Here is a 72,089-nt window from a genome sequence, read left to right on the forward strand (position 1 = left end):
GTTATTTTCTAATAAAATCATGGTTTAGGTTTAGGGATTGGTTACGGGGTTACACTTTATGGTTAGGGCCATGGTTAGATGTTAAACTTAATTTAACATTGTTCGTTGGTTTATTTATTTTTTTCTATGGAAGCAAAAGTTGAACGTTTTTGTACGAGCCAACTCATACAATTTCACCATCTTATACTATTATTACGACTTGTCATGAATCCCGGTTGGTTGTTCCTGTTGTTTAAACTTTAAAGTTGACTTTAACAGTTATCTCCAAAAAGGAACGAACACATATGAGGTAGCTGGAGCTTTCATCCTCTGAAAAAACGATATACATTTATCCAAACCAGCATCTGTTCACCAGACAAAGTTAAATTGAAAACTCAATGGGGAATTCTATAAGCAAAGTGTCTGACTGCTCAAGAAGCTTTGCTAATACACACATTGATGATGTAAGATACCTAGCACAATAGGTAAACTGCATAAAATAATTTTCGATAACTAAACTTGACTAACAAGTCAGTCGCTGCATGTCGCCACTCGCCAGGCTCTGTACTGGTCAGTTGCTAGCAGGTGTTCCTGGTATGTGAACATCAATATGCTCAAAAAACACTATGTCTTTTTATGTTGAGAATGAACCAGTGTTATGCTGCTAAAAATGAATACTTTAGAGGGAAAAAGGTTATGCATAATGCATAATTTTAAAGATGAATGAGAATCAATGTTCGCTCTTTGCCATTGTGGCCATCTATCTGCACCCAGCGTTTAATCGCCGAGCTATCTGGGTTCACATACACACAATTAGTTCTCATACATGCGCCACACAATCTCAGACATGTTTTACCATGCATCATTTTGTAAAATAGGGAAATTGCTCACTGGAATGACTAACTTCTCCATGCCTGCGCTCCACTAAAGTCTCTAAGAGAAGACAGATCATGTGGGCTCTACTGTCTTCACTCCCATTATTGAAAAGATTGTTTCCCTTTGATTAACATTATGGATGAAAGATACTTCTCTTTAAAAGAGAAAATAAGGCTTTACATCATTTACTTACACTTGTGCTAGTCTTCTAACAACCTCAAAAGACTTCAGGAGACATGACAATGTTTCTGGTAAGGGAACATAGTGAGAAACGATGCTCCCTGTTTTTACGGTGCATTCTGGGAATTTTAGGGAGCGAACGTTTCAGTGCCCTGGAACTATTTTGCAATTGAGACAGCCCTATAAATGGCCGACTCCCTGATCAGTGCCCTGACTACTGAACTAGGGAGCTGACTGAGATGCACCCTAAGCCTGTACCCAGAAGATAGCCAATCATAACAGAAATCATTTACAGTACATATAGAAGCAGGGCCCAAAATTACAACTTGCCAAGTGTAAAATGTGAGTAAAACTTGGCTTTTGCAAGTAAATTAAACTCGTCAGGTGTGGTTAAATGCATAGTTAAAACTGCAATGCAGAACAACAGTCTCTATGAAAGTCAGTTAGTCTTCTCATAAATTTACCACTCAGTGGAAAACTTTACAATAATAATAAGTCTAGGAACGTGTGGAATATTCTTCACATAAGCCACCAAAATGCTAATATGATGTGTCAAAATGTGGTAGATGCAGAATGGCTTATCTTGTACTGTATATGATGCTGCGAGTGACACAATGGCCTGCTGTTCCACAAATATTATTTGTCAGAGACAGAAATATATATTTTGATAAACAGGAAAAATGAGGGGTAAAATGTTGAACCCACTACTGGCTAATTTTAGACCCTGTATAAGTCTGACCATGTCTGTTTAACCCTTGTGCGACCTTCGGGACATTTTTGGCTTATTCATTTTTTTCAGCCAAAATGATCGAAATGGCATACATTTGCCAAAGCTGTGTATGTTTGGGGAAATTTTGATATTTCAACCTCAGTTCCTTTAATACATCTATAGTACACTGTGTACACAAAATAGTTACACTCAGGACCTTCAGGACAAAAATGTCCCCATTGCAATATTTGATCCCAGTTCCATTACAGCATAAAATCATGAAATCTATGATATTATGCTTTCATTCCGGAGCCCTGACTTCAAAATGTACATTTTTAATATTTTCCAGCAGATGGCGCCATTTTTCTCATGTTTAGCCTATTTAGACAAAAATCCCCTTAGCATTTAGTATATGGAAAATAATTCATTGTGTGTGTGTGTGTGTGTGTGTGTGTGTGTTTTCATAAAAATTACAGTGGCATTATATAAACAAACTGGCATTTAAAGGGTTAAAATCCTGAAAATGAATGAATATTTGGTAGTTATGATCAGGGCTGGTGTTGGTTAATAATATTAACTCATTGAAAGTGGAAAATAATATTAATATATAATATTATTATGGCAGTTTTTTGACGTAGACATTTTTGTCCTCGAAGGACCTCTGAGTAGCTTTTTTTAATTGACGCACAAGGGTTAAGAAACATGAAATCAAAAGTATCAGGTGAATAAATCAGGCACATAACTGTATTACATGGTATATAGCGACCCCGTGCGGTCACCAGGGGAAGTGTCAGAATCAATGTGCCTATAACTTTATTACTCGTATGCTTTGTTTTGTTTTTTGTTTGTTTTTGTTTTCATCAGTTTAGCAAATGTTCATAACGTGGATGCGCTTCTGTAATTGTCTGATGAATTATGGGTCCGTATAATTTTTATGTGCACTGTTTCGCCGGTTTGGTCTCTTTGGCAACGCCGTCAACACCTTACACAAATGTATAAATCTGACAACCAGGTGAAACCAGGATTTATCTGTAGGCTACACCGACCTTACTCATGTCTATGTAACATTATTTGTCACACACAAAAACATGTTAACTCCAGTAGCGAGATTTAAATAATTACTTCGATTTTTGTTTTCTTATTTTTGTATTTATTGAATAATCAGCATGTCTTCAGCGGTGTCGAGTGGCTCGAGGACTCCTCTCCTCCCAGACATTTACAATCCACGTGAACACAGCAAAAGAACAACATCTAAGTAAGCTTTCATGACTACATTGTGTTTTCTGTACCCTTTGGAAGTTTTCTTTTAAGCTGTTTTTATGAAGTTTAGGTCCATCCCGCTGAACTCCATCTCTTCTGCTGGAGAGAAAAGTCAAATCCCCAGTGAGCTTGATATAGCACAGTAAGAATTGTCATTGTGTATTATTATTTTTTGTCAGTTCTAAATGACTAGGTTGCTTGTTTTGTTAAAGTTTGTGGATGTTGGTTGTTTCAGCTCCATTAATCACATACTTGATTTGTCTTGAGATTCAGGAAGCCTTTACGGCACAATGTTTGCGTGGGGATGCTGCGGGAGGGCTTCCACCGCTCGTTTGCGGAGCTGTTTGCGCTGCTGCAACAATGGGACGCAGCGGAGGATCATGCGCACAAACTACAGACACTGCAGCTTCATCTCACCAGTGCGGAGGCTGCAGAGAGAGCCGGTAATAACAATACATTTCAACTCCCACAGTCTCTGGGGTAAGAAATGGACCAAAAAGCCCCAAAGGGCATGTTGTGGAAGTTATTAGGTATTGTAATGCACGGAATTCATATTTAATCATTTCAGTAATAAAAATAAATAGTTTTTGTCATAACCTATAGTTGAGTAGATTTTGTGATTTGATTTTACAGTCATTATTTATTGATTGTGTGTATAAACTCTTAAGATGCATAATTTAAAATAGAGCTCTTTTTTATAGATTTATTGTAATTAGATATTTTATATTTATTAGATCAGAAATATTTTAATTGGTATTTAACATTAATGATACTTTTAACGTACAGTGCATCCAGAAAGTATTCACAGCGCTTCGCTTTTTTCCACATTTTGTTATGTTACAGCCTTATTCCAAAATGGATTAAATTCATTATTTTTCTCAAAATTCTACAAACAATACCCCATAATGACAGCGTGAAAGAAGTTTGTTTGAAATCTTTGCAAATTTATAAAAAATAAAAAACAAAACAAATCACATGTACATAAGTATTCACAGCCTTTGCTCAATACTTTATTGAAGCACCTTTGGCACCAATTACAGCCTCAAGTCTTTTCCGAGTATGATGCTACAAGCTTGGCACACTTATTTTTGGGCAGTTTCTCCCATTCTTCTTTGCAGGGCCTCTCAAGCTCCATCAGGTTGGATGGGGAGTGTCGGTGCACAGCCATTTTCAGATCTCTCCAGAGATGTTCAATCGGGTTCAAGTCTGGGCTCTGGCTGGGCCACTCAAGGACATTCACAGAGTTGTCCCGTAGCCACTCCTTTGTTATCTTGGCTGTGTGCTTAGGGTCGTTGTCCTGTTGGAAGATGAACCTTCGCCCCAGTCTGAGGTCCAGAGTGCTCTGGAGCAGGTTTTCATCAAGGATGTCTCTGTACATTGCTGCATTCATCTTTCCCTCGACCCTGACTAGTCTCCCAGTTCCTGCCGCTGAAAAACATCCCCACAGCATGATGCTGCCACCACCATGCTTCACTGTAGGGATGGTATTGGCCAGGTGATGAGCGGTGCCTGGTTTCCTCCAGACATGACACTTGCCATTCAGGCCAAAGAGTTCAATCTTTGTTTCTCATGGTCTGAGAGTCCTTCAGGTGCCTTTTGGCAAACTCCAGGTGGGCTGTCATTTGCCTTTTACTGAGGAGTGGCTTCCGTCTGGCCACTCTACCATACAGGCCTGATTGGTGGAGTGCTGCAGAGATGGTTGTTCTTCTGGAAGGTTCTCCTCTCTCCACAGAGAAATGCTGGATGTCTGTCAGAGTGACCATCGGGTTCTTGGCCACCTCCCTGACTAAGGCCCTTCTCCTCCAATCACTCAGTTTGGCCGGGCGGCCAGCTCTAGGAAGAGTCCTGGTGGTTCCAAACGTCTTCCATTTTTGGATGATGGAGGCCACTGTGCTCATTGGGACCTTCAATGCTGCAGAAATTTGTATGTATCCTTCCCCAGATCTGTGCCTCGATACAATCCTGTCTCGGAGGTCTACAGACAATTCTTTGGACTTCATGGCTTGGTTTGTGCTCTGACATGCACTGTTAACTGTGGGACCTTATATAGACAGTTGTGTGCCTTTCCAAATCATGTCCAATCAACTGAATTTATCACAGGTGGACTCCAATCAAGTTGTAGAAACATCTCAAGGATGATCAGTGGAAACAGGATGCAACTGAGCTCAATTTTGAGTGTCATGGCAAAGGCTGTGAATACTTATGTACATGTGATTTTTTTCATTTTTTATTTTTAATACATTTGCAAAGATTTCAAACAAACTTCTTTCACATTGTCATTATGGGGTATTGTTTGTAGAATTTTGAGGAAAATAATGAATTTAATCCATTTTGAAATAAGGCTGTAACATAACAAAATGTGGAAAAAGTGAAGCGCTGTGAATACTTTCTGGATGCACTGTAGAATAAAAATGGCACGACAGCTGGGACAAGTTTACCACAGGGGGCTTTTTTGAGGCAGGTAGGGGAATCATCTGACCCTACAGTGATAAATTGCACTTTGCATGACTGTCATTAGCTATGTTTCCATCCAAGTTGCGAATGTAATTTATGTGAAAATTCATAATATCGTGCAAACAATGTGTGAATAAAGCTGCGCTTCCATCCTATGTGTTCGAAAGAACAAAATCGTCACTTCTGGAAAAATTGTAGCCACCGTGACTCTTTTATTAATGAAATACTTGTCTCATGTATGGGAGCGACAGCGCATCACACAGATCTGGGAGCACTATGTGTGTGCGTTCCTCCATTTTTATGTCCTTAACGTGCGGCTCTAGAAGATATTTTTCAAAAGTGTCAAAAGTTTGTAGCTGACTTATTTGCTCTACAAACTCGATGTAGGCTTTTTCAGGACACCATTATTTCAGGATGACCAGAGCAACTTTTCAGATGTGATGATTGGTCCGCTGGTGTGTCCATTTATGAACAAATTATTCAGTCCCATGACTTTTTTGATGCGCATCTCGTATTCCTAATAAATTCAATAGGAGTTTATTCAGTAAATGTGTTTCCATCATAGTTTATGCCCATTTCTTCTTATCGAATAAAAAAAACCTCAAACGAGTATACATTTTAATGCGCATTATGGTGATTTTATTTCCACCTTGGTGAGGTTTTTCTTTTTCATCTAGCAGTTTGTATGCAGTATCCCAAAATGCACATAAAAATCCATGGATGGAAACCCAGCCAATTTTGTGCTAGATGAAATTACTGTGATACAGACAACCATGCTTCTGGGTTCTTTTGAGCAGCAGATTTCAGTGGTTGATATGGGTAACACTGCAGATTTAATGATCTTTTAAGTATTAGATAATGCCATAATAATTGTTTATGTAAATCAAAGTTATTATAAAGGGATATCTTTGGGGTTTATCTATTGCTTAAAAAGTGACTTGTAACTTGGTTCAATAGACCATTTCAAGGACTATTCATCAGTTTAAGGAAGTGATGTCTTTGTCCCTTGAACATTTCCAGCTAGTTGTCAAACTCATTCAAAACAACAGCGGGAGGCACTTCGCTCATAGTGACTTAAACATTATTAACGGTACTAACGTTAAAACAATTGTAATAGAATGTCATTATTAAAATGTGGACCATGTTGTTCAGTGGCTGGATGCTCTCTGGATGCCTGGAACAAATGGAAATTAAAGTGTTTAGATCTCTGAAAAAAGAAGCCATAAATGGATGCATGAACCATAGCAGTGAAGCGAGACGGCTGGATACCTGCCGTACTAACAACTCTAGCACATCTTATCTCTTGTAGATGAACAACTTTTATGCCAACTAATTGTAAGTTTGAGAGGTAGAGTTTAGCTGGCTTGTTAAGTAGCAGAGTATTTATTTATGTGCTCTAAAAGTGACTATAGATCACCCCTATTATAACGGATGAAGCTTCAGAAATCATATACATTTAGTCATTTAGCAGATGCTTTTATCCAAAGCGACTTACAAATTAGGAACATAATAAGCAATTTGTCACACAAAAGTCAACAATATCTACAGTATTGCACTGCTAAGATCTCAGAGCAGCTGGAGTAGTACAGAAGCTTGCACAAAAGAAAGAGACACACCAACCCGATCTCATGAAAAGTCGTACATAATTTACGAGTTGGCTATTTCGTATGGTCTCGCACGATGTTGTTCGCATAAACTCGTACGAATTCATCGTTCCACGCATGAGGCATTAAGGACGTGCTTATTAATATTATGCCCTTACCCAAACCTCTTATCTAAACTTAATCAGTAGAGTGTGTAAACATGAAAGGAAGCTGTTGTGTGTGACAGAAGCAAGTTATTGTCGCGCATTAGATGGAAACGATGTCCAGCGATGTCATTGGCTGTAGGAATTCAAACGATTGCAGTTGCACAATATCATACAAATTAGCCAAATTTAGAAAAGTCGTATGAATCCTGACGATATCGCCATGAGAGTATGTTGGACACTCAAGGAAAGTTTTTTTGATAGCAAAGAAAAATCCTACCTTGTATGTAAGTCACACGCTTACAGCGTTAACAGCTTCATTGATTGTAATAGGAGCGATCGAGTATTTCTGACCTTGCCGCTGAGGAAATAATTAAGAGCATCTAAACTACGATACACTTTCATCTCCTCTCTCACGTAGACGCTCAGTATGAACAGAACAACCCAATACAGAACAGAACGATATACAATTTGTATATCTGAATGTATCCATCTTTTTCCTACATCCCGTGATGCTTTGCACGAAATATGGGTGTTACTACCGTTAAGCAGTAAACAGTCGACGTTGCAGTGTACATCCATTCATTCATCCATCTAGATTTGTTGGGATTACGAGGGCATTTAAAAATATTAAAACTCATCCACTCAGCCCCAACTATTTTGAAATATAGTAAGTTAGATACATTGCTCTGTCTAGTTTTATTAGTCACCCCCTCTGTTCTTCTGCATCTCTCTCTCTCCTGCTGTAGGACAGTATGGGGAGGTGTACGAGCACCACCTGTCTTTGGCCAGGTTCTTCTCTGAGCCACAGGATTTCTGGTTGAAGCATCATTTCTTTCAGCTGGCCCTGCATTCAGCTCGCAAATTCAAAATGGATTCTGGCAAAAGAGAGGCTGAGGCCAACTTACACATGGGCCAAGTTTATTTAGAGAAGGGTAACACACATGCACATTCCTTTAATATCATCACATATTGTCATGTCTAACTCTATAAAACAGATGTTTAAAGGTGCCATAAGGGATTTTAACCATTCTGGAACTTCCAGGCAGAAAGTCTTCTGATTGGCTTAACAAATGATCTGACCGTGGCTAGCAGACATCTTTTCCCCACTCTTTACCGTGCCTAGGGCTGTTCCAGAGAGAGGTGTGATATTTTATGGCATCTATTTCAGTGATATCTGACTGGTAATAGAGGTGTTTTCTGCATGACTATGTGAATTTCATTCAAAGATTACATTTTTAAGACACCAAGTCAAGTTGATAAGCAGAAATGGGTCAGAGGTGAGTCTTCTCTTTAGATAAACTGGTGTCCAGTTCCTCTGACTTAGTCACATGATTCTCAAAACTACAAACGATCCCTGCAGTGACATCATTAGACAGAACACAACATTTCTCTCAAGGTTGGGACACAGGCCTTATCCAGCTTGGAATAAACATGACAATAGAACAATATGTCCAAACACAACAATGCAAAGGCAGAAAAATACTTTTAGTGATGAATGCTAAGAATGTATTTGTGTCAGTAATGAATGACCGAAAACTTAAATACGCTCTTACTTAAACTGAATAAGTGATCAATGAAATAGTTACAACTCACATGTATATCTGTTCTCTGGGAGCTGGGCTAAATGAGAAAGCATTGTTAACTACATTCTTGACATGGGTCAGTCCCTCAGTCACACCTCAGAGGTCAAATACACAAATGACCTGTAACATTCATAATTATAACATAACCGGAATAAATGCACATGACTAAAAACGCTTTGATTACCTTTTGATTATAACAATTGCTTGTAAATGTATTCAACTCATCAATAGGCCGAAGAGACGGGTAAATCCACCCCTTCACTGTGAATGACGACCTTTTTAACAGCTATGTATAATTACTACATATACATACACAGCTAATCCAGGTAGAAGGAAAACATTATTAGAGGTAAAGCATACATTTCTCAGTTGTTTCCAAGTCTTCACTGAAATATTGTTAGATAAGATTTTTAATTGAGAAGCAGATCTGTAAATAAAATGTAACTTATCTGTTAAATAACTGCTTGTTATGATTTCAATATCTAAAAAGCAAAGCATTTGATTTAGCCCTGTGTGATTGCTGATTTCTTGGGTTTGTAAATGGACGAGCTTCATGAGTCCTATCATGAACATACAGTTGTGCTCAAAAGTTTGCATACCCTTGGAGAATTGGTAATATATGTACCATTTTGAAAGAAAACGTGAGTGAGCAGGCAAAACACATTTCTTTTATTTATTATGTATAAATAAAATACATATATTCAACTGTAGGTTATAACAGAATGGCACAATCATAAAACAAAACATGGCAACAAAGAAAAAAATGAAATGACCCCTGTTCAAAAGTCTGCATACCCTTAGTTCTTAATATTGTGTATTGCCCCCTTTAGCATCAATGACAGCGTGCAGTTTTTTGTAATAGTTGTCTATGAGGCCCCAAATTCTTGCAGGTGGTATAGCTGCCCATTCGTCTTGGCAAAATGCCTCCAGGTCATGCAAAGTCTTTGGTCATCTTGCATGAACCGCACGTTTGAGATCGCCCCAGAGTGGCTCGATGATATTAAGGTCAGGAGACTGTGATGGCCACTCCAGAACCTTCACCTTTTTCTGCTGTAACCACTGGAGGGTCAACTTGGCCTTGTGCTTTGGGTCATTGTCGTGCTGGAAAGTCCAAGAGCGTCCCATGCGCAGCTTTTGTGCAGAAGAATGCAAATTGTCTGCCAGTATTTTCTGATAACATGCTTCATTCATTTGCCATCAATTTTCACAAGATTCCCATGCCTTTAGAGCTCACACACCCCCAAAACATCAGTGAGCCACCACCATGCTTCACAGTGGAGATGGTATTCTTTTCACTATAGGCCTTGTTGACCCCTCTCCAAACATACCGCTTATGGTTGTGACCATAAAGCTCTATTTTGTTCTCGTCACTCCAAATTACAGTGTGCCAGAAGCTGCGAGGCATGTCAAGGTGTTGTTGGGCATATTGTAACCGGGCTTTTTTGTGGCATTGGCGCAGTAAAGGCTTCTTTCTGGCAACTCGACCATGCAGCTCATTTTTGTTCAAGTATCGTCGTATTGTGCTCCTTGAAACAACCACACTGTCTATTTCCAGAGAAGCCTGTATTTCTCCTGAGGTTACCTGTGGGTTTTTCTTTGTATCCCGAACAAGTCTTCTGGCAGTTGTGGCTGAAATCTTTCTTGGTCTACCTGACCTTGGCTTGGTATCAAGAGATCCCCGAATTTTCCATTTCTTAATAAGTGATTGAACAGTACTGACTGACATTTTCAAGGCTTTGGATATCTTTTTATATCCTTTTCCATCTTTGTAAAGTTCCATTACCTATTAGGTCTTTTGACAGTTCTTTTCTGCTCCCCATGGCTCAGTATCTAGCCTGCTCATTGCATCCATGTGAGTGCTAACAAACTCATTGACTATTTATACACAGACACTAATTGCAATTTTAAATGCCACAGGTGTGGGAAATTAAACTTTAATTGCCATTTAAACCTGTGTGTGTCACCTTGTGTGTCTGTAACAAGGCCAAACATTCAAGGGTATGTAAACTTTTGATCAGGGCCATCATTATGATTTAAAAAGGAGCCAAATAACTATGTGATAATAAATGGCTTCATATGATCACTATCCTTAAATAAAATCCTTTTTTTTTTTTTTTTGCATGATCAGTCATATTTTCAAAATTAATGCCAAAATTTCACAGTTTTTGCCAGGGTATGCAAACTTTTGAGTACAACTTTATCTAGGTCATGTTTTACCCTAAACACAAAAGAAAAGACATTTTGCTTAAAGATTTTTTATTAATTTTTTTGCATTATTACATTATTTTTCTGACTATTAAGCACGCTTTCCCCTCAATTCTTATTACTGTAAAAAAACTCATTGTCATTACTATAATGCACATGTTCCAGGACTGCTGCCAGGTCCTTGAATACATATAATGTGCGATTATGGCAGCTGGTGGACTTTCTGGTGCCCCCACTATGGTAAGATTGTGCCCTATGCAGACTGCGTAATATATGTATAGGGAGCGGTGAAACTGGTGGCATTATTGTTCTCATTACTCTCAGTGCCCTAATACACTCTGACATTTACATTTAATTTTTATTTTTTTATTCTTGTTATTTTCAGTTGTGCTTTCTATTATTGTAAAAAAAAATTTTTTTTTGTATTAGAGAAAAAAATGCTATAATACAATGTTAAAAACGTTAAAGGAATAAAGGTTGTTTCCCCCAGTCGTTGGCAGTGTTCACAGCCACAGAGGTCATTTCCCCCAGTCGTTGGCAGTGTTCACGGCCACGAAGGTCGTTTTCCCCAGTCATTTGGCAGTGTTCACGGCCACGGAGGTCATTTCCCCCAGTCGTTGGCAGTGTTCACGGCTACGGAGGTCGTTTCCCCCAGTCGTTGCCAGTGTTCATGGCCACAGAGGCTGTTTCCCAGTCACTGCCGGCGCTCCTAACCATGGTGACTGAGTCTTCTATGACTCTGCCCTCTGAGTCTCAACCCTCTGCTCCTCCTGCGGCTCCGACCGCTCCACCTCCGGATTTGCCTCCGGATCTGCCTCTGGCTCCACCTCCTGGGGCCTCTTCCCTAAAGACGCTCTTCCCAGTTCCTCCTGAGGTGTCGCCCGCTCCGACGTGGGATCTACATCTGGCTCCTCCCCTGGTGGCTCCGCCTCCTGTGGCTCCGCTCCCTGACCCCCTGCCAGTTCCATTCTGGTGTTCTGATCCTCCACCAGTTGCCTTCCTGGAGCCACCTCCCAAACCGCCGGACCCCATACCCTTCCTGGAGCTGCTTCCCAAACCTCCGGACCCCGCTCTCTTCCTGGTGGCTCCTTCCTGGCCTCCTGATTGTCCGCAGGCTTCTCCCTGTCCTCCTGATCGTCCGCCAACTCCTCCTTTGCTTCCTGACCATCCGCCAGCTCCTCCATGGTCTCTTGACCATCTGTCATACTTCCCATGGTATCCTGACCATTCACCTGATAGCCCTTCCTCAGTACCATCCTCTTCATTTGGGCGTCGGGAGCCGTACCTTTTGGGGGGGGGGGGGTTCTGTGTTTTCTCCTGTCTTCTAGAGACTCTTTTGTTGAAATCACCTTCTGCACTACATTTCCCAAGATGCCTGGTTATCATCCTCACCTGTCCTCCATCATTGTGATCAGCTGTTTTGTGTTTACCTTCATTTGTGCCCATATTTATACCTTCATGTTCGGTTATTCTTTGTCTAGTCTCGTCGATTGTGCCTTGAACTAATACCGGTCCTTTGTTATCATCTGAGCTTTCCAAGTGTTGTTTCTGTTTGTATATTGCCTTGATCTTGAATAAACTCTGCGTTTGGGTTCAACTGCACCTCTGTTCGTGGTTCATGTGTGTGAGACAGCAACGAAGATGTACAATTGGCTATAGCTGAAAAGAAAGGGTCAGTAAGTGATTTTTATCTCACTAAAATCATGTTAACACACATTGTTTATGTCTTATGATTTTCTATACTTTTGAAACGGTGAGTATTTTTATGTTCAAAAATTGGCCCCATTCACTTCCATTGTAAGTGTCTCACTGTAACCCAGAATTTTGCTTCTTTTTAAAGAAAAGGAGGGACGAGTCGAAATAAATTTTTATGTTAATCAATATTATGCTACAAATGCTGTCGACTGAGCTTAACTTGTATTGAACCCGAAACATTCCTTAATGTTTAAATCAGCATAAATTAATGGCAGTACAACGCATACTACCATGATGTATGTAAAACTTTACAATTTAAATAATATACAGTATCTCTCGATGCAAGACTATATAATGGTCCTAAAATTGACTTTTTGCAAAAAACAATATCTTATTTTTGATTTTGGAGTGAAATATAACCTGGACCTGAAAGCTTTAGATTGCTGGTTGGGGTAGTCTTTTTTTATGTTAAAATAGTTTCTCCTATCCCAAGTCAATGATAAGAAAGCGATTTGTAGGTTGATTGCCCCTGGAAGGTGTAAACAATGTGGCTCTGTGGTGCTTTCAAAACATTGCTCTGTTTGTTTGAGCATCCTAAACAGCCAGACACAAACATTATTTCACCAATGGTGCGAGTTTGGGGTGGGACTAATTGTTTGTCCACAAAGAAAGGGAAAAACAATCATTTTTGCTATTCCATTTTGTAACTCTAATGGCGCAGAAATTACACACTTTACCTTTAAAGGGGACTGACAGTTATTGATTGTGTGTGTGTGTTGCAGGTCAGCTCAAGCAAGCACACAAGCATTGTGAGGTGTTTTATCACATGACCATGGGCCATGCATGGCAGGACACCAGCGGCCGCACGCATCACTCTCGCTCGTGCGAAGAGCTTTGGAGAGTGTACACACTGCTGGCAGACCGACTGCTTCAGGACCAAGACTATACACAAGCTATTAAGATGTTGACCAAGGCCTACGAGATGGCAAAAGAATGTATGCACACCCGCAAACACTGACAGCTATTCACAGCGACATAGTAACCAAAGTCATTTATTTTCAATGAGAGCTGGTGATCTTAGGGGACATCAGCAACTTTTCCGATGTAGCCGTGTCCAGGAAAGTTTTAGTTTATGCAAATCGGCAGCAACACAATGCAGCGACTTGTACTGTAATAAGAGTGAAGACATTAGAACATATGTGATCTGTCACCTGTAGACAAGATGGAGAAGTTAATATTAATATTGTGAGCAGTGTTAATCTTGAGAAAACAATTTTGATGAAAAGGTTAATTGACCAAGTTTTTTTGTGTTTTTGTTTTTTTTGTGGACTATAATGAAGACAAGTCTTATTATAAATTATAAAAGATGCAGAATTAAAACATACTTTTAACAAATATATGATGAGAAAAAATATATACAGTAAGTGCAGTAATGCACTTTTTATTTATTTATTTGTTTTAAAGAGAAAAAAATCTAGAAACAATTGTTTGGAATTAATCAAGTTATAGTTAGTTGTGGAGAAAACTGCAAGAGCTGAACACCTGTACAATGAACTTCACTAAAAGATTTTTTACCTCACTCAAACACATCCTATATGTAACATTGGTCAGCTATATGCACAACGTAAACATAACATAACAATTTAAATCTGTACAAACAATGAAGTCAATGAACAGGTGAACTTGAACTTAAGTTCAGTTAGGACAACTCTCGGAGATAGATTAAAGATATTTATTGATTATAATGACAGTGAAGTAAGCTTAGCCTTGGCGGACTAGATCTGCTTTATGCATGCTGTTGCTTGACATAAGTCAATATGCTGCTGCTGTTGGCACGAAAACATGATGCTGCTGAGACAGAAGAAACATGCTGCTGCTACTGTACCACATCAAGATAAAGCCCCCCAACACTTATATTTAAAGATAGAAAATACAGCGAACAGCAATGTCTCCCCTGTCCCCCCAACCCCCACCAGATCAGACCGACAGACGTGGGCTGCAGTGAGGTGGATTTCAGTCGCGTGTAGTTTGTCATGTATCCCTAAGTGTGTTATCAATGGGTTTATCTAGTGACCGGAAAACTATGTGTATGAGTGACTCTCGATTTAGCTTAAGGATTTAAGTTGATGCAAGACTGTGGAGTAGACTTGGTCTTGTCAACTGATCCGTTTAACGCCTGCTGCTGCTTGACATAGTCAACATACTGCTGCTGCTGCTGTGAAGCCAATGCAAGCAAAAAAAATAAAAAAATAGCAGATCTGACCACCAGACAGGTGAGCTGCAGTAAGGTGCATTTCAGTCACGTGTAGCTAGCAGTGTATCCCTGAGTGTGTTGGTTATGTGTTCTCGATGGGTTTATCTAGTGACCTGCATGACTATGTGTAAGGGTGATTAAAACTAATTGACTAATCAGACTATGCGTGCAACTGAAGACTATTATATTTCTAAAGAGCACAATGGGCCCTGCCTATAGGCAGGGTTAAATCGATGGACTAGAATGCATGCTGACAGGACAACCCAGCAACCACCTGAGCAATTGTATAGTGACTGAGTCAGACTCATAGCTTTAAGCATTCAGAATGTCTTTGCAACAGGGCATGATGTAATGTCTGTAAGCTGCTGAAGACCAGCGTCCCATTTTTTTGTGGCCAAAGGAACCTTGGGTGCTGCAGTAGTTGCTGCTCCGCTCCTGGAGGAGTGCTGGTGTATGCTTCTGGATCAAGTCTTTGGTTAAACATGGTTGCTTAGCTGGAGGAACCACAAACTCGTCATGGGTTCCCGTCACTGAAAGGAAGAGAGGATCTGAGGCAAGGTGGTGTACCAGGAATGCAGGTATCGGAACATGGCGAGAGAGGACAAAATCTGTGTTGGTATGGGCTATGACAATTGATATACCATGGCATGTCCGTTTATGAATGCTAAAAGGAAGACAGCATGTTAATAGTAATTAGGAAATCTTAGTATGAGGTTTAAAGAATGCTGAATGAAAGAGTTTACATGTGGATTCTCCAGACCTTAAAATCCATAAAGCCATGAGGAAAACAAATCCTAGAGATGTTGTGTGATCATCAAAACACCAGGCCTTGACCGTTTAGCTTTGCCTTTGGGGAATTTTTTCTTTAACCCATTCAAGAATGCCAGATGGCGTATGGGTGAAACTAATCATGTTGGGATCCTTCAGTCGTAGATGGAAATGGGTGCCTGCTACGGTGGCTGAAGAGTTGGGTGCAAATTACGAGTACACTATATGCAAATATTATGACAGTTTTTGGAAGCGGGAACAGACAAAACCAGCACAGAGGATAGGAATAGCTCAGGCAGGTCATAAGAGGAGTGTGGATTTAGCCATCCCTGACCTCATATTTAGCAGCAGTATTCATGAATAGGAGATTCAAGAGGTGCCAGTGATCTTATTAACCTGTCCTGGTAGATAAATAAAGTTTAAATATGCAGTCCAGCTGAGTCGACTCTACTATTGATATAGGGAATCAAATAGTGACCTTTATAATAATATTGACTAATGCTTGAACGTCACATAGAAGATGATCAGTTTTCCTTGCCATACCTCACCCCATAGAAACACGATAATGATGGTGTAGAGTTCAAAACGAGGGCAAGAGAAGGGATTCGGCTGCCAGTCTGTAGACCGCTTAACTCTGAATATCCAACCTGCCAAAACAGCTGTGTCTTTAAATTGGGTGAGGTAGTAGGCTAATCAAATTATTCATATTAATTTAAACCATTCCAATCATTTAAGCCAGCCCAGATATGCATGATTTCATAGCATAATACAGTGAATTAGGAAACAATCACTGAAAATTGCCTAAAGCGCCTTTACACAGCCAAGTAATCCTGCTCTGCATGTCATCAAATCTGTGTAAAACGCAGCATCAAGTTGTAAACTTTTGGTTCTGTATAAAGAAATGCAGCATCATATTTCAAGGTTAACTTAATAATTCAAATTCTATATTCATAATTTAAATATCTCATAAAATGTTAGCATTGCACTACTGTGCAAATGCATTTATGTCTGCTCTGGTCAGGTTTAAAGTCAATAAGACCAAATGCCACTTCAGATGCAGATTCTGTGCCACCTGGGTGTAAAGATGGTATAAAATGATGTATCCCTATGCACTCCGAAGGCTAGATGAGACTTTAGAGCCTGGTGTCACACTCCTTAGAGACAGAATCAAATAATCCACTATGAGCCAGTCTATAATCCAGATGGCACTTTAACCTGGTGAGATCACGCTAGCTGGGCTCAAGCGTACGATCAGCCTAGTGCGATATATCTATATTCGTGCTGCAGTTACCAGCCAGGGGACTAAAGTGGTTGTCATATGAATCACTTCTTAGTCTTTTCAATGTCACAATACTTCATTTATGTACAAACATTCAAATATTTACAATAAGTTTTAAACTGCTAATTCCCCCATATGTAAAGGTACAATACATAATAGTTAGTCCACTTGAGCCTTCCATTCTGTCCGTCACTGATTCTCACCACTTCCGGGTCTGGGAAGTGGAAGGCTAGCCGTTAGGTTTAGAAATTCTGCTTACGAACTTGGAGTCCCATGCTGCATTGCAATGTAAACAAACATGGTGGCGTGCATGACCGGCCACGCGTTGCGATCGCAGCTTACCTATCGAAATCAATCCTTGTAAACATCTAAAATCACATGTTTAAATATATATATATTTATAACTGTCCTCCAGTGCATCTGCTGTGACTGACTGTAATTTAAACTTAAATATTATGGTGTACATTAAAGAACTCATGCTGGGGATTAGTAGTACAGGGATACTCACGAGCGAAGGGTAAATTGATGACGTTACCTGCTTGTCTGACTGCGAGGTATTGCTGCTGCATAAACTGCTGACAGCCAGGATGTTGAAGCCAGATAGAATGCTGAGTGAAGTCTTTATGAAGTCGCAGGGATCCGATGGGAAAGCTGGGCGGCAACGTGGCCAGCCGAAGAAGAGTTTTCGAGTGCTGTAATCTATGGATTGTTTCATTGCCATTTTGCTGCAGCTACAGGATAGTTATTTGAAGAAGTGTCAAGGTTTTATGTTACAGCTGGAGGATAGATGGTATCGATGCAGGATTGCTGTTGTCATCTTTGCTTGGTTATGGGCACTCGTTGTCTCAGGCAAAGTCAGAACTTGAGTTCGGTTGGCGGAGATATTTTCCTGGTAACAAATCCTCCATTCTGGACTTGGAACCTAGGAAATCAGCATGTGAGTCCTGTTCGAGATCATGCAGGATGATAACACTACACATACTGCACTGCTGTAGCCATTTTCCGGTGTATTGCGCGAGGTGAGTAGCAGCTTTATATATTTTGACAAAAGGGAATAGCTTCTGATTGGGTGTGTAGGATGAGCTGCACCTGTTCGACCTATCAGCCCCAAAATGTAGAGTTTCCTAACTGAACTTACTTGTCGTTTACGCGCTTGTCAATGTGTAACTTGTAAACAATTCAAATTCAAAATAAATCATATTAATTTAATTCATTATATGATGCATTTGCCCTGCTGCAGTTAATATACAACCAAGCAAGAAAACTGGATTCTTATTTTTATTGCTAATACATCGAAATTTTGATAATATTTTCAAAAGCTTTGGCATTTCACCAACCCACCAATAATGTTGGGGCATCCAGTAGTTGGAAGGCCCACTATGACCAGCAATACAGCTACTTTGTGACCTCCAGTGACAAAATTACTGTTAGTGTGAACAAGGAATTACACTTCCCTGTCAATCATGGTTTACTCACCAACTCTCTTTGGCTCCCTGTAATTTGCCCATTTTGTCTTATAGCAGGAGATCGAGAGCCAGAAGGAGAGGCGGCTTATAGATTGGGCCTGGCTTATCAGAGCATTGGAGAACAAACCACTGCTAAACAGGTCAGTTTTGAACACACAAACTCTATTTTTACATTTTGCAATAACCTGTTCTTTGAAAAGTTCACACAGTGACTGTTTGTGTTGGTTTGTGTGACAGTTTCTCAGTGTGTATATGGAGATCTCCACAGCACTTGAAGATACAGACAGTCTGGGGAGGGCATATAAAGCCATTGCCAAATCCCTTAAGAGGTAAATTGACAAGCTATTGAGGTCTTCTACCCAACAAGACCCCACAAAGGTGTTTCGGGCTGGGTTTGGGTCAGTTTTTTAAGGATGACTTTGGGGTCGGGTTAGTTATGAATTAAAAACAACATGCGAGAACAGACTGGTAAGGGGCTGTTCATACCAAGCGTGTTTTTGCATGAGTGTGCACTGTTCTTGCAATTTTATTTGTTTGAGCGTTGCACCACAGATTGTTCTTCCCACAACAAAGTTTCAATGCTTTATAAATGATTAGCCAATGTTTTTTTCCCTTCTGCTCTGGTGTGCTGAAGGGCCGCCTTGCCTTGTTAAAACTGTATGTTTACTGTTACTGTTATGAATGTTGCCTATGATGCCTATGAAAGACGGCATATTACAAAAAATGTACTTGCTTGGAAAAGAAATTGGAGAGCGAGCAATAGAGAGGGAGCGATTTCGGGTTGGGTCGTGTTCGGCCTTTAACTTGAGCCCTATGCAAACCTCCAGATAGTCCTGCCCCAAACTCACTGTCGACCACCACTCAGGGAATAAACAATGTATGCATTGGACTGTGAGTGGTGCTACAAAGCAAAAATAAATAAATAAATAAATAAATAAATACATTTATTATGGCAAGTGTCATTGAAAGAAGATTTCTTGGCTCATGCCAAAGAGATTGCTCATACTTCATTCTCCACCACATATTGTCCATCATATGAAATCTTTTGAAAAACCTACAACTGCAACTAGTACTACAATTTTTTATCTGATTGGAATGCAACCAGTGAAGGAAGATTCCCTGGAGTCCGCATATCAATAAGTAAGTACTTTATATGATCTTCTTAAAATGTAAAAAAATCAACAACAAAGAAACACATGAGCAAAATGGCTGATTTTCACTAAACTTATATAAGGCTCTGTATAAATACATACACTGATGAGCCAAAAAATTACGACCACTTGCCTAAGATGCTGTTGGTCCTCCACGTGCTACCAAAACAGCGCAAACCACCGAGGCAAGACCCCTGAAGGTGTCCTGTTGTATCTTAAACCAAGACATTAGCAGCAGATCCTTCAAGTCCTGTAAGATGCGAGATGAAGCCACCATGTATCGTACATGTTGGTACAGCACTTCCCACAGATGCTTAATCGGATTGAGATCTGGGGAATTTGGAGGCCAGGGCAACACCTTGAATTCTTCATCATGTTCCTCAAACCATTCCCGAACAATGTGTGCAGTGTGGCAGGGCGCATTGTCCAGCTGAAAGAGGCCACTGCCATCAGGGGATACCATCGCCATGAAGGGGTGTACCTGGTTGACGTCCACATTAATAGCCAGATGTAGGGTTTTCCAGCAGAACATTGCCCATAGCATCACACTCCCTCACCGGCTTGTCGTCTTCACAGTGCATCCTGGTGTCATCACTTCCCCAGGTAAATAGCGCACACGTACACGGCCATTCACATGATGTAAAAGAAAACGGGACTCATTGGACCAGGTGACCTTCTTACACAGCTCCAAGGTCCAGTTCAGATGCTCACGTACCCATTGTAGGCACTTTCGATGGTGGACAGGGGTCAACATGGGCACTCTTACTGGTCTGCGGCTACTCAGCCCCATATATGTTGCAGGGTATGATGCACTCTGTGTTGAGACACATTCCTCCTGTAACCATCATTAAAATTTGGCCCTTGTCAAAGTTGCTCAGGTCTTTACTCCTGCCCATTTCTCCTGCATTCAACAAGTTGACTACAAGAACTGATTCTTCGCCTACCATCTAATCTACCGAGACCTTGACAAGTGGCCTTTTTAGGAGATGATCAATGTTATTCGCTTCACCTGTGAGTGGTCATAATGTTTTGGCTCATCAGTGAAAGTCATGAACTTTAGGAAGGATGAACAGTTTGTTGCCGTTAAGCCAAAAGGTGGCGCCATAACAGTGACAAACATGAAAATGCTTGTAACTACATGTTAAATGTAAATAAATTGGTTTAAGTAGCGTGTAAGAATTACGATGAAAAGTCCAATAGTTTTTGTTTTTTAGTCTTTATGAAAAACTGATGGACTAAAGTCGTTATAATTGCTGTTTGCAGCTATATTTAGTTTTTTGGCTCCAAGTTTAGATCTATTCATGGACTGTGACTAATTTCAGCAGCCATCTTTTTTCATATGTGTTTGTGTGCCTTACAGTGAAGGCAAAATCACAGAGGCAATTGAATATTTGGAGAAGTTTGCTGAGATTTCTCTGAGCAACAAACAGGACAGAAATCTCGAGAGAGCCTACATGTGCCTAGGAACCATCCTCAACTCGAGAGTAAGAGAGAGAAAGGGGGGGGAAGAGAGAAGGTGGTTTGACAGCAGTCAGCAGACATACTGAGTTTGATATCTACAGGTGCATCTCAATAAATTAGAATGTTGTGGAAAAGTTCATTTATTTCGGTAATTCAACTCAAATTGTGAAACTCGTGTATTAAATAAATTCAATGCACACAGACTGAAGTAGTTTAAGTCTTTGGTTCTTTTAATTGTGATGATTTTGGCTCACATTTAACAAAAACCCACCAATTCACTATCTCAAAAAATTAGAATACATCATAAGACCAATAAAAAAAAACATTTTTAGTGAATTGTTGGCCTTCTGGAAAGTATGTTCATTTACTGTATATGTACTCAATACTTGGTAGGGGCTCCTTTTGCTTTAATTACTGCCTCAATTCGGCATGGCATGGAGGTGATCAGTTTGTGGCACTGCTGAGGTGGTATGGAAGCCCAGGTTTCTTTGACAGTGGCCTTCAGCTCATCTGCATTTTTAGGTCTCTTGTTTCTAATTTTCCTCTTGACAATACCCCATAGATTCTCTATGGGGTTCAGGTCTGGTGAGTTTGCTGGCCAGTCAAGCACACCAACACCATGGTCATTTAACCAACTTTTGGTGCTTTTGGCAGTGTGGGCAGGTGCCAAATCCTGCTGGAAAATGAAATCAGCATCTTTAAAAAGCTGGTCAGCAGAAGGAAGCATGAAGTGCTCCAAAATTTCTTGGTAAACGGGTGCAGTGACTTTGGTTTTCAAAAAACACAATGGACCAACACCAGCAGATGACATTGCACCCCAAATCATCACAGACTGTGGAAACTTAACACTGGACTTCAAGCAACTTGGGCTATGAGCTTCTCCACCCTTCCTCCAGACTCTAGGACCTTGGTTTCCAAATGAAATACAAAACTTGCTCTCATCTGAAAAGAGGACTTTGGACCACTGGGCAACAGTCCAGTTCTTCTTCTCCTTAGCCCAGGTAAGACGCCTCTGACGTTGTCTGTGGTTCAGGAGTGGCTTAACAAGAAGAATACGACAACTGTAGCCAAATTCCTTGACATGTCTGTGTGTGGTGGCTCTTGATGCCTTGACCCCAGCCTCAGTCCATTCCTTGTGAAGTTCACCCAAATTTTTGAATCGATTTTGCTTGACAATCCTCATAAGGCTGCGGTTCTCTCGGTTGGTTGTGCATCTTTTTCTTCCACACTTTTTCCTTCCACTCAACTTTCTGTTAACATGCTTGGATACAGCACTCTGTGAACAGCCAGCTTCTTTGGCAATGAATGTTTGTGGCTTACCCTCCTTGTGAAGGGTGTCAATGATTGTCTTCTGGACAACTGTCAGATCAGCAGTCTTCCCCATGATTGTGTAGCCTAGTGAACCAAACTGAGAGACCATTTTGAAGGCTCCGGAAACCTTTGCAGGTGTTTTGAGTTGATTAGCTGATTGGCATGTCACCATATTCTAATTTTTTGAGATAGTGAATTGGTGGGTTTTTGTTAAATGTGAGCTAAAATCATCACAATTAAAAGAACCAAAGACTTAAACTACTTCAGTCTGTGTGCATTGAATTTATTTAATACACGAGTTTCACAATTTGAGTTGAATTACTGAAATAAATGAACTTTTCCACGACATTCTAATTTATTGAGATGCACCTGTATATAACAATATCTTTTTGAATTGTGAGGAGCTAAGAAGTCATAAGCTCTGTTCCAAAATCTAGTGAGCAGTGTACTTCTTGAGATTTCTATAAAGCATTCTAAGGTGTCAGAAATGCTCTCCCGATGTGAAAGCTCTTCCAAAAGCTGACAGCAATATTATGCTGCCTTCTAAGATACCAGATTGTGGCCAAACTCAAAGGTAGCATCTATTTAAACCAATATGTGTGTGTGCTATAAATTTTACAGTATGCTTTTTAAAGTATTGCATTGTTAGCGTAGCAATATACTAACATCAAACTCCCTTGGAATCAGTTGTGAGTCAAGTCTCCTGTGCACTTCACTTCACTAACTGCCCAAATCGGTCCCTTATGATGTTCAATTTCAGTTCGGATGCTATCTTAGATGTAGGGAGTAGCTCACTAGATTTTGGAACCACAGTGTCATTTGTTTCTACTGTACATTGTAGATATACGAGATCTTTGTGCACATTCTGAGAGTCTGACTAAGGATCCTTCAGTATTTCAATAACGTGTGTGTTCATGTGTATAGAGGCAGTATGACGAGGCTCGTGTATATTTTGAGCGTGCATATGAGGTTGCATGTAATCTGGCATCGGTGCCCAGGCTGCAGAAGGCTCAGGTGTGTGTGGGCAGTGCTCGAGCACTCAGCATGCTGCAGGCGTATCACAAACACATAGAGACCTCTGGACACCAGAACATCCAGAGAATCATCAACTGGAAGGAGAAAAGAGAGGACACCTTCCCTGTAATTCCATGTATGTGGGTGGGCAACTAATGAATTCAGCTCATTCTCAAACTTTTTGGTAACAAGGATAGTAAATGATAACAGTAGTAGCAGTGACCATCCTTTTTTTAGCTGCCTTGGTTCCGGAAGTATTTTTCATTTTTCTCCTTAGGGATTTCCAATAATTCTTTAAGAAAAAGTTCTAAGACTCGAACCAAACCAACCAGCACCAAGATCAATCATCAATATCAACTTTGATTAAAAGCTAAATTATTTGAAAATTGGGGGAAAAGACAAAGATACAATACTCTATGACTGGTGCATCTGTCTTCAGGATTTTGGGTAGTGTAGTTCTTTGAATTTGACTATTGAACATGATTCTTTTTAAATGAAGTTGAAATCACTTCTTTTGGCTTCTACAAAAGCATAATCATCACTTAACCTCTGAGCTTATAGTAGATTTTGAAAGATGTATGTGGTAGCGTTAAAAAAAACGTTTCAATAGAGAAAATAAATTTAATTTTTACTTCTGGAACCCAAATGTTGCAGTCTATTGCTATCATATGTCAGATAATGCACAAACTCACACTCTCGTTTTCTTAACAGAGAGCAAGAAATGAAGAGATGAATGGTGGACAGAGGAGAGTGAGGGGAAAAGTTTATTTGAAGGCTGAACTGAAGTCTTATTCTCAAAAGATAATCTTATTGTATTTAATCTCTTTTAAATCTCTCTCTTAAAGGTTTAGTTAACCAAAAATGAATGTTTTGTCATTATTTACTCACCCTTACATGTTGGTCCAAACCCATATGACACATGGAACATAAAAGAAGAAATTAGGCAGATGATATTGACCTTAAGAAATACTTTTGTTGGTGTAACCTAATGAAGGGGTTTTAATGCAAGAAGCGCCAAAAATTAAGATCCCTTTGCGAGGGGACCCCTTTTCTAAAATATAAAGAATGTATATTTTCGGGGGGCCTGGGTAGCTCAGCGAGTATTGATGCTGATTACCACCCCTGGAGTCACGAGTTTGAATTCAGGGCATGCTGAGTGACTCCAGCCAGGTCTCCTAAGCAACCAAATTGGCCCGGTTGCTAGGGAGGGTAGAGTCACATAGGGTAACCTCCTCGTGGTCACTATAATGTGGTTCTCGCTCTCGATGGGGCGCGTGGTGAGTTGTGCGTGGATGCCGCAGAGAATAGCGTGAAGCCTCCACACACGCTATGTCTCTGCTGTAATGCGCTCAACAAGCCACGTGATAAGATGCGCGGATTGACTGTCTCAGACATGGAGGCAACTGAGATTCGTCCTCAGCCACCTGAATTGAGGCAAGTCACTATGCCACCACGAGGACCTAGAGTGCTTTGGGAATTGGGCATTCCAAATTGGGGAGAAAAAGGGGAGAAAAATAATATTTTAATTATATTTTCATGTAAAAAGATACATTTATACATCTGTGAGTGAGAAAAAAAACTGACATTATTAAGAAAAATGTAATATCTGGTTTTATATTATCATTGTGCCAAAGCCAAAATAAATTATTAAAATAATATCTGGAATTTTTTTTTTAAACTTACTTTGCTGTAAGTTGCCATTGTATTTTTTTTTCACACCCACTATGGAGGATAGGAGTCACAAAATTAAATGCAAATTTGTTTTATTTCTTACTGTTGAAAACTATGACAGACAATAGAATAAAATAATTTCCAACCAGACTCTTAAAAAAGTAAAAAAAATCATTTAAAAAAAAATATTTTTTTCTGATTTTTGTTTTTTCTTTTTTTAAATCCATTAGCAGTTACAGGAATTTTCATAGATTTGTTTTGAGCAACATCAAACCATTCTTTGCATTCTTTTATGCAGTCAAATCATAATACCTCTAAACATGGGAAAAGAGAGGGCATAACAGTTTCATGGTAAGAGAGTTGCAGTCAATTAACATCTAGTTTGAGCAGATATAAAAATAGTTTGCAGTTGTATAAAAAAATAAAGTTGTAAAGATCAGCGCCTCCTCTGATTGAACTCCTTTCAGGGCCATGTGAGGTGAATTGTCCATCTGTATGTTTGTTTCTTTTAATATTGTGGTAGATTTGTTCTGTTTTCTGTCTATTTTCTGAAGTTGGGATAAGAATTTGGGAAAAGTTGGAAGACATGGTCTCCCACACCTACAGGGTGCAGATACTTCTACACCTAAGCTTCACTTCTCCATTTTTAAAAGAACATTAGATGTTAAATCCTCTTAAGAGACATGCAGGAGATACAGTGTGGTGCATACAGAACCCAGTTTCAACCCCTCATTTATAAAGATATGGTTCATGCAAAACATAAACAAGATATCCAAGAGGCCATTTATATTTTAGGAAACATGAAATGTAATGTTAGCAAACATAATGTAATACTTTTATGGATTATACATTATAAGGGTTGTGTAATGAATGTTGTTATGATAGCCTATTTTGAGGGAACTGGAACAAAACACAGGTATTATCTACAATATTTAATTGTGAGTAAATAAATTATCCAAAGTCCTTGAATCTGTGGTTCTACTCATAGTTAACAGTGGAAAATATGTGACTTGTTCCATCATTTGAGTCACTTTGACCTGGAAATACATTTGGAGTTTTATCCATTAAAGTCAAATGGAAAGCATTTAAATGATTAAACATCAACAATGATTTGGAGTAGAAACATAATACATATATAATTAGAAAGCTGAGAGACTTTATTTTTACTTTGGTGCATAAAACTCAAAATGTGTTTCTTGGTCAAATTGGCTCAAAAGGATGGAGCAAGTCACATAAAGACCTATAAAAAATATACAGTGCATCCGGAAAGTATTCACAGCGCTTCGCTTTTTCCACATTTTATGTTACAGCCTTATTCCAAAATGGATTAAATTCATTATTTTCCTCAAAATTCTACAAACAATACCCCATAATGACAACGTGAAAGAAGTTTGTTTGAAATCTTTGCAAATATATTAAAAATAAAAAACGAAAAAAATCACATGTACACAAGTATTCACAGCCTTTGCCATGACACTCAAAATTGAGCTCAGGTGCATCCTGTTTCCACTGATCATCCTTGAGACGTTTCTACAACTTGATTGGAGTCCACCTGTGGTAAATTCAGTTGATTGGACATGATTTGGAAAGGCACACACCTGTCTATATAAGGTCCCACAGTTAACAGTGCATGTCAGAGCACAAACCAAGCCATGAAGTCCAAGGAATTGTCTGTAGACCTCCGAGACAGGATTGTATCGAGGCACAGATCTGGGGAAGGGTACAGAAAACTTTCTGCAGCATTGAAGGTCCCAATGAGCACAGTGGCTTCCATCATCCATAAATGGAAGAAGTTTGGAATCACCAGGACTCTTCCTAGAGCTGGCCGCCTGGCCAAACTGAGCAATCGGGGGAGAAGGGCCTTAGTCAGGGAGGTGACCAAGAACCCGATGGTCACTCTGAAAGAGCTCCAGCATTTCTCTGTGGAGAGAGGAGAACCTTCCAGAAGAACAACCATCTCTGCAGCACTCCACCAATCAGGCCTGTATGGTAGAGTGGCCAGATGGAAGCCACTCCTCAGTAAAAGGCAAATGACAGCCCACCTGGAGTTTGCCAAAAGGCACCTGAAGGACTCTCAGACCATGAGAAACAAAGATTGAACTCTTTGGCCTGAATGGCAAGCGTCATGTCTGGAGGAAACCAGGCACCGCTCATCACCTGGCCAATACCATCCCTACAGTGAAGCATGGTGGTGGCAGCATCATGCTGTGGGGATGTTTTTCAGCGGCAGGAACTGGGAGACTAGTCAGGATCGAGGGAAAGATGAATGCAGCAATGTACAGAGACATCCTTGATGAAAACCTGCTCCAGAGTGCTCTGGACCTCAGACTGGGGCGAAGGTTCATCTTCCAACAGGACAACGACCCTAAGCACACAGCCAAGATAACAAAGGAGTGGCTACGGGACAACTCCGTGAATGTCCTGGAGTGGCCCAGCCAGAGCCCAGACTTGAACCCAATTGAACATCTCTGGAGAGATCTGAAAATGGCTGTGCACCGATGCACCCCATCCAACCTGATGGAGCTTGAGAGGTCCTGCAAAGAAGAATGGGAGAAACTGCCCAAAAATATGTGTGCCAAGCTTGTAGCATCATACTCGGAAAAGACTTGAGGCTGTAATTGGTGCCAAAGGTGCTTCAACAAAGTATTGAGCAAAGGCTGTGAATACTTATGTACATGTGGTTTTTTTCTTTCTTTCTTTCTTTCTTTCTTTTTTTTATTTTTTTTTATAAATTTGCAAAGATTTCAAACAAACTTCTTTCACGTTGTCATTATGGGGTATTGTTTGTAGAATTTTGAGGAAAATAATGAATTTAATCCATTTTGGAATAAGGCTGTAACATAACAAAATGTGGAAAAAGTGTTGTGAATACTTTCTGGATGCACTGTAGAATTTATATAAATGGTATTACCACTGTTTTATATAAATCAGCATAAAGGCAGTACAACAAAACAAATACATTACAATTTAAGAAGCATAATATTTTGGGTGTGTATTCCGTATTTCACAGGAGAGCATATCTATGTTCCCAGGGTCCAATGTTCAGGGTTCTGTGTTCCCAGGGTCCTAAGTTCCCCATTTCAATATTCTGTTAACACACATTAACCCTCCTATTGTGTTCAGGTCAAATTTGAACAGTTTCAAGTTAAAATATTTCATAAATATCCATATAATATATTTTTTTTAAACATTTTATTTTTCTCCCCAATTGGTATGCCCAATTCCCAATGCGCTCTAGGTCACTGTGGTGGCATAGTGACTCACCTCAATTGGTCCTGGCAGAGGACCAATCACAGTTGCCTCAACAATGTGGCTTGTTTAGCGTCACCGCATAGACAGCGCGTGTGGAGGCTCACGCTGTTCTCCGTGGCATACACACACAACTCGCCACACACCCCGCTGAGAGCGAGAACCACATTATAGTGACCAGAGGAGGTTACCCCATGTGACTCTACCCTCCCTAGCAACTGTGCCAATTTGGTTGCTTAGGAGACCTGGCTGGAGTCACTCAGCACGCCCTGGATTAGAACTTGTGACTCCAAGAGTGGTACTCATGGTCAATACTCGCTGAGCTACACAGGCCCCATAATATTTCATAAATATTAACACCAAACCCTATAAATCTGGGGAACATAGGGATGACCACTTTCACAGATGCCACATTACGATATTGAGAAGAGAATGGGATGCATTTTTAATTCTATTTAATTATTTGCATTATGCGGTGTGTGCTTAACTGTCATGGAAATAATGTCACAAAATAAGCTTCATTTTCGCAAAGCACTATATCCTCCTCCTCCTCATATCTCTCTCTCTCTCTCTCTCTCTCTCTCTCTCTCTCTCTCTCTCTCTCTCTCTCTCTCTCTCTCTCTCTCCCTATATATATATAGCACTTCCTATTTTTCTCCGAACTCAAACAGAACCGAAGTGAGAGAGCTGTTGTCATGGACCTCTACGAAACTCTCCGACAGATAACGCCGTTTTTTTCGGAAACATTATGCGTGTGCCATGTGTTCGTACTTGCACCTCTTGTTTATATTTTATTAGCAGTTGTTAAATTAATGATAAAGAGGAGGAGAGGGATGCGAATACTTGAGCCGTTTCCTGGACCACCTGCACACTGGCTCTTGGGACATGTTAAAGAGGTACAACCAACTAATTAAACCATTTGTCGAAGGAAAAGACTGGGACAAGTTGTTAGGGCTACACAGCATATCTCAATTGTGTGCCATCTTCAGGCAGTTACAGCATGTTTGTTTGAAACTTCTAGTTAAAAACTTAAAATATTTTTGTGAATTATAGACTATCGTTCAAATACAAATTACGATATCATCATATTTGTGTTAACCTATAACTTCTGTTAAACAAGTGAACACAAAAACCACACTGTTCGAGCATATATTCAGGAAAGAGAAGGTATATTTTAACACAAAGGTTGCAGTGGCGTCATAATGCACAGTATGGAGCCAGATTTGTACCAAAACTAAAGACAAACACAATCCGCTTTGCAAAAGAAAACTAAGCTGTCAAACAAACTAACTGAAAGAGGTTTAGTTGTGTACCACTGGCTTAAACAAATGCGCTCTTATATATATATATATATATATATATATATATATATATATATATATATATCAATTCATGTGCGCCTACATCATGTCGTTAAACAAATACAAAATCCAGTGTGAATAAAAATATACTCCTTGAGATTCACGTGACTTTTTGGGATCATTTTCTCAACCACAGTCTTTTCTCACAAAAGTTTTAATGTAGATAATCTCACAAATGCATTAATGCAGATTTTCTCACAAATGGGCTGAGCAACGTCCTCTATCAAAACAGTAAATGCACAGTGCTGCCACATATTTAATATTTTTATTCAGTTAAGTTGTTATTACTATATTATGTGGTAAATATGACTTATTTCTAGTAAAAATTAGATACTCTCTGGTAATTACAAAATATTTCATGAATAACAACATTTTCAATAAAAAAAATATATATATTTTGTATTATAAATGACAGCTGATCTGGTAAAAACGAGAAAAATTAAAAACAACCTATAGGAATAGCGTGTTATACTTTATCCTCGCTTTAAACCAGACAGAAATGTTAAAAGCTTTAAGCCAAAGGCTAGGTTTCCCAATAACATTGCAACGTATGCTTTAAAGATCATCTTATATTAAACACTGTTTTACAATACACAGTGCTTAGACCTGAAACCAGAAGATGAAGATATGGAGTAGTCCAATACAACGCTGAAGCCCGTTATATCTGTGTGCATCTGTTTTCAGCCAAAGGAGTGGTCACTGCAGAGCCCATTGTATTGATAAAATCGAGAATTATCACACTAAATGAAGGGTTTTCGATTGTTTGCTCATGTTTTTGTTTGTAATATTGTGAAAATGCTGCAGAGAATGTAATAGCTAAACCTACGTGAAGTCCAAAACATTTAAGTCAATTGGTTTGTTCGGACATTTGTAATGAACCAGTTCAAATAGACAATTCACCGATTCACTTCAGCCAATGCGAAAGTCACCGCATCTTCTTTTTGAAACAAAATATTTAAAGGAATTGGAGCTGTTTATCGTTATGTTTTTGACTCATAAAATAGTGTTTTATTAGTTCTATTCTGAATTTATTAATGTGTTCAAGGTTCAATTTAGCATATTTTAAATGTTATGTTTTTTTGTCAAATAAGTTTTTTTAAGAATTTATAGTATAATTACATAATATAATTTTACAAACTTTGTGTGTGTGTGTGTGTGTGTGTGTGTGTGTGTATTTGCTGCAATGTAGTCTTTAGGTCTGCTAAAGAAGCCATTACAGGCTTAGTTAGTCAAATCATAAAATGAAATGAGACCCGTCTTGATAAATTAGGATATTTTATAGGCCTAGTAAAAGTAATTGGTTGTATTACACAAGCATCATTTCATCATATTTATTTATTTATTTTTCTTTTGTGTTGGTCGGCCACCAACCGCAACTGTTGGTCTTATAAAATGTATAAATAATGGAAAATTCAGCTGTGCTTGACCTCCTCATCTCTTTAACCTCATACTTGAGCCATTGTCCATTCACTACAGCTAAACAATTACATAATTATATTGTTAGACAAAAACAGAACAGCCTGGCATTAGGCTCGCATTCTTCAGCAGAGATAAAGCAACTGGAAGGAATCATGTGAAGTTAATTCAATAAAAACGCAATTTGCAATTATGCATGTAGCCTTTCTCTTGAGACGAGTTTTGCTGTCAATAACAGTTGCACATTTAATATTTATAGTTTCGCCAGGATGGAAAAGATTTGGCAAAGATTGTCAGGTGGGGTGAGCAGTATCCCATTGCCTTTCCACTGTGGTTTGGCCCGTCAGTCTCCTTTCTGAATATCCATCACCCATCTTATGTGAAGACAATTCTTGCATCAACAGGTGCTGCTCTGAACTGAATTACAAATTATTTATATTCTAATCCTTTCTGAAACCTTAATGAACAAAAGAAACATTTGTTAACATGACCTTTTTTCCCCTTATTTCATGGCAGAACCAAAAGATGATGTTGCATATACATTTCTTGTCCCTTGGATAGGTAAGATCACAGAAAAAGTAAAGAAGTTTTTTTTATTTGACCACTGTTTTAAAGGTGAAGTGTGTCATTTTTGTGGCACTATAGTGTTACCAAACAGAATTGCAAAAATAATGACTGTTTTCAAACAGGTTTCCTGAACGCTACCCCCGCACTTGGTAGGACAAACAGATAGTCCCGCCCTAAATACATGCCATTGGTTGAGTCAATGTTGCTGTGTCGGGCTGGTTGGGATGCTCAAACAAACCCTTCTGATAGGGCCACAGAGTTACACTTTTCAAGGGAATTAAACAAATGGTCAGTTTATAGTATAGTGAGCTGGGATAAAAATTACACACTTTACCTTTAAGGATGGTTGATTACCTTGAATCTGGGTTTATTATTATCACTGCAGCTAACTGTTGTGTCCTCAGGGGAGGGCTTACTTGTGTCTATTGGACAGAAATGGTTTCGCCATAGAAGACTCCTCACTCCTGGTTTCCATTATGATGTTTTGAAGCCTTATGTGAAACTTATTGCTGATTCAACCAAAATTATGCTTGTAAGTACTCAACAATAGTCAATATTTACTCATTGTCAAGTTATTCCAAACCTGTTTGCTGTTATTTGTTCTGTGGAACATAAAAGGAGAAATTTAGAAACTGAATTCAGACTAATTTGAAGAATTTTGACACAGCTCTTTTCCATACAATGGCAGTTCATAGTGACCAGGCCTGTCAAGCTTAAAAATAGGACCCCACCAGAAAAGCATTTGAAGATTAAATAATGACAAAAATATGTGCAGTTGCAGAATAAGATTTGTTAAAGTGTAAGTCAAATTGCAAGCAAAAAAAAAAAAAAAAAAAACACTTACAGAGTGAGAGTGAGTTTTGTACAGGTGTAAATCAAGTTCAAAGTGAAAAAAAAAAAAGAAGAAAAAGATTTGTGGTAATTTAAGTGTAAATTATGTGTTGTAAATAAATGGTCTAATCTTAATGGTCTAATCTTAACGGTACACACACTATAAATGAATGTGTATTGATAATTAAGTATAATATTTAAGAAAGGAGAGATATAATTCTGCCAGAGGAACTGAAACTGTCAGTCTTGTTATTTAACCAATCAGATCAGAGTAAGCTGCTCAACAAAAACTTAATTTGATTGGTCACAGAAGCAGGTAGACCCATCCTCCCCCTTGCACTTGCAAAATCTTTTGAGTGAGAAAGTCGTGCCAAAAGTGTGAGTGCAACAGAAGGGAAGATGTACACTATATTGCCAAAAGTATTCGCTCACCCATCCAAATAATTGAATTCAGGTGTTCCAATCACTTCCATGGCCACAGGTGTATAAAATGAAGCACCTAGGCATGCAGACTGCTTCTACAAACATTTGTGAAAGAATGGGCCGCTCTCAGGAGCTCAGTGAATTCCAGCGTGGTACTGTGATAGGATGCCACCTGTGCAACAAGTCCAGTCGAGAAATTTCCTCGCTACTAAATATTCCACAGTCAACTGTCAGTGGTATTATAACAAAGTGGAAGTGATTGGGAATGACAGCAACACAGCCACGAAGTGGTAGGCCACGTAAAATGACAGAGCGGGGTCAGCGGATGCTGAGGCACATAGTGCGCAGAGGTCGCCAACTTTCTGCAGAGTCAATCACTACAGACCTCCAAAGTTCATGTGGCCTTCAGATTAGCTCAAGAACAGTGCGTAGAGAGCTTCATGGAATGGATTTCCATGGCCGAGCAGCTGCATCCAACCATACATCACCAAGTGCAATGCAAAGCGTCGGATGCAGTGGTGTAAAGCACGCCGCCACTGGACTCTAGAGCAGTGGAGACGCGTTCTCTGGAGTGACGAATCACGCTTCTCCATCTGGCAATCTGATGGACGAGTCTGGGTTTGGCGGTTGCCAGGAGAACGGTACTTGTCTGACTGCATTGTGCCAACTGTGAAGTTTGGTGGAGGGGGGATTATGGTGTGGGGTTGTTTTTCAGGAGCTGGGCTTGGCCCCTTAGTTCCAGTGAAAGGAACTCTGAATGCTTCAGCATACCAAGAGATTTTGGACAATTCCATGCTCCCAACTTTGTGGGAACAGTTTGGGGATGGCCCCTTCCTGTTCCAACATGACTGTGCACCAGTGCACAAAGCAAGGTCCATAAAGACATGGATGAGCGAGTTTGGTGTGGAAGAACTTGACTGGCCTGCACAGAGTCCTGACCTCAACCCGATAGAGCACCTTTGGGATGAATTAGAGCGAAGACTGCGAGCCAGGCCTTCTCGTCCAACATCAGTGTCTGACCTCACAAATGCGCTTCTGGAAGAATGGTCAAAAATTCTCATAAACACACTCCTAAACCTTGTGGAAAGCCTTCCCAGAAGAGTTGAAGCTGTTATAGCTGCAAAGGGTGGGCCGACGTCATATTAAACCCTATGGATTAAGAATGGGATGTCACTTAAGTTCATATGCGTGTAAAGGCAGATGAGCGAATACTTTTGGCAATATGGTGTATATCTGATTATTTCTGGAAAATGTTTTAGCCGCAAACACTAGTCATTTACTCTTTTGCAATAGTTTAGTTTTACACAATTAAAAATTATTCTACATGGTCAATCTGTTTTTGCTATTCCTGACACCTTTTCTTCGCACAAGAACAATGCCAAAGTGGAAGCACAGATCAAATGTATTTCATGTTAATATCAAGTTACAGATTCACAACACATGGGGTCTGTTCCAAAACTTAGTGAGCTGCCTCACTGTCTCCTGCCTACATAGGCAGCTGTCTTATATGGCAGCATACTTACTGAAATGATGCCTCACATGAGAGCGATTTGGAACGATCTATAGACAGCAGACCTTATTCACGCTAGCGCCATCTTTGATTTTTAATGGGAATGACAACGAGGCTTTGTGGGATAGACTTACAGTCTCTTCAATGGCACGAACGGTATGAAGCTCCTTGATCACATCTGATTTTCCACAACTCATGTTATCTGGAGTTCTTTGTATACTGGATGTTCTTGGATGGATATTTTATCAATGATTTGTCTGCAGAACAGGGGCGGTTCTAGACCATTTTGAATGGGGGGGCCATGGTGGGACCTGGTGTGCTTGCAGGGGGGCAACTTTATTATGCCTTAAATGTCCCCCGTACACATATAAACATTTGTTTTGCTGTTTTAATATTTGCAGGCATGCAATTTTTTAAAGACAACCAAAGATTCACGAAATTTCTTTAAAAATGTTTGTCAAAATTTTTATTTTAAAAATATATAAACAGACAGGCTCATGACAAAAGTTTCAATTAGTCAATACATCTAACATTCTGGTTTTACCCACAAACTTTAAGCCATGTTGCCATGCTGTTCTTTAGAGTGACTAATGCAGTAAAATTCTTGGGTAAAATGAATGATAGGCTACATCATAGGATTTTACGTTAGAATTTAATCAGCAGGCTATAATCAACATGTACAGGTCTTGAAAGAGGTCACCATTTCCTTTAAGATTCTTTTAAGAATGTTTAAGCACATTTTTAAATTCACTAGTTCATTTTAAATGGTCCAGTGAAACAAGTGCATTTTTAAATGTATCTATCTCAGTTACTATAAGTTTTAAAAAGTTGCATGCATTGTAATTATAAGTGACCAATAAGATGGCTTTAATGTTTTTTTTATTTTTTATTATCATTATTATATCTGTCGGTGTCTATGCGCATTCCTTACTGAGCGTGCTTGGTGTGTGCCTCTTATAAGAGAATGTGGTTGCTAATATTAAACTCAATTCTCCGTTATTGAGTACGTTAAGTATTTGATTGATAAATGGTGTTCGTAAAGACGACGCTGTGTTTGTTATCTTCCCTGTAAACTATTTTGTGCTTCTCTTACATTTCACTAAAAATGCTCCAATTGGCATTCTGGGATCGCATACCGAATGATACATACGATGCTCCGTTAGAATTCGGCCAAAACAAGATATCTTAAGAGGCAGCATAATTAAGAATCCTACCTTTTGGAGCAGTCTTCGTGTCGGTAGCACGCCTATAATGCCTTAAAATGTTGCCTCCAGAGGACGCTCACTAGGTTTTGGAACAGACCCACAAATTACACTTGTGCGAAACATTAAAATACTGCAAATCAAATTTTTTCTTGCAACTTGGTTTACACCTTTACAAAACTTACTCTGTGTTTCCAAAAAAATTTAAGCTTGAAACTTGATTTATAGTGCACTTTCACAAATCATATTCTGCACTCTGAACAAATCTTTTTGTCATTAATTTATCTTCATAATAACACCATAAAAGTAGTCCATATTACTTGTGTGCTATGTTCTTCTCAAATAAAACACTGGCCAAACACCATTGTTTCTTGCATGTTTCGTAACCACAGTTGGGATATGTGGGATGGAGAATGAAGAAGGGAAGCTTTTCAGTTAATTCTGTTCCTCTCACAAAGCGATCATATGGCCTCAGTAGATCCTTCCACTGAATAAAAGCTCTTAACATTTGTTTTCACTTTAATCCATTTTATATTTGATTTATTATTACTTGAAACACTTATTTTTTAATGTTTAAAACACTTTTTTAGTTTAGTCATTTATTTTTCTGTCTCTTTTAGGATAAGTGGGAAGTTCATGCTAAATCAGAGGAGTCATTTGAACTGTTTCAGCATGTGAGTCTCATGACTCTGGACAGCATCATGAAATGTGCATTCAGCTGTAGCAGTAACTGCCAGACAGAGAGGTCAGTTAGTACTCTTTTACCACATTTAAAAAAAAAAAATGTATCTTTCCGTCCCATAATCTGGGATTCCCACTGTCTAGGAAAACCTGGAAATCAAAGGAAATTAAATAATTGGAAATGAATTTTTTTTAATCTTTATCCAGTTATCACAAACTGCGATTAAAGTCATAGAAAATTCATGGAAATTCATTGAAAAGAGTGGGAACCCTGATAATCGGACTGATCTCATTGCAGTGGAAGCAACCCATACATCCAGGCAGTGTATGAGCTGTGTCACCTGGTGAACCTCAGGTTCCGCGTCTTCCCGTATCACAGCAAGGCCATATTTCATCTCAGTCCACATGGATACAGATTCAGGAAGGCATCTAAAATAGCACACAATCATACAGGTATCCATTCATTGATAACTCTGTCACAGACAGGCACCTCATGGGCAGGCCCACACAGAATCTTTTTCTATTTTAGTTATTATTTTTTTAAATTACAGTAACAAATAATACAACCAAGAGTATGTATAACAATATAAGAAATGAAACAAGACAGGGGTATACATCTAACATAGTCTCATTACAGCTTGTAATAATTCATACATATGATGAAATTGTAAGATATCGTATGACTTGGCTCATACGAAAAGGTATGACTTTTATTCCCATACACTGTAAAAAAAAAAAAAAAAAAAAATGTCTGTAATTTAAAGGTAAAAGTCTGTAAAAAAAGTCAACAGGATTTTTTTTACAGTGTAGAGACCAACCAATCAACAAACAGAATTTTAAATCGATACAATACAGGTATTACAATTTTAGCTAGCCTCCTATCCAACACTTTATATTAAGAAAGGAAACATCTATGAACAAATTTGGTTTGTCATTCCATATTTATTTATGCGATACAAATAAAAAAATAAAAAACTGATGTTTGTCAATAACATGTAATACGCCTCTCTTGACTCGTTATTTACCACAATGCTTTATTTCTTCCATCATACACAAAAGTGATTTTCCTGTTAATATCATGGGTAGGTTTAGGGTTTGAGGACAGAGTTAGATTTATGGTTAGGTTTAGAGTTCAAATTAGTAAAAATTGTAGAAACATTTTTCGTTTCTTTTTCTCTATAAGATTAAATGTTGCGCCTTTTTATACAAGCCAACCCAAACGGATTGTGTGGCGGATTGTGTTACATTATTGGAGTGCCCACACACAATATGTAGAATTAGAACGGCTATCATTCACAAATTCCACATATCCCTCATACTGTGTGTGTTCATTTCTTTAATATTTTGTGTAATCATGTTTAACCCTTTCATACTTACCGTCACACATATTAAAGGTTAATAACTGGGCCCCACAGAGTAACGTCACACATATGTGTTTCTGCAACAGCCAGTTACTGTACGTTACAAGCTGCCAGATTAAAATCGGCTTTTGCACCGACACAGGCTGCACTAGTCAAGCGTCTAGAATTTATAATCACTCAAACAGTTACTCATACAGTCTTTTAAACCACAGAATAAGTTTATTTTATATACATATATCCAACTCATCACCAAAGTACCATGATAAAAAGCTTACAGCTCTTATACGCACAGTCAATACATCAAACGTGATCTTCCTTCGATGCGTGCTGCCATTTGTTTACATTAGTAGCGGTTGTCATTTGTCAAACAAACAGCTACTCAAAGAGTCTATTATGCACATAATATGTTTATTTTATGTAACAAACAGCCTAATTGTCACCAAAGTACCATGATAACAATTCACAGCTTGTATATGCACAGCCATCATATCTAAACACAATCTTCCCATGCACGCAGCCACGTCTACTTAATAGGTGCAGATGCGGTTTTCATTCACACAAACAGCAACTCAAACAGTCTTTTCAGGCATATAATATTTGTTTTCTGAAACAGACAGCCAAACTCTCATAAAAGCACCACGACAACAGTTTAAAAGTCATATACTTCATTATCCGCGATTATCCGATGCACGCAGCCAAGTCTGTTTACGTTAGCACTTGTCACACACACACACACACACGCAATGTCTGAGAAGTCAAACAGTGCATGTAGGCAAACCGGACTGCTAATATTATTTGTTCATTTGTTTTTTATAGCTATAAAAACAAAATAAATAAAACAAATACAGTACAGCAGACATAACTAATTTGTTCACATGTTTACTATATTAAATACAGTATTTTGTTTTATTTTTTCTTATGACAAGAAATCAAAAATTAAAATAAAAAAATACTCGTCTACACTCTGCCCCCCTCTACCGGCTGTGCAGTGTCACGTGCAAAAATAACTCTCTCCAGGGGGCACTGCAGGGGAATTTGGACTCTACTAATGAAAAGGTTAATGTTATCACTTTATTCCTTTATTAACTATTGTGTAGTTCTCTCATTGCCACGTAGCACATTTGACCTATTTAAATTCAGTGTGGGCCTGCCAATAAGTTAGCACTTTGCACCTGCTCTATCTCTTAGGTAAACCCGAAGATGTGTTTGTAACAAAAGAAACTATCTTGTCTTGTATCATTCCAATATCTTAATATGTTTTAGAGGAAGTTATCAGAAAGAGGAAGGAAGTCTTGAAGATTGAGAGGGAACAGGGCATCTTTAAAAACAAACGATATTTGGACTTTTTGGATATTCTTCTGTCTGCCCGAGTATGACATTCCCATGCATTTACACAATTTCCAATTTATGCTCAGTGAAGAATAATTAAAATCCTACATACAGTGGCCCAAGAGGTATTTGGACACTTAAGCCTCACTTAAAAATTTATGAATGTCATTACATTAGAAACATAATATCAAACCAAGAGGCACTTATTCAAGAAATATATAAAGCTCAAAATTAAGACAAAAGATTTGGACACTTTCTGTTTGGCACAAGTTAGGTTAAAAGTCAGCAAAAATGGTAAAGAATAAAGTTAGTTTTTAGAAAAGCTTTAGCATCATTTGTTTGCAGAGGCCACTTGCTTTATAATGCAGTGACAGATTACATTTGGAAGTGTGGCTTAAATTAATATTCCGGGTTCAATTCAAGTTAAGCTCAATCGACAGCATTTGTGGAATAATGTTGATTACCACAAAAAATATTTTGACTCGTCCTTCCTTGTCTTTATAAAGAGCAAAAATGGAGGTAACTGTAATGCATTTAGATTGGAAGTGAATGGGGACAATTTTTGGAGGGTCTAAAGGCAGAAATATGAAACTTATAATTTTATAAAAGCACTTACATTAATTCATCTGTTAAAACTCATGTATTATTTCAGCTGTAAAATTGTTTAAATCGTCATTTTTACAGTCGTTTTAGGGTTTGTTGACATTACATTGTCATGGTGATGAAGTTGCAAAATTGGCTTTAACTTTACACAGAAAAGGTTAGTAAGTGATTTTATCATAACATATTGTTTATGTCTTGCGGCTATACTTTTGAAACAAAATAATTTTGAGTATTTTTACAATCAAAATTTGGCCCCATTCACTTCCATTGTAAGTGCCTACTGTAACCCAGACTTTTGCTTTTTTTTTTTTAAGAAAAGTATAGAGTCAAAATTAATTTTGTGGTACTCAACATTATGCCACAAATGCTGTTGATTGAGCTTAACTTGTATTGAACCCAGAATATTCCTTTAAGTGTCCAGATACTTTTGGGGCCACTGTAGTTTACATTTTATGTATGCCATATGATCACTGTATTATTACTAATGTGATAGATTGTGATTTTGTGTCTAATATCTTCTTGCTCGCAGGATGAGCAGAAACAGGGGTTGTCTGATGAGGACATCAGGGCTGAGGTGGACACATTCATGTTTGAAGGTCATGACACTACAGCCAGTGGCATATCGTGGATCTTTTACAGTCTGGCCTGCAACCCCGATCACCAGCAGAGATGCCGGGAGGAGATCCTGCAAGCTCTGGAGGGCAAAGACAGCATAGAGTGGTAATGTCATTATTTATATTACAATGTATTGGACAGCTGAGTGTGTCAGGTGCACAATATGACCAAAATGTTCAACCTGGTCTCACAGAATCAAGTTACTATACTATACTGTACATTTTTTACTAAATTAATTTAACATGGCTTTTTGTACATGTCACAGCAGTTTCCTGAAATGAACACTAGAGGCGCTGCAACAACAATGACTTTTATTGACTTTCACACAAATCACGAGAAAAACTGCAGATTATCAATTCACTTTTCAGTCTGTTCCTCACACAGTGTTATCTTATGACATCTAAACACTTTTCTATAGCGCATGACTTGTAAGGCGATACATTTGAATGTTTGTATTATATAACCAACTACATGTACAATCTTGTTCAGAGTGTGATCAAAATGTGCTGTTGCTCAACTGATAGAGCGTTGCGCTTGAGATGCAAAGTATAAATCCAAAGGACCGAGGGTACGAATCCTGAAGAGCACACGAGTTGACATGAGAGCCAAAATTGTCATCAAAGTGCCACAAAATGACTTACTTTTAATGAATACTTTTGGATAATCCAAAGAATTAAATACTTTACAAATGAAAGATACTTTCATTGGAACTTGATAGATGTAGACCAAAAGTTAAATTTATTGATTTTAAATTTGAATTCAAACATTATTGATAAATCTAGAATCAGTGCAAATTAACTTCACATAATGATACTTTTAAGCTGAAGTGTGTCATTTCTGAGGTTCTGCCATTACCAAGCAGAATTATATGCTTTCAAGCAGGTTAAACAAACACTCCCCCCATTTTCCAATGGTCTGATTTTAGGAAACCCTGATACACACTCAAAACCAACATAAGAGTAATTTTAAACCGTGTTAATGCCATATCAACTTGTTTTTTGACACTGTAATTCTCTACATATTTTTTCAGGGAGGACCTCAATAAAATTCCATACACAACAATGTGTATTAAAGAATCCCTGCGTCTTTACCCTCCTGTGCCAGGAATGTCACGAAAGTTGACAAAACCCATGACTTTCTATGATGGAAGGACTTTACCTGAAGGTAAGTCTTGCCTCCCATATCTCCTCAACATGTTCTCCTCAGTTCTCCTCAATAATACTTTAAGTGATCATCAGTATTTGAAAAATGTGTATGCCAGTGACAAAATGGACTTTTAGTAGACAAGTTTCACAGTCTTTCACTTTTTGGACCAAAAATATTGTCCAATATAATCTCTAGATCACAAAGGCAATTAGCTGCCCCAAATATGTCAACACAAGAAAGAAAACTGGCCTAGCCATTTTGTGGGCTTTTGAAATGTTTCCATTATTTTGTCCACACATTATAGTTCTAAATTTCGACTGAACACAGAATGCTGCACTTCTACCCCGTTAAAGAATGGTCAGTACTTGTAAACAGATGTGATTGTGACCTCTGTCTTACAGAACATCTGTTCAAACATTAACCCAATTGTTTGATGTTCAGTTACTAGGCATAGGCAACATGACCTTTCACAAACACTCGCTCTGTCAATACCATTGAAAGTTATCAGGTTATCACAAGACAGTGAACGTGAACTGAATATGTAACTGCATACCGTAAAACACTGCTTTACTCTTCCATAGGTTGTCTGATTGGAGTCAGCGTTTATGGAATCCACATGAATTCCACAGTGTGGGAGAATCCATATGTATGATCACATTCTTTACAAAGCTTGTCTGAAATACGGAATGTATGACTCACAGCAGCATAACATGCAGCTCTGGAAAAAAATAAGAGACCACTGCAAAATTATCAGTTTCTCTGGATTTACTATTTAGAGGTATGTGTTTGAGTAAAATGAACATTTTTGTTTTATTCTATAAAGTACTGACAACATTTCTCCCAAATTCCAAATAAAAAGATTGTCATTTAGAGCATTTATTTGCAGAAAATGACAACTGGTCAAAATAACAAAAAAGATGCAGTGTTTTCAGACCTCCAGTAATGCAAAGAAAACAAGTTCATATTCATTTTTAAACAACACAATACTTTTGGGTTATTCCACCAAATATTGATTTCTAAACTCTTCCTAAGTTAAAACATTAGTGTTGTGTTGTTTTAAATGGTAAATCCAGAGAAACTGATACATTTGCCGTGGTCTCTTAATTTTTCCCAGAGCTGTATGTCTGCAAAATAAGTCACAACAGCATATTCTGGAAATATTACAGAATTTTAAAATTGTGATTTCCAGTCCTGGAAACATCATGGACATTTCTCAAATGAATATAGATCTAGTTTCTAGTTATGCACAGCAATAGAAATAGCTCTTTGTGAGTCCAATTTCTATCAAATTAATCTGACTATCTACACAGAGGACAAACCTTGTGCAGGCATCAGTTGTTATCGAGCAACAATCAAAATCAACATGTAACTAATGAATACACATTCTATTAACTTAAATACTTCATCAGAAGAACAAAAAATATTTGAGTCTGAAATGCAAAAGAGAGAGTCCATGCTTTATAATGTCTGATATGTATATGATGTGTTGTGATATTCACAGGTATTCAACCCATTGCGATTTCTGCCTGAAAACTCTGCTAACAGGTCACCGCATGCCTTTGTGCCCTTCTCTGCTGGACCCAGGTTTGTAAGCCAGTGAGATTTAAAGAGACATGAGCCGTTTACCAAGTGGGTCATTCATTCACATTTTAGCTACGCAGAAAAGAGTCATTCTTGACTACCTGGAGTTTGTAGCTACCGTGCCTCTGACCTCATTTCAACCCTGATGAGAGTAAACAGTAGGGCTGTCAACTGGGCAGATAAACTAAGTTCGAATTTTTACCTGAAGCATTTTCAAAATTCGAATAGTATTTGAATTGAAAAGATTTTCTTAAATTGATGTTGTTTCCTTAGTCCACAAGAGGGCGCATTAAATACATAAACCATTCAGCACTGTTATATTACCGCAAATAACATTCCTGGCTGTTAAAAAAATAATTTCATTTTCAACTAATGTGCATAAAATAAATAAATAAAATGTTTTAGCTGGTCCATATTTTCAAACGTTAAGTCAAAAGTAAAATGAACACTTCAATAGACAGTTCACATGGTGTTACACTTACTGATGCCACAGTATACTACCCCCGACTCAAACTTCATAATAACAGCGAAACACCACATTGTGTTTTATTCAGTACAGTTGTATGTAGAGTAGCAATATTCACAGATGGCAGTGGTATTCGGCTGTACTTGGTGGTGTAGCAGCTCTGGCTATGAGCCCAGGCCAGGGGCTGTTCAAATAGATGGAACACAACAGAATGAAACCAAATGCGATGATCTCAAGACAGACACACATTTCCAAGCTGAACTCCTTTCCTGACAAAGCGTTTAAAAAACTCATTGCTTAATCTGAGAAACGCTTATAAGAAAGACGAAACAGCAATGTACCTCAACCAACTGTAAGAGGCTGTTCACACTGAACGCTTTTATAACCATCCATTTGTTTTTCTATGTAAACACGTGCTAGACGAACATCTTTGTTTTTGTTTATTCAGCGTCTCGTGCAGGAGTGCTGTTTTTTAGAAGCTGTGTCTAATCAAAAAGAAATTTAAAAAGCATCTTGTGACACCTGCTTTCTGTTAAACTGTATTTGTTGCGCTGTGTCTAGCCTGTCTTAGCGCAAGAATGCGATCGATCTGAAGTCATCATCAGTGCTTGGCACAAATCCAAAATTAGAATACACAGTTTTAGCATTCGAATGTGCATTTTTTTTCTTACATTTGACGAATATTTGAAGTTCACATTTTTATTTGACAGCCCTAGTAAACAGCAATAATGCGAGTGACGATGCAGGTCCCCATGGCAAATGTGTACTCTTAAAGGAGTAATTAACCCAAATATTAAAATTAAAATTACAGCCATCCAATTTTTTATATCTGCTATACAATTTTGAAAAACATTTAAATTGGGATTCAACGACAAATACAACTGTAGGTTTTCTGCATAGAAATGAAAGTTTATTTTGTATTTTCGAATCACAGAATCCAGCAGTAACATATATAAAGAAAACAAAATTGGCTCTAACATGGATCCTTGTGGAACACCACAATTTATTGTTGAAGAGGAGGACATTTTATCTTCAACAGACACTACAAATGTCCTATTTGACAAATAGGAAACAAACCAATCTATAGCCACTCCATATACTCCCACCCATCTCTTCAGTCAATTCAATCAATTGAATGATCAACTGTATCAAACACAAACAGAACTCAGAAACAAATAGGAGGTTGAATTTAGCTGTTTTTGGAGACTCTCCTATCTTTTTTGTCACACAATTACGTAATGGTTAACATTATAATCTATGATCACCCTGTCAGGATTTATTTTGCAATAACGATAGGATGACTGTTCATTAGGGCTGGGCGATATGCCCAAAAATATTATCACAATATTTATTTTCATATTGTTCAATATCGATATATACTGTATCATGATATACATTTCATACCATTAATGTGGAAGGAAATGCATTCCACATGTTTATTAGACCTCAAGAATAAATGTAAAAAAGAACTTGTTTGTTTAAAAGTAAACTCCAAAGGGTAAGCTACCTTTTAATTTAAAGTTCAAGAGGTATACTCAGTTTAGGATTTAATCTTGCATAAGGTGTGTAACCACAATTTCATTACCTTTAACAGACTTTTGACTCTCATCATGGTCATTCATTTTTTTAGGTTTCCAGCAATGTTCTTCTTTTTGGTTTTGGCCCAACGTATGTCACCTCCATAACCCATATATGACGTAATTGCTGTAGCCCGAAAGTCATTACACCCACTAAAATACTTTCTTGCCTGTGTCAAAAAACAGGGTCTTAGTATGTTCCCAGGGTCCTATGTTCCCCAGATTTATAGGGTCCTATGTTCCCTGTGTCCTATGTTCCCCAGATTTATATGGCACATAATGAACACATGACAAAGGATCCTATGTTCCCAGGGTCCTATGTTCCCCAGATTTATAGGGTTAGGGTTAATATTTATGAAATATAAGGGGTCCTGGGTAGCTCAGCGAGTAAAGACGCTGACTACCACCCCTGGAGTCACCCCTAGATATATCATGATGGCGCCACGGATGGCTGCCTCGGTGTGGAGCGCTCCTATTGTTTTGTTGTTTTTGTTTGTTTGTCCTGTTTAGTAATCTTTTTCCAGTGACGAACTGCTGAACATTCGACAGCTTATACCAGATGGATGTGCTGTCCTAATTTGGAAGCGCTCTTTATTAACTGTAAGCCTTTCTACTCGCCGTGGGAGTTTTCCTCGTTTATTCCGGTGAGTGTGTATATCGCGCCAAACGTGTGTTTGAATGCGGCGCTGCAACAGCTGGCTGATCAAATCAAAGACACAGAACAACAATACCCGGACTCAGTTATTATTATTCTTGGGGATTTTAACAAAGCAGATCTCACACGTGAACAGCCCAAATACAAACAGCACAGTACATGCCCCACCAGAGACAGGAACATACTGGATAATTGCTACACAACAATAAAGGATGCATATCGCTCTGTCCCTAGAGCAGCTTTGGGACTCTCTGATCACTGTCTTGTTCATCTTCTTCCAACCTACAGGCAGAAATTAAAATCAACCAAGCCAGTAGTAAGGACTGTAAAGAGATGGACCAATGAAGCAGAGCGGGAACTACAAGCCTGCTTCGATTGCACGGATTGGAGTGTTTTTGAGGCTGCAGCCACAGACCTGGATGAGCTCACAGATACTGTTACATCATATATCAGTTTCTGTGAGGATATGTGCATTCCTACTAGGACTTATTTAAAGTTCAACAACGACAAACCGTGGTTTACAGCAGAGCTCAGGCAGCTTCGTCAGGCCAAAGAGGATGCTTACAGAGGTGGGAATAAAGTCTTGTACAATCAGGCCAGGAACACACTGAACAAGGAAATCAGAGTGGCTAAAAGAAGATACTCTGAGAAGCTGAAAAACAAGTTTTCAGCTAACGACCCTGCATCAGTGTGGAGCGGCATGAAACAACTCACAAATTATATGACTCCTACCCCCAACCCTGTGGTGGACCAACAACTGGCTGACGACCTGAATGTGTTCTACTGCAGATTTGAAAGGCCCAATCTCACACCCCACACCCACTCTGACCTTCACTTCACTTCACACAAACACCAACACCTCCTGCAGCCCCCCTCCTTCCCCCTCCTGCTACTCAACATGCACTTAAGATCTGTGAAGATGATGTGAGCCGCATCTTTCGGAAACAAAAGACGAGGAAAGCTTCAGGCCCAGATGGCGTCTCACCAGCGTGCCTTTGACCATGTGCTAACCAGCTGGCCCCCATCTTCACACAGATCTTCAATAGATCACTGGAGCAGTGTGAAGTCCCATGCTGCTTCAAACGTTCAATCATTATTCCTGTCCCAAAGAAACCAAAAATTGTCCTGGTTACTTTCGTAACCTACATTCCCTGATGGAGGGAATGAGACGTTGTGTCGATGTATTGACACTAGGGGTCACTCTTGGGAGCCGCAAACACCTCTGCTTTTTGGAAAAAAAAGGCCAATGAGAATTGGCGAGTGGAATTTGCATGCCACTCCCCCGGACATACGGGTATAAAAAGAGCTGGTATGCAACCACTCATTCAGGTTTTGTGTTGAGGAGCCAAGACCAGGTCCTGGCCATTTCAGCGGGTAGTTCAGCATTGTGGCAAGAGGGACACAATGTCTCGTTCCCTCCATCAGGGAACGGAGGTTACAAAAGTAACCAGGACGTTCCCTATCTGTCACTGACTCGACGTTGTGTTGATGTAGTGACACTAGGGGTCCCTATACAAAATGCCACAACTAGCTGAACTATGTCACATGAACTGGCGGTGTGTGACAGGCAGACTGCTGTGTGCCTCATAGCCAGCGCACCAGGCCGTCACGTAACCTCCCCCAACGCTCTTATGAGCATCGAACGGTCCATCAGGAACAAGTCGACTGCCCAACTATAGGGACAGGCTAGCCCAGCCGAGGCCTCTTTTCCATCTCTTTTCTCCCCAAAAAGAGTGGAATTTGTTAACTGACTGGGAGCCATAAGTGTCTGCGTTGGGGGATGTCCCTTGCAGAGACCACACCCTCCCCAAAAAGGGGGGGGGGGGGTATTTCAAGTGGAATATGTCACATGGCCTTACCGAGTCTTGTTGGAAGTATGTCATGTGGAGAGGTCCCATGGTAGGTCCTACCCGAAGGGGGAGGAGTTTCTACAGAGCATGACAACTGGTGGCAGAGGGAAGACGCAGTTTACCGCCAGGGAAACTATTTTTTTGTATCACATGGGGTCATCTACGGGGAACCAGCACATGTGGAGCACCTACCTCAGTAAAGGGGCTCATTAGCGCACGTACTGGGCCGGTCAGCGAGTTTCTCCGCAAACTCAACTGCCAGAGGACTAAGGAGGAAAGTCATCCAGGGATCACAGTCTGTGAACATGACTGGGAGTCAAGAGTGCACGTCTTCACCTCAAGGGAGGGGAAAGGCGCTATGTGCAAGTGGTACACCTGGCCAGTTGTCCCGGAACTTACCTGCTCGTGCCTGCCAATACACGGGACAAGACTGGCTCAACCCATAGATTGTAGCACCTCGCAAAGATGTTGGGTGTTGCCCAGCCCGCTGCTCTGCAGATGTCTGCCAAAGAGGTGCCACTGGCCAGGGCCCAAAAGACCGCCACACTCCTGGTGGAGTGGGCTCGTAACCCCGCAGGGGGTGGCATGTCCTGGGCCTGATATGCCAAGGCGATGGCATCAATGACCCAGTGGGTGATCCTCTGTTTGGAGACAGCGCTTCCTTTCCGCTGTCCACCAAAGCAAACAAAGAGCTGCTCGGAGCTTCTAAGGCTCTGCGTGCGATCCAAATAGATGTATAAAGCTCGCACCGGACACAGCAACACCAAGACTGGGTCTGCCTCCTCCTGGGGCAGCGCTTGCAGGTTCACCACCTGATCCCTAAAAGGGGTCGTGGGAACCTTGGGCACATAGTCCGGTCGGGGTCTCAGAATCACGTGAGAGTAACCCGGACCAAACTCCAGGCACAATTCGCTGACAGAGAACGCTTGCAGGTCCCCTACCCTTTTGATGGAAGTGAGCGCAGTCAGGAGGGCAGTCTTCAAAGAGAGTGCCTTAAGCTCAGCTGACTCCAAGGGCTCAAAGGGAGCTCCCTGTAGACCCCGAAGGACTACGGAGAGGTCCCACGAGGGGACGAGGCGCAGTCTGGAGGGATTCAACCTCCTAGTGCCTCTCAGGAATCTGATGATCAAGTCGTACTTCCCCAAATACTTACCATCTACTGCATCGTGATGAGCTGAAATAGCGGCTACATACACCTTCAGGGTGGAGGGGGACAGCCACCCCTCCAGACTCTCCTGCAGGAAGGAAAGCACTGATCCAACTGCGCATCTCTGGGGGTTTTTGCGTCAGGAAGAACACCACTTAGCGAACAGACGCCACTTCAAGGCAAACAGGCACCTCGTAGAGGGAGCCCTAGCCTGAGTGATCGTGTCTACCACCGCGGGTGTTAGGCCACTTAGGTATTCTGCGTCCCGTCCAGGGGCCAGACGTGGAGATTCCAGAGGTCTGGTCGTGGGTGCCAGATGGTGCCCCGTCCCTGAGAAAGAAGGTCCTTCCTCAGGGGAATTCACCAGGGGGGGGGGCTGTCGTAAGGAGCGTGAGATCCAAGAACCATGTCTGAGTGAGCCAGTAGGGTGCTACTAGGATGATCTGCTCCTTGTCCTCCCTGACCTTGCACAGGGTCTGTGCAAGTAGGCTCACTGGGGGAAACGCATATTTGTGTAGTCCAGGGGGCCAGCTGTGTGCCAGCGCATCTATACCGAGGGGTGCCTCGTTCAGGGCTTACCAAAGCAGGCAGTGGGAGGATTCTCGGGATTCACAGGTCTACCTGTGCTCGACCGAATCGACTCCAAATCAGTTGGACCACCTGAGGGTGGAGTCTCAACTCTCCCCTGAGGGTAACCTGACGTGACAGTGCATCCGCTGCGGTGTTGAGGTCGCCCGGGATGTGAGTGGCTCGTAGTGACTTGAGGCGCTACTGACTCCAGAGGAGGAAACGGCAGGCGAGTTGTGACATACAGTGGGAGCATAGACCGCCTTGGCATTTGATATACGCTACTGTCGCTGTGTTGTCCGTCCGGACCAACATGCGCTTGCCCTGGATCAATGGCCAAAACCTCCGCAAGGCGAGCAGTACTGCCAACAACTCTAGGCAGTTGATGTGCCAATGCAGCAATGGGCCAGTCCAGGAGCCGGCAGCTGTGTGCCCGTTGCATACGACGCCCCAGCCTGTCTTGGAGACATCTGTTGTAACCACAACGCGCCTGGAGATCTGCTCTAGGGGAACCCCTGCCCGTAGAAATGCAAGGTCGGTCCAAGGGCCGAAGAGGTGGCAAAATATTGGAGTGATGGTCACGTGATGTGTCCCGCGGTGCCATGCCCATCTCGGGACTCGAGTCTGAAGCCAGTGCTGAAGTGGTCTCATATGCATCAACCTGAGCAGTGTGGCCGCCGCTGAGGATGCCATATGCCTCAGGAGCTGTTTCAGTGGAACCGCTGTTCTTCTCCGTCTGAGCGCATTCAGACAGTTCAGCATCGACTGAACTCAGTCTCGATGACTCTGTCATCGAGACTGAGTCCAACTCCAAACCTAGAAAAGAGATGCTTGGGGAGAGCTTGCACTTTTCCCAGTTGACCCAAAGCCCAAGCACAAAGTCCCTGTGTGTGCACAGCAACTCTAATTAATTTTTTTAATTAATTAATTTTCTTTATTCATCACACATTATACATTTTGCACATATACAGTGACATTCTTCTTTTTCACATATCCCAGCTAGGCTGGGGTCAGAGTGCAGGGTCAGCCATGATACAGCGCCCCTGGAGCAGATAGGGTCAAGGGCCTTGCTCAAGGGCCCAACAGTGGCATCTTGGCAGTGCTGGGGCTTGAACCCCCGACCTTCTGATCAGTAACCCAGAGCCCTAACTGCTGAGCTACCACTGCCCACAACTCTCGAGAGTGAGCTAGGATTAGCCAGTCATCGAGATAGTTGAGGATGCAGATGCCCACTTCCCTTAGCAGGGCAAGGGCTGCCTCTGCGACCTTCGTGAAGATGCGGATATATATATATATATATATATATATATATATATTAGAGCTGTCAGTAGATTAAACATTTTAATCACGATTAATCTCATGATTTTTCATAGTTAATCGCGATTTTAAAAGTTCTGAAAATTGACTCTATATATACTTATTTCCTGTCAAAATGCATTTATTTCATTCTTTGGAAAGAACAGCACAATATAACAAAACAATATGTAATAAATAATGCTTCATTAACATTTTCTAAACTACACTGTACAAAGACAGAAATTCACTAAAATAGCATCAGTTATAGTAACATTAAACATTTACCAAAGTCTAAGAGGGATGTTGACTGATTGATTGAACTACTATTCATTGCAATGCACATTAAATCTCTTAAACCCTCATCCTCCACAACATTTATCATCATCAGGATGTATTTTCACTTTGGATATGGAATGAATGCACATGATATGTTTCAGGGCAGCATGCACCACGTTGAACTCCATATGAAAAGCATGTCTTGTTCTGCTTTTAGCGCTGGCACTGCCGATGGAAATATAATTCATCCGAAATGTCTGGTAATCATTAGCTGATGCTTCAGAAGCTCGGTGGCATGGGTACAAAGTTGAAATTATGTTACATTTGAGCGGAGCATCAACAGACCCTCCATGTGGTATAATGCTGACTTACAAAAGACGAGAAGAACTTAACCTTTGTCACAAGTCCCATCTGTGTTTGTTTTATAAGAGGTCCTTTCTCCAGCACGGACTCACTGTTGTGTGTTTGTTTGTAGTATGTAACCAAGTGTAATGTCCCCGATGGACACATTGCAAGGGTTTCACCCTCTAACGAGTGTTCAGAACTCGCATGGAGCTGAATAAAATGTCAAAATCTAATGTAAAATCGGTACATGCCTTAGGGCAGGCGTACACGGTGTGATTTCCAGCTGTCGTGTGAGCTCCCGACCAATTTTTTCCAGTTTGGAGAGATCAAAAGGAAATCGTAGGTGCTTGTGTGGTGGCGGCTCGCATCGTGTGAAAGTAATTACAAGCGGAGCCAAGAGGCTTACGAGCAGCTCATGACCTCCGGATAATTTTTTAAAATGTCTAAAATGTTCGGGCGCTATCGGCTTGAATTCATGAGGTACGTGCAGTTGAACGAGCCAATTTGGCAATCTACCTGAAGTTGACCAATCAGGAGAAGTTGTTACAACTCATACAATCAATGAAAACTGAGTGTTCATGAAGCTTTTACACATTTGGAGAAAATGGTCGTGTTTAAACTGTGTTTTTCCCATATTATTCACAACCACAACACTGAGTAGGATTCTACAGAAAGGCCATGCTGTTCACTGCTCTTTTGCCATACAAATCATTTGCCATATGGGTTGTGCTAGAAAACTATCTTTATCACTCTGATGGACAGAGTTTTCAAATTTCCATCATGGTTCTATTTTTATTTGTCATACTTGCATTCGTTTCAGTTCTAGGGCGACATTTAGGGGGATATAGCATCTGTTACAATTGTATATACATGATAGTTTTTTTGTTTGTTTTTTCAACTCCCCAAGCAAAAGTCTGGTGAAACCAAGGACTTATAGGTTGAAAGTTCTACTTGTCAATCAACCGCTGCACTAAAACAAGATTTTTAAACTTTGCTACGTGCGGCTTTAAAGCGCATTCACATGGACATGACTTCACGGATCTTCTTCAGTGTATTTGCTATCAACATGCATGCAGTGACATAGATGAGAAGAACGTAGCCTACTCTAAAGCTGAATAATACAGGTAGCCTACTCCACTAAAATAACTTAGAATTCTGCACTAAACTTCATGTTTGCGCTTAGATTAAATCCAGGTAGGCCCTATAACCGGCAGAAACGGTAGGTGAACTTTTCACACTTTCTTTTTAATTTTGTACATTTTGTGTCCTTTATTATCATGCGGTAACTGGCAGCAACACACTGACGTTATTATTGATGTATGCAGTCATGAAATCACACTCCCTTCGAAATCTGAATCTGTCAGATGTCAGACAGCATTTTTAATAATTATCCATATTTTTTTAAATCAGCAGAGCAGATGAGTTTTCAGCTAATGCAGCATCTGGCCATCCCAATCTTTTTTTTTTTTTTTTTTCTAAATCGCAAGCTAGAAATTTCCTCCTCTGGCTTTATGTATAATTATAAATAGTGCGAAAATTCATGCGATTGTTTCGGAATTTGCCAGGTCGTTAAGTCGTGTACCACTGCATCTCTATGATTATCTGTACTGAATCGTAACGTGTGCAGGGACTCACGACCTCCTGAGTGTCAGAACTTGCACCATATATGCCCGGCTTTAATCACGATTAAGAAAAAATTTACATGTTATACATTTTTAATTAATCTCATGCGTTAACGCAGACAGCACTATAAAAAAAAATATATATATATATATATATATATATATATATATATATATATATATATATATATATATATATTCTCATGCCTGGTGTATGTTTCCCAGAAGTATCATTAGCTAGTTATTGTAGCAATTTTCATCATTACCAACATACAGTAGTTCAATTATTTGGTGTTTCCCGAAACCACAGTTGCACGAACATTCCCAAACAGCATCGCAAAGTTGTGTGGTTGGAACTACAGCTCTTTACCTGTGGTTAGAAGCACAGTTTCTTTATAGGTTGCTGTGTGGACATCATTTGACTTCGCTGATGTTTCTAAATCTTTCATTCCACGTATACTGTATATTTCATTGTATATCTATTTCTATCTATACCTAACTATATTTATTCAATAAACTGCATTTTGGTGTCCATGTAAATGAGCTATAAGTTATTACTCCACCTCCTGCGTAACGTCATTAATGGCAGCTTTATATTGTTGAACCAATATGGTTGAAACGATGGATGTGCGACATAGTTACTATGGTTTCGGGAAACAGTCTAGCTAGTTAATTTCTCAAACGATGCATTGTACAATGGTGGTAAGCAGTGAGTTACATCGTTGTAAAGGAAACGCACCCCTGATCTCATGAAAATTTCTTGACTGTTGCAACATTTTTGCAAATTGACATTACGTGGTTCATTACACATATAATGGCAGTTCTGAGGTGAAGTGTCCACTGAGTGGGCGCTGTGGGCAATGCGCTAAAAGCAAGTTTTAAAATTCATGCAGGGATTTCCAGTCACATCAGTTGCTGATGATTCTTCCAATCCATTTGAAAGAATCAATTCAGTATAATGAGTAGGACTTCCCAACATTAAACCAAAAATATATTGTTTCAGAAAGAAATGAGAGATTAATTTTCTGTATTCATTTCTAAAAGTTATTTGGTACTGATTTCAACTTACTGGTGTCACTAACAGTTGAACTTAAATAATAATTATTTTATAATGATTGTCGTATTTTATTCCAGAAACTGCATTGGACAGAACTTTGCCATGAATGAAATGAAAGTAGCGGTGGTGCTGACACTGAAGAGATATCACCTCATTAAAGACCCGAATCACACCCCAAAGATGGTGCCTCAAATAGTGCTCAGATCCCTCAATGGAATTTACCTCAAGATCAAACCTGTAGAAACTGAGTCATGAAAAGCCAGCTGTTTTAAAACAGTAATTTTACAACAGTGACTTTTATATTTGTTGTTATCTGAAAGTCACTAGAATGAACTGTGCCCACTGATAGTGTAGTTTATTTTAAAGTGCTATCTGTGTTGTTTATATTGCCCAAAATTACTTTTTGATGATAAGGTCTCCAATATGGAAAGAAATTGAAAAATTCTGTGGATCTGTAACTAATGGAAAAGAAGATGAAAGTTGTTAAATATTAATTAGTCAGTTTAACAGCACTAAAGAACACCGTAAATGAAAATCTGTTTTATTGTGGTCCCAAAGTTTATAATGAAAGGGGGAAAACAATACTGAATGTTAATGGAGTAACTTTTTTTAAATAAATTCAAAAAATTACTTGAAAATTATTTAAGCTCCCCATGTCTTTACACCACATATGGCATTCACTTAAATTTTCACGTTCTGACATAAGACTTCATTGCATCAGTTGTAAAAATAAGTGAACCTTAAAGGGATAGTTCACCCAAAAATGAAAATTCTCTCATCGTTTACTCACCCTCATGCCATCCCAGATGTGTGTATTCTTTCTTCAGCAGAACACAAATGAAGATTTTTAGAATAATATTTCAGATCTGTAGATCCTTTCTATGTAATTGAATGAGAAGCAGTGAGAAACAGATCAATATTTAAGTCCTTTTTTACTATAAATCTCATCTTTCACTTTTCTAAGGTCTCTTCTCAAGAGTTCTTTTTGGTGATTCATATTCTTCATGCATATCGCCACCTACTGGGCAGGGAGGAGAATTCTTTGTAAAAAGTTACTTAAATATTGCTCTGTTTCTTACACACACCTATCATATCACTTCTGAAGACATGGATTTAACCACTGGAGTCTTATGGATTACTTTTATGCTGCCTTTATGTACGTTTTGGAGATTCAAATATCTGGTCACCATTCACTTGCACTGAATGGACCTACAGAACTAAGATATCCTTCTAAAAATCTTTGTTTGTGTTTTTCTGAAGAAAGAAAGTCATACACATCTGGGATGGCATGAGGGTAAGTGATGAGAGAATTTTCATTTTTGGGTGAACTGTTCCTTTAATGTCAATTTTATTTTAAAGTCTACCTAGGTAAATAATAAGACTATAAAACTGTAACTGTACATAAATATTTCAAGATGTACAGACTCACAATTCAAATTGTCAGTGCTTTGTATTTTAGATGTGAGGAAATGCTCAGGAGACAGTGAAGGTTGAATGGTTGCATTTACATTTTTACATGCCATTTAAGAAAAGTGCCATTTATCAACAATCATTTATAAAAAAAAATATATATATTTTTCTTTTACTTGGAATGTAAATGTTATGGACAGCGGCTATATGGTTACTGTCTCTTTAAGAGGGATTCTGCACATGATACAATATTGAAGGCACTCTGCGCAATTTGTTTTGTTGAGTTTAACCTTTTGAGAGTTGTAAAGTCACATTATTTTTGTACCATGTCGTGCAGTTGCATCTGTATTCATTTACTTTAAGTATTCTTTTATTTTGTGACAATAATCAATATTGTTGTCATTCTGCAATGCCAGGAATGAGGATTTCAGAGATTAACAGATTGAAATTGTGAGACTACAGTCAGTAAATTTGTGATTATCTTGTACCTGAAGCACGTTCATCTATTCAACTAATAGTATTTGTTCTCGCTGGATCTCCTGTGATTCTAACCCCACTGTCAAGCAGAGTGCCGAAATCAGTGACCTATCGAAATCTGTGACTAGATAGAATTGTTTCATATTAACATACAAATGGAAAGAGATTTACAGTTAGAAAGTTGGTTCACAAATAAATTGAATGAGATCCACAAATAAAAAGATTATTTACCAAAAACATTGTTGAACTCTCAAACACAACTCTGTCCAGCATTCATTTGTGAATCGCACACATTTATTTGTGGATCGCTTCCTGTGCATTTGTGGATCGCTACACGCATTTGTCAATTTTGAAACAAATCTAGCGTCAAGACTTTCACACAAATCAACAAATAGGCGGACTCCATCCATCGTCTACTCAAGCCAATCAGATAACAACCACATTACTCGGACCAATCACGCTTCGTTTTACTATCAGGGCGGGACCATAGTCACAGCTCTCATGAGCATGGAATCAAGCACATTTTCTCTCAGTTATAAACGTGTAGTGTCTTGTTAAATGTCGACAGCTGAAAATTGCCCATTTGCTCGTGATCATTAGCTTTATAGCTAACCTGGCTGACTGTACGAGTCTGCTATTTTAATTTTAACCAAGTTTCTTGACTGAAATGTGTCATCAAAACCTTTACTCTTAATGTTACATGGCAGATCCAAACAAACACACTTCTAGACACAACAAAAGATCAGTAGTACAGATAGTGTCTTTATAAAACATTAATCATATTAGATGATCTTTGGAACACAAACCATAAATTAATGAGCTCTGCCATGCCAATAATTTGGTTTCACATTATGTTAATGTATTTAATAAAAGTAGTTGTAAGGTAATATTTTTTACCTTATACATTTGAGTACATTTGAGCACTTTTGTGTGATTGTTTTAGGAGGTACTATTACGGGGTCCCTTTCTAAAATACAGCATCATGTTCTGACAGTGATAATTGATTCATTGATTATTGCCATCTTTTTCAGATATTTCCCCTGTGTACTGCCCATCAACTTTTAAGCACTTGACTCACCTGCTCCAATACAGGACCTTTTAAAATGTGTAATATGAGATTGTTTATTTTTCTGTTATGTCAGATTTCTTTTAAGTTACAATTCTGTGTCTTGAAATGAAAGTGTAATACAAAATTTAAATAAACTGTAACATTGTCTTTGGGCTGACTTATTTAAACATGAAGATTCTGTCATTTACTCACCCTCATGTTTTTTAAAATGTGTACTATTTCGCTTCTTCTGTGGAATATAACAATACATTGTAAAACGTGGATGCTACTAATGAGGCTGAAATGAAATCGAAGCTATATATATATATATATATATATATATATATATATATATATATATATATATATACACACTATATTGCCAAAAGTATTCGCTCATCTGCCTTTAGACGCATATGAACTTAAGTGACATCCCATTCTTAATCCATAGGGTTTAATATGATGTCGGCCCACCCTTTGCAGCTATAACAGCTTCAACTCTTCTGGGAAGGCTTTCCACAAGGTTTAGGAGTGTGTTTATGGGAATTTTTGACCATTCTTCCAGAAGCGCATTTGTGATGTTGGACGAGAAGGCCTGGCTCGCAGTCTTCGCTCTAATTCATCCCAAGGTGCTCTATCGGGTTGAGGTCAGGACTCTGTGCAGGCCAGTCAAGTTCTTCCACACCAAACTCGCTCATCCATGTCTTTATGGACCTTACTTTGTGTAATGGTGCGCAGTCATGTTGGAACAGGAAGGGGCCATCCCCAAACTGTTCCCACAAAGTTGGGAGCATGGAATTGTCCAAAATCTCTTGGTATGCTGAAGCATTCAGAGTTCCTTTCACTGGAACTAAGGGGCCAAGCCCAGCTCCTGAAAAACAACCCCACACCATAATCCCCCCTCCACCAAACTTCACAGTTGGCACAATGCAGTCAGACAAGTACCGTTCTCCTGGCAACCGCCAAACCTAGGCTCGTCCATCAGATTGCCAGATGGAGAAGCGTGATTCGTCACTCCAGAGAACGTGTCTCCACTGCTCTACAGTCCAGTGGCGGCGTGCTTTACACCACTGCATCCGACGCTTTCCATTGCACTTGGTGATGTATGGCTTTGTTGCAGCTGCTTGGCCATGGAAACCCATTCCATGAAGCTCTCTACGCACTGTTCTTGAGCTAATCTGAAGGCCACATGAACTTTGGAGGTCTGTAGCGATTGACTCTGCAGAAAGTTGGCGACCTCTGCGCACTATGCGCCTCAGCATCTGCTGACCCCGCTCTGTCATTTTACGTGGCCTACCACTTCGTGGCTGAGTTGCTGTCATTCCCAATCACTTCCACTTTGTTATAATACCACTGACAGTTGACTGTGGAATATTTAGTAGCGAGGAAATTTCACGATTGGACTTATTGCACAGGCGGCATCCTATCACAGTACCACACTGGAATTCACTCAGCTCCTGAGAGCGGCCCATTCTTTCACAAATGTTTGTAGAAGCAGTCTGCATGCCTAGGTGCTTCATTTTATACACCTGTGGCCATGGAAGTGATTGGAACACCTGAATTCAATTATTTGGATGGGCGAGCGAATACTTTTGGCAATATAGTGTAGCTCTCAATCGTTTTCCTCCACAAATCCAAAATAGTCTGCTATGGCTACTGTTTGTTCCTCATATATTTTTTATCACAGGGGAAACTAAAGTTTGGTTTTAACAATTTATAAGACATCCTTCCCCAGATTTACCCACACATCTTCGGGCTTCTATTACTGTAAAATCTTCCTTTATTGTGGCTGTTGCAAATATAATTCTGCTAAATTATAAACTCCTTCCTGATCATAAATTTTTTCATCCAGATGCCAAATTATTGGACCAAACGTCTCCTCCCACACTTAACAAGAGAGGAGTAAAAGATCCTGTCTCCATCAACCCTTCACTCAAGAGAGAGAACATATTGTGTTATAAGCATGAGCATGTAAATGGTTCATCACTTGCCTGTAGTTTCACAGTTAAGTAGAATATAACAGAAAATTTTGATTAGAGTAACACAACAGCACATTGGATGTAACAGTATAAAGATCAAAATCAGTAAATATATAAAAAACATAAAAAACAGTAGAAATAACCCAATACTAAAAGTTATTTTCTTTCAAAGATCCAGTTGACAAAAGATCTTCGACCCAGTTACTTTGCGTAACGTAGAGGGCCACCACTGGGGAGAAGTTAGACTAGCACTTACATCCCAGGGCATGGCTCATCATTCATCTCCTCATACATATCTTCATTGGAGGAATCAATTTCCTCCCAATTTGGTCTTTCTGTCCATCCAGGATAGTTGTCATTGTATTGCTTTGTACCATTCGCATTGATCAGTGTCATCTGCTTCGTTGTTCCTCATCAAGAATTATTTGATCAATGGTAACACACAACAGAATATTATTCCTCTCACAAGAATTGTTGTTTCAATTGTAGGGCTTTACTGGTTGTTTAGATCAGTGTTACTATCAGAAATAATTAATAATTATTTCTTTAGTTATTAATTAATATTTTAATTAATTGAATCTAACTCATTAAAACCTCATATTAAATGTAGTGTGCTACGTTTAGGAGCGGGTTTGGTTATTAGCAATAATTAATAATTATCAAAGATAATTATTAATTATTAAAATCAATAGAACATTTATGAGAATCAATGTTAGCTTTTTTTAATCCTTTAAATCAACAATTATCAAAGATAATCACCAATCATTAACATCTATGATACATTAATTAAAATGAACACTAGCTTATTGATCCTTCAAAATCAACAATCATCAAAGATAATTATCAATTATCAAAAATCAATAGAATATTAATAAGGATTAACATTGACAGGGCACCACCCTGGAATCAGGGACTAATAACCAGATAGTATAACAGTCTCAATATTAGATTGTTTTCTTAGGAAAATTGACATCCGAAGAATATAGATTTTCGGGAAAAAAAACAAAACAATGAATGAAGGCTTGAATCCGAGCACTGACATCCCGTCAGCATGACACAGGCGTATGCAAAACAAACCAAAACACTTCTCTTTGTAATATAAACAAAGTTTATTTATGCAATAATATCAATTAATAATTAATACAATGCAGTCAATAAACTTCCGACTTACAACTACAAACTAAACAGTGATATGATTAGATATGGAAACTAAAATAATCCTATAACATATAAGGTGTGTGTGTGTGTGTGTAAGGAGGGACGTGCACAAAATGGCAGACGTGACGCTCGTGGAGAGTATGTCACGTGAGACTTCCGGCCAGGGAATATGGGCGGAGAGAAACCAGTCAATGGTAGCTTAGGGACAAAGCTGAGCTTTATCACGAAGCTATCTACTAGCCAAAAATGTGTGCCAGAATGTTTGTGAGGGGTCGTGCGTGCGTGCGGTTAGTATGAGAGAGAGAGAGAGAGAGAGAGAATTAAGTGACGGCCCCAAAGCCGATTTTGTGATAATGGGAGAGAAAGCAGCTGTAAGTTTATCACTCAGAGAAGCGATGGACGGCTCGTAAACCGTCCCGAGTTCTTTGATTCTTTAATGGATAAACTCAGTTTGCCGGTCTCACCCGCGATGGCGGAAATGCACAACAGTCCGATGTGGTTGGACCACAATACAGCAAATCAAATTCGTGATAATTAATACCCTGAGTATTAATAATGAGCGGACATGGCGGTCCGTAAACTATACAAGCAATAACCTTGGTACACAAGAATAACACACTATAATATTCTATCTCTGCCCAGACGTAAACCTCTTACTTGAATCGCATGAGGATGCAGAATGTGTGTTCATCCGTCCTTTAACTCAGACTCGGTTCCTCGAGGCTTGGGTGATGACGGGAGGCCGTTTCCTCGCTCTGTCGGCGGGCGGTACGGCTGCTGATTCTCGTCAGGCTGGTGGAGAAATCAGCGACGTTGACTTGATTGAAGAGGGAAGAGAAATCTTTTCTCTTCACTTCTGCAGGCAAACGGATGAAGATGCGGATTGCTCGGCGGTCTCCTTCGGATCCGTTAGAGTGTTCAGAGTAATCTCAACTCGTCCAGCGAGATGGAGATTGTATGGCCAGTTTCAAGTCGGACATTACTTCCTTGTGCCATGAGGCTGCACCTGAGAGCAGTGATGAGCTGCGTCTACACACGGCGAGCAAAGTTGCTGGAAGCAAATCCCGGAAGCATTTTAGGGGTATTTCTACTCCTGATGATGTCATGGTTGAGGTGCGTTCTGTCGTGTGCCTCATCCAATTGGAGTTGAGAGTTCGATCCTTTAGTGAGCAAGGCTTCATGGGATTTGTAGTCTGTTTCGGACTCCCATTGTTTGATTTTGGCGCGATTTTTATCAGTATAATTTATGACCTGGTATGTGGGGGCCTGAGTTAGGTTTTACGACTGTGTTAGGCCTGCCTTTGTCTTCTATCTGAATACATGAGGCCCAGCACAATCATTATACCAATTTTAGCCAACCATGCACCCCATTTCTTATACAATTCTATTTAAATTGTTATAAACAAACAAGACAAGCAATCTTAATCTTTAGTTACCACCATGTTTTCTTTTTTCCATTCTTCATTACTATTAAAATGTACACGAGTTCAATAAAAGCATAAGTAAATGTAATAAATCATCATTCAATCATAATTATTCATCATACAAGCATTCCTAAGTTTGTTTCATACTTCTTTAATAAGTCAGGCACTCCTTTGTCGGCAACAGTTCTCATAACTTTACCCCTAAAACCAATCTATAAATAATCTTCTACACAGGGTATGATCTTATGGCACAGTGTCAGAATCTTGGTATTTAACACTGTGATAAGTTGTTTTAGTAAAGTGGTTATTAAAATAGAGTCGGGTTGAGCGGAACTCACAATTTTTGGGCAGGTCTCTTCTAGACCTCCCTTTTGATGCTTCTGACCTAAGAGCATTCATCCACTTCCTTAAACCCATATCAAACCTTCTTGGGCAGGTTTCCAGGGCGGTGATGCCCTGCCTTAGGTTGCCCCCCTTTTTGCCATTGGAGAGTCTTACCCATCATTGGGTCATCACCTCTTGCCACTGGTCTCAATACTGCTCAGTCCTATTAGCCAATACTTAATAATTTGGTATCAGTAAACAGATATTTTCTTTTGTTTCAGGGAGTATCACCTGAGAACCGTCACAGCCAGTGGAACCATCTACAAATGCTTAAATATGGAGACAGTTCAAAACATGGTTAAATTCAAAAAGCATTATTAAAAATTTTAACAATCTATTAAAATTGTCCAAATTAAAAGTAAGAATTCTAAAATTGAACTCATTTACAGATCAATAATTTCCATTCAGGTTGTATTTCTGCTACTTTAGCAAACATCACAAAAGACCATGTATCATGGTGGGGACTAACATCAGAACAAAACAAAATAAAGGGTAGCCCCTGTCAAACTTCTAGGAAGCTTAATTTAAAAACATCATTTTAATTCAATATGTCTCTAGATTGTTTTGAACCTACATTAAGTGTGTCAGATCAACTTTCAACTGAATCTCTTGTCTTTAGTATAAACCCTTAACTTTAGATTGCCTTCTGAATATATAAAATCTTTAGTCATGATGAGGAAAGCTATCTGAACCTCTCCTTCATATCACTGTATCTAACATTATTGTCAAATCACATCATTTTCTATATAAAATAAAATAAAAGAAAACAATTTAGAGATGTGCCTTTAGCACACTTCAAAATCTGCTCGTGTTTCTGTTTCAAGCAGACACTTATCAAACTTAGACAGAGAGTGAGTGAGAGAGAGAGAGAGAGAGAGAGTAGGGCGGGGGAGAAATTAGGAGAGGGACATTCCACTCCCTCACGCTGTTTCTAATCTTAACATTTTTTCCTTCTTTTTCATTTTTGAATCTCAAAATAATATATTTAAGTTACTCTTCAACAGTGAAAATAGTGATAATTATAATAATTCATTACATTAACTGCTTTTCTCACAAATGTTAATTTCAAACTTTCCCATCTTAAACCATCTTCAAGAAAACCTCTTCCAGAACTTTCAATCTACTTCAATCATCCCCTACTTTCTTTTTTTTTATTTTTTTTTTTTTTTTTTTAAGTTGAATAACTCTCTAATGATTACTTTCTCCCTTTCCTTACTTTTTCAGGAGAAGAAACTTCCATTCTATCAAATGAAACAACATAAATCACCTTTTTAAACTAACAGAAAACTAAGTTTTAAACAGAATAAAGTAGTAAAGAGGCACAATGGAAATTCAAACAAATCTCTTTTCTTGTGTTTTGAAATAATTGATCAGTAAAATACACTGTCCTTTTAATTTCTCATGTCTCTTATTTTTTATATCCAAATATTTTAGCATCATTTAACAATAAGATTTTTCAGTTATTATTATCTTACACTTATAAGCATTTCCTGACAATTTATTCAGTTAAATAGCAGAACCAAAATTCACAGTGCAGAATCTGTATGCCTCTAAAGTGAAACTTTCATGGATTAACTATGGCAAATAGAAATAGTAGTAATAGGAAAAGGCACTCAATCCTTCTTTGTAGCAACCACTAACCTTTTTTTCCCCCTTTTTTAAGTGAGGGTACTCTCTGGAAAATGTGGGTGAGTAACCAATCCAATAGGTAACTCTATCTGTGCCATCAAGTTTGTAATATTTACTCTTCAAATCAGTAAATCAGTGGTTAGATGCTGGATTTAAATTTAGACCCTCAGAACAATTTAGACATGGGTATTTAAACCATGGATAGCAATCTGGAAAATGATAAACCCAACTGGTGGTATAAGACTGAAATCAACTTATCCAGATACATTTTTAATCCACATTAGAAATAGCAAATCACCAGCAGTAATGAGAGTGGGAGGACCAATCGGATAATAGCCCACATCATTTTCAGTCTTCTTTTTCTCCGGATTTCCTCCTGCAGTATTAGCAGCTTCAATAAATCATCTGGAACAGCCATCTGCAATGGTGAGAGACTGGTTCCAGAATGAGTTAGTGAACAACATACACATAATGATGACAAAAGGGTCAAACATAGTTAGTATCAAAGACACACAGAATAGATGCATGAATATGAAGTTATTAACATTCATAATTTAGGAAGTTATGATGTTCAATTTAATCTTAATGTTTCTCCATGGGTTTTGTGGAATATTTTTATCAAGTTAAATATAAATTCATCAAGCATAATTAATGTAAATATAGCCATTTTATTCTTTCTGATGGTCAAGTATAGATTTTACTGTGTGCGTGTGTGTGTAGAGGCCTGTGGGAAGGAGGCCCCTGAAAATGGAATGTGTGATCACATATGGTACTCATATATGGTAAACTTGAGTCTTATGTTTTGACACTAGAGAAAATATAGGATAAGGCCCCGTAAAGAGGTTCCAGATGGAGAGGGTCCTCTCTCATACAGTGCATCCGGAAAGTATTCACAGCGCTTCACTTTTTCCACATTTTGTTATGTTACAGCCTTAATCCAAAATTGATTAAATTCATTATTTTCCTCAAAATTCTACAAACAATACCCCATAATGACAACGTGAAAGAAGTTTGTTTGAAATCTTTGTAAATTTATTACAAATAAAAAAAGAAAAAAAAAAAAAAAAAAAAAAAAAAAAATCACATGTACATAAGTATTCACAGCCTTTGCTCAATACTTTGTTGAAGCACCTTTGGCACCAATTATAGCCTCAAGTCTTTTTGAGTATGATGCTACAAGCTTGGCACACCTATTTTTGGGCAGTTTCTCCCATTCTTCTTTGCAGGACCTCTCAAGCTCCATCAGGTTGGATGGGGAGTGTCGGTGCACAGCCATTTTCAGATCTCTCCAGAGATGTTCAATCAGGTTCAAGTCTGGGCTCTGGCTGGGCCACTCAAGGACATTCACAGAGTTGTCCCGTAGCCACTCCTTTGTTATCTTGGCTGTGTGCTTAGGGTCATTGTCCTGTTGGAAGATGAACCTTCGCCCCAGTCTGAGGTCCAGAGTGCTCTGGAGCAGGTTTTCATCAAGGATGTCTCTGTACATTGCTGCATTCATCTTTCCCTTGATCCTGACTAGTCTCCCAGTTCCTGCCGCTGAAAAACATCCCCACAGCATGATGCTGCCACCACCATGCTTCACTGTAGGGATGGTATTGGCCAGGTGATGAGTGGTGCCTGGTTTCCTCCAGACATGATGCTTGCCATTCAGGCCAAAGAGTTCAATCTTTGTTTCTCATGGTCTGAGAGTCATTCAGGTGCCTTTTGGCAAACTCCAGGTGGGCTGTCATTTGCCTTTTACTGAGGAGTGGCTTCCGTCTGGCCACTCTACCATACAGGCCTGATTGGTGGAGTGCTGCAGAGATAGTTGTTCTTCTGGAACGTTCTCCTCTCTCCACAGAGAAATTCTGGAGCTCTGTCAGAGTGACCATCGGGTTCTTGGTCACCTCCCTGACTAAGGCCCTTCTCCCCCGATCGCTCAGTTTGGCCAGGCGGCCAGCTCTAGGAAGAGTCCTGGTGGTTCCAAACTTCTTCCATTTACGGATGATGAAGGCCACTGTGCTCATTGGGACCTTCAATGCTGCAGAAATTTTTCTGTACCCTTCCCCAGATCTGTGCCTTGATACAATCCTGTCTCGGAGGTCTACAGACAATTCTTTGGACTTCATGGCTTGGTTTGTGCTCTGACATGCACTGTTAACTGTGGGACCTTATATAGACAGGTGTGTGCCTTTCCAAATCATGTCCAATCAACTGAATTTACCACAGGTGGACTCCAATCAAGTTGTAGAAACATCTCAAGGATGATCAGTGGAAACAGGATGCACCTGAGCTCAATTTTGAGTGTCATGGCAAAGGCTGTGAATGCTTATGTACATGTGATTTTTTCGTTTTTTATTTTTAATACATTTGCAAAGATTTCAAACAAACTTCTTTCACGTTGTCATTATGGGGTATTATTTGTAGAATTTTGAGGAAAATAATGAATTTAATCAATTTTGGATTAAGGTTGTAACATAACAAAATGTGGAAAAAGTGAAGCGCTGTGAATACTTTCCGGATGCACTGTATTTTAATGTTCTCTAAACAGACTGAAGACACAGGACAAAATGTATGGGGTGTATTGGTCATGCCCTAGATGAATATGTGTATTTAGGCCTGTTTGAATACAGAAAGTCAGTTGTGCTGGGAGCAACTCAGCTTTGCTATCTCTGATAATAAAGTCTATCTTCTGGCATCAAAACCCCAAGACTTCAAGAGTGATGTTTCACAGAGGTGGCAGAAGCCACAACAGTTTCACTTACTACCAATGACCAATTTTTCCTTAGCATTTTCAATAATTTTTTTTACAATCAAATGCGTCAAAGATATTTCTTAAATCTTCAAATCAGAACTTCTAGCACGAATAATATTTTCCGTTTTATGCACTTCCAAAAAAAGAAAACCTCTATTTTATTAGATATCACAGCATCTGAGCAAAACTGTTTACAACGTGTGCTTAGTTCTGCCTCCTTATTCCATTTTATCTGGCATGATGTGTCACAGGAAAAAGCATCACAATGCTGGCAAGGCTGCCACACATAAAAATCAGGAGAACAGGTATTAAAAGCACAACTTCTGCAAATTGAAAAAGCAGAGAACATGAAATGATCCAAATCATTCTTAAGTTTCTTTTCCTTTAATTTTAGTCTCAAAGGCAGCTCTCAGTGTACCCATGATCAACCAATGCCTACACTGTCAAGGTTGGGGAGTAACGGAATACATGTACAAAATATAAGTAACTGTATTCCACTGCAGTTACAGTTTAAATCATTGGTAATTAGAATACAGTTACATTCAAAAAGTATTTTGATTACTGAAGAGATTACTTTGCATTTTATTGTCATTTGTTTCATTTAATATTTAGTCCTTTCAGATGGAAAACATTTATACAGGTGCATCTCAATAAATTAGAATGTCGTGGAAAAGTTCATTTATTTCAGTAATTCAACTCAAATTGTGAAACTCGTGTATTAAATAAATTCAATGCACACAGACTGAAGTAGTTTAAGTCTTTGGTTCTTTTAATTGTGATGATTTTGGCTCACATTTAACAAAAACCCACCAATTCACTATCTCAAAAAATTAGAATATTTTGACATGCCAATCAGCTAATCAACTCAAAACACCTGCAAAGGTTTCCTGAGCCTTCAAAATGGTCTCTCAGTTTGGTTCACTAGGCTACACAATCATGGGGAAGACTGCTGATCTGACAGTTGTCCAGAAGACAATCATTGACACCCTTCACAAGGAGGGTAAGCCACAAACACTGTTCACAGAGTGCTGTATCCAAGCATGTTAACAGAAAGTTGAGTGGAAGGAAAACGTGTGGAAGAAAAAGATGCACAACCAACCGAGAGAACCGCAGCCTTATGATTGTCCAGCAAAATCGATTCAAGAATTTGGGTGAACTTCACAAGGAATGGACTGAGGCTGGGGTCAAGGCATCAAACACACACAGACATGTCAAGGAATTTGGCTACAGTTGCCGTATTCCTCTTGTTAAGCCACTCCTGAACCACAGACAACGTCAGAGGTGTCTTACCTGGGCTAAGGAGAAGAAGAACTGGACTGTTGCCCAGTGGTCCAAAGTCCTCTTTTCAGATGAGAGCAAGTTTTGTATTTCATTTGGAAACCAAGGTCCTAGAGTCTGGAGGAAGGGTGGAGAAGCTCATAGCCCAAGTTGCTTGAGGTCCAGTGTTAAGTTTCCACAGTCTGTGATGATTTGGGGTGCAATGTCATCTGCTGGTGTTGGTCCATTGTGTTTTTTGGAAACCAAAGTCACTGCACCCGTTAACAAGACATTTTGGAACACTTCATGCTTCCTTCTGCTGACCAGCTTTTTAAAGATGCTGATTTCATTTTCCAGCAGGATTTGGCACCTGCCCACACTGCCAAAAGCACCAAAAGTTGGTTAAATGACCATGGTGTTGGTGTGCTTGACTGGCCAGCAAACTCACCAGACCTGGAAAGTCTGGTGAGGAAAATGAGAAACAAGAGACCAAAAAATGCAGATGAGCTGAAGGCCACTGTCAAAGAAACCTGGGCTTCCATACCACCTCAGCAGTGCCACAAACTGATCACCTCCATGCCACGCCAAATTGAGGCAGTAATTAAAGCAAAAGGAACAGTGCTATAGGAACCAAGTATTGAGTACATATACAGTAAATGAACATACTTTCCAGAAGGCCAACAATTCACTAAAAATGTTTTTTTTTTTTATTGGTCTTATGATGTATTCTAATTTTTTGAGATAGTGAATTGGTGGGTTTTTGTTAAATGTGAGCCAAAATCATCACAATTAAAAGAACCAAAGACTTAAACTACTTCAGTCTGTGTGCATTGAATTTATTTAATACACGAGTTTCACAATTTGAGTTGAATTACTGAAATAAATGAACTTTTCCATGACATTCTAATTTATTGAGATGCACCTGTACATATAAATGATGCGATCCAAAGTGCATTTGAACAGCGGTGAAACACTTTCTTATGATGTGTTACATTCATACGAGCAGACAGAGAAGTAAGTTTGAAGTAAGTTTGGAGCAGAAGAAATAGAAATAAATCTTGTGTAAATTGTCAGCTTTACGCTAAGCTAAAATGCTATTTCTAGTCATTTTACATGCACGTTACCAGACACGATCATATTTTTTTATCAAGAAAATTCACATTAGATCATAATTTCTTTTTTTCTAGTAAGACCTTTGATATTGGGGCAAAAATCATATTCTTGATAATAATTTTTGTATTGTTTTCCTGTAAAAATATCTAAAAATCCTTAAAACAAGATCAATTAGATTGATCTTGTTTTAGAAACAACACTGCATAAGATATTTAGGTTTTTCAGAGAATGTATTTTTAACGTGTATTTTATCTTACTGTACTGGCAGAGTTTTTATAGTCAAAACAAGTGAAAAAATCTACCAGTGCAGAAGAAGTAATCCAAAGTATTTAGATTACATTACTGACCTTGAGTAATCTAACGGAATACATTACAAATTACATTTTACAGCATGTATTCTGAATCTGTAGTGGAATACATTTCAAAAGTAACACTCCCAACCCTGTACACTATGTATATAAAATAAGAATATAAAATAAAAATAAATATCTAATCTTAACTAAAACAATCTGCTATCTATCTTTTCTAAATTCGGGGTTTCCCTCTGAGTGGGGACACCAAGAGAGATGAGTTTTCCCATTCAAAGTCTGCAGACTATCATTTGCATGCCATCCTTATAGAGTATGGGGTATAACCCCTCTCCTTACAGAGCAGCATCTCACTCAATCTCTCCATCAGACAGTCCCTAACAAAATAATAATTTATTTTTGTTGGTTGATCAAGTTTACACTGATAAAGTTACAACTCACATGTACATTTGTTCTCCAGACATACTTAAACACATAGGAAATCAAAAACAAAACAAATAATCATGATTACATTTAGATATCAAGACTTTACAGTGTTTAATCTAATATTGTTCAAAATTGTATTCTCTCATAAACTGGACCAGACAGAACGTAAAACAGACACATAAATGTGAAGTTTTCACATTTAATGTTTGCTTTTCATACTCAAGTTACAAAATAGAATTTGGTTTTGGAAAAAAAAAAAATCTTATTAGACAGTTTCACCTTTTTTTTTTTTTTTTTTTTAACTAATTTCTCTTTCCCTTTTCTTTGAGATTTAATCAATCAATTCTTTACACAGTGGATTTCTAGATGTTAGTATTTCCACTGGAGTGTTTGCCATAATTACACCTTATTGTAATGTAACAACACTTATCTTCAATACAACCTTTGTTTAAAATCCAATTATTTAGTTGACTTTAGTTTAATGTAATACACTGGACTCAAAACTTTATTGTTTGTCCAGATAATGTGATACAAACTTTAAGCACAGTTATACCACTTGCTCTTTCTCAGTTTAGTTAATCTTATATTACGCTTCCACCTCTCTTAGGTGACCTACCAAGCAGCCCTTCTCGCCAATTCACTTCCTTGACACGACGAAAAGCGGTATTAGTAGGATTTTTGCCTACCCATGCAGCCCTCTTATCACTACACAATAGAGCAGTATCCATAGGAATTTTTCCTGCCTTCCCATTTCTTAGAAAATTCCCTTATGATGTCTTTACATATTGGATATTCTCCTCAGTTAGGGAACCCCTCCCTTTACACTCTGTCAGTCACACACTCTCAATCCTGCACTTTTTACTCCCACTGTGGAAGAGAGAAACTATTTTCTTATTTTTTAATTTAGTTTCTTTATTAATGATTGTGTCTCTCTATCTGGATCACAAGACTACAATTTGGATGATGTCCAAATAATCGACAAAGCCAATATCTTAGAACGTTTTTAGTTCTTGGGATCACTTTTCTAACTTTTTTCACACTTTTTTCATCATTCATTTCACAATTCTCAAATACAGAACTTGATACACTTGTTTCTCCATACTGCAGCGTTTATAAATGAATGCAAGAAAAACAAATCACATGGGTATATACCAGCACACTCAACCGTACACTCACAATTAGATCTCACACACATACAGCATAGCACAGCGCAGCCAGCATAAGCGCAGCACAGTTAATATGAGCACAGCACAACCAACTCAGCCAATATACGAAAACAATGCATTCAATTTTATAAACAACTCAACACAGCCAATATATATACAGGTGCATCTCAATAAATTAGAATGTCGTGGAAAAGTTCATTTATTTCAGTAATTCAACTCAAATTGTGAAACTCGTGTATTAAATAAATTCAATGCACACAGACTGAAGTAGTTTAAGTCTTTGGTTCTTTTAATTGTGATGATTTTGGCTCACATTTAACAAAAACCCACCAATTCACTATCTCAACAAATTAGAATACATCATAAGACCAATAAAAAAAAAACATTTTTATTGAATTGTTGGCCTTCTGGAAAGTATGTTCATTTACTGTATATGTACTCAATACTTGGAAGGGGCTCCTTTTGCTTTAATTACTGCCTCAATTCGGCATGGCATGGAGGTGATCAGTTTGTGGCACTGCTGAGGTGGTATGGAAGCCCAGGTTTCTTTGTCAGTGGCCTTCAGCTCATCTGCATTTTTTGGTCTCTTGTTTCTCATTTTCCTCTTGACAATACCCCATAGATTCTCTATGGGGTTCAGGTCTGGTGAGTTTGCTGGCCAGTCAAGCACACCAACACCATGGTCATTTAACCAACTTTTGGTGCTTTTGGCAGTGTGGGCAGGTGCCAAATCCTGCTGGAAAATGAAATCAGCATCTTTAAAAAGCTGGTCAGCAGAAGGAAGCATGAAGTGCTCCAAAATTTCTTGGTAAATGGGTGCAGTGACTTTGGTTTGGACCAACACCAGCAGATGACATTGCACCCCAAATCATCACAGACTGTGGAAACTTAACACTGGACTTCAAGCAACTTGGGCTATGAGCTTCTCCACCCTTCCTCCAGACTCTAGGACCTTGGTTTCCAAATGAAATACAAAACTTGCTCTCATCTGAAAAGAGGACTTTGGACCACTGGGCAACAGTCCAGTTCTTCTTCTCCTTAGCCCAGGTAAGACGCCTCTGACGTTGTCTGTGGTTCAGGAGTGGCTTAACAAGAGGAATACGACAACTGTAGCCAAATTTCTTGACACGTCTGTGTGTGGTGGCTCTTGATGCCTTGACCCCAGCCTCAGTCCATTCCTTGTGAAGTTCACCCAAATTCTTGAATCAATTTTGCTTGACAATCCTCATAAGGCTGCGGTTCTCTCGGTTGGTTGTGCATCTTTTTCTTCCACACTTTTTCCTTCCACTCAACTTTCTGTTAACATGCTTGGATACAGCACTCTGTGAACAGCCAGCTTCTTTGGCAATGAATGTTTGTGGCTTTCCCTCCTTGTGAAGGGTGTCAATGATTGTCTTCTGGACAACTGTCAGATCAGCAGTCTTCCCCATGATTGTGTAGCCTAGTGAACCAAACTGAGAGACCATTTTGAAGGCTCAGGAAACCTTTGCAGGTGTTTTGAGTTGATTAGCTGATTGGCATGTCACCATATTCTAATTTTTTGAGATAGTGAATTGGTGGGTTTTTGTTAAATGTGAGCCAAAATCATCACAATTAAAAGAACCAAAGACTTAAACTACTTCAGTCTGTGTGCATTGAATTTATTTAATACACGAGTTTCACAATTTGAGTTGAATTACTGAAATAAATGAACTTTTCCATGACATTCTAATTTATTGAGATGCACCTGTATATACAAACTATTCAACAGATATTTACACTATTCAGCCCGGGCTTA

At 39.1% G+C, this 72,089-nt stretch overlaps 2 protein-coding genes across 2 annotated transcripts; both read left to right on the forward strand.

Annotated features, from left to right (window-relative positions):
* Positions 1-2,652: 2,652 nt before the first annotated feature.
* ttc29 (tetratricopeptide repeat domain 29) lies at positions 2,653-25,023 on the forward strand. The gene is made up of 11 exons (XM_051718053.1): positions 2,653-2,756; positions 2,910-2,999; positions 3,075-3,146; positions 3,272-3,447; positions 7,955-8,140; positions 13,474-13,686; positions 18,513-18,598; positions 18,696-18,787; positions 20,970-21,093; positions 23,306-23,539; positions 24,107-25,023. Exons 2-11 carry the CDS (start codon positions 2,911-2,913, stop codon positions 24,236-24,238), a joined length of 1,404 nt encoding a protein of 467 aa, XP_051574013.1. The 5' UTR covers positions 2,653-2,756; position 2,910; the 3' UTR covers positions 24,239-25,023.
* A 3,968-nt stretch (positions 25,024-28,991) lies between these two features.
* LOC127452534 (cytochrome P450 4B1) lies at positions 28,992-56,895 on the forward strand. The gene is made up of 12 exons (XM_051718052.1): positions 28,992-29,211; positions 31,352-31,496; positions 31,609-31,653; positions 32,064-32,191; positions 36,246-36,370; positions 36,605-36,759; positions 38,931-39,037; positions 40,129-40,319; positions 41,245-41,378; positions 41,942-42,006; positions 42,862-42,944; positions 53,877-56,895. The coding sequence occupies exons 1-12, from the start codon at positions 29,011-29,013 to the stop codon at positions 54,052-54,054; spliced, it is 1,557 nt and encodes a 518-aa protein (XP_051574012.1). The 5' UTR covers positions 28,992-29,010; the 3' UTR covers positions 54,055-56,895.
* The last annotated feature ends 15,194 nt before the right edge of the window (positions 56,896-72,089 follow it).

The sequence above is a fragment of the Myxocyprinus asiaticus genome, chromosome 15, assembly GCF_019703515.2.
Source record: "Myxocyprinus asiaticus isolate MX2 ecotype Aquarium Trade chromosome 15, UBuf_Myxa_2, whole genome shotgun sequence".
Classification (NCBI taxonomy): domain Eukaryota; kingdom Metazoa; phylum Chordata; class Actinopteri; order Cypriniformes; family Catostomidae; genus Myxocyprinus; species Myxocyprinus asiaticus.

Coding starts and splice junctions, on each gene's coding strand:
- ttc29 (XM_051718053.1), top strand. CDS start 2,911: ATGTCTTCAGCGGTGTCGAGTGGCTCGAGGACTCCTCTCCTCCCAGAC. Junction 3,448..7,954: donor GGAGGCTGCAGAGAGAGCCG/GTAATAACAATA, acceptor CTCCTGCTGTAG/GACAGTATGGGGAGGTGTAC. Junction 21,094..23,305: donor GAACCATCCTCAACTCGAGA/GTAAGAGAGAGA, acceptor TCATGTGTATAG/AGGCAGTATGACGAGGCTCG.
- LOC127452534 (XM_051718052.1), top strand. CDS start 29,011: ATGGACCTCTACGAAACTCTCCGACAGATAACGCCGTTTTTTTCGGAA. Junction 29,212..31,351: donor TCTTGGGACATGTTAAAGAG/GTACAACCAACT, acceptor TAATATTTATAG/TTTCGCCAGGATGGAAAAGA. Junction 40,320..41,244: donor GGCAAAGACAGCATAGAGTG/GTAATGTCATTA, acceptor ATATTTTTTCAG/GGAGGACCTCAATAAAATTC.